We start from the raw sequence: 71,067 nt of genomic DNA, 5'->3' as shown, positions 1-71,067 counted from the left end.
GACGGGAAGAGGAACACACATCCCTGGGGGTGGCTTACACATCACTATCTAGACCAAGACATTGCTAAGACAGAATGCTTGGATGTCTTACATATTTCTGTTCTGAAAACTACACAGGTCATGATGCTGTTAATTCAAATAAACAGCAAGAACTGGCTTAGAGAAAGAAAATGTGAGTCTTTCCAGAACTTATTATGATGAAATATTATACAAAAGCAAAAAGAGCTAGATGATAAATAACAAACCTATTTTTGGATTTTTATTTGCTGTGTGTGTGTTCATGTGTGTGCATCACAGTGAACACATGGAGGCCAGAGAACAGCACCTGGGAATTGATTTTCCCTTTCTGTCATGTGACTTCTGGTTACTAGACTCAGATAGTCAGGCTTGGCAGCAAGTGCCTTTGCTTGCTGAGCCCTCTTCCTGCTTAATGACTTTGAGTTGCTTGTGGGGTGTAACCGGAAATTCTGATCTGGAATTTAGGAAAGATCTAAGATTTGCATTTACTAGCACTTACTGGCCTAAACTCAGAGCAAAAGGTGCTGTTGGTTAGAGAGGTGGGCCAGTGCTTAAGAGCACTAGCAGTTCTTGCAGAAGAGCCATTTTGGTTCCCTGTATGCACATAGTGGACCACAACCACCTACCTATATCTCCTCTTCCAGAGGATCCAGCGTCTCCTTTTGACCTTTACAGACACCAGGCATGCACTTGGTACACATACACAGGCCAAACACTCACAGCATAAAATAAAATAAATCTAAAAAAAAATTAATACAGAGCACATACCTATAATCCTAGCACTTGAAAGTTGGAAGCAGGAGGATCAAGACTTCAAGACCTGATTTAATAGGTACTTTGAGACTAGCCTGGGCTGTATTAGTGCATGTGACCACACACACACACACACACACATGCACACAGATACCAAGGGTTGTACAGGAGGACCAACAAATGGCTTTAGAACTCATGGAACGCAGCCCACTGGTTAGCACAGCCACATGGAAGAGCCTCAGTGTGGCATGGCCCCAGGACTATGTGTCCTGAGAACTTTATGCTCTTATTGAGTTCTGTCTGCTCTGCTTGCTGCTCTCACTTCCCTCCTAATCTAAGAATTATATGAAGGTTCCAAGAGGGCTTCCCTTCCCTCACCGGGCAGTAGCTCTGGCACTCACAGCACTAATGCTTGGTCTCTTCCAGACACTGCTGCTGGAGCAGATGAATGACTCAGTCACCACCCTAGAGAGGAACTTAAAGACGTAGACTGTCAGCATTGACAACCACCCTTAGAAAACATTTGGAAAAACAAAATCATTAGTGAAGCTAGGCTGGGGTGTTTTTACTACTGACTGTGATGTAGAAAATCTTAGGGACCAATCTGAAGGTCAGAAAGACACACTCTTAATAGTTACACTAGGACCCTTTGTGGTCAGGGAACAAGAACAGTGGCAGCGCTGGCTGGCGTGACTCTCACTGAGGCTGGACTGGTGAGGACTGGTTTCTTACACCCATTTTTGCCCTCATCTACCTGATATGATTTAATAAGAACTGCTGATGAGTAGATATGCATTCTGAGGATTTAAAGATGTGACTGGTTTTTATATAACAGTGTAGATTTGCATGCTTTTAAGATCCATGTAATGTTATTTCTTGTATTGGGGAACACACTTTTTCACAATCACTCACTAGAAGAAAACTAAAATGTAATCACACTATAATTTTGTACTGCTTGGAAGATCTTGCTGGAATATATACACTGTGGAAGAAAGAATAAAGTGGGGGCTTGGAATCAACTATGCCTCTCTCTCTCTCTCTCTCTCTCTCTCTCTCTCTTTCTCTCTCTCTCTCTCTGTGTGTGTGTGTGTGTGTGTGTGTGTACATGTAAAGTTTGTGTGAGAGTGTGTTTGAACTTTGTTTCATGCATCAAATCTGTATGCATGTATACGTGTAATGCTTATCTGAGTGTGTGCTGGAACTTGTTCCATCTACCAATTGTGTGCATTTATATGTATATGTGCGTGTGTGAAATGCTTGGAGCCTACTTGCGAAGCTTTGCCCTAACCATTCAAGGGCAAATGTGTGAATGTGTATATGTCTGTCTGTAGGTCTGTATGCATGTATATATGATTATTTGTATATATGTATGCATGTATGTAAATATTTGTATGCATGAAGTTATTGGAATCTGCTTTTGTTTCATTCATTCAGTGTGTGTGTGTATGTGTGTGTATATGTGTGTGTGTGTGTTTATGTGTGTATATGTGTGTGTATGTGTGTTTGTGTGTATTTTCTCTTTCCTTTTCTTTCTTGCTGGCCCTAAGGAGTTAAAAGAGTTTAGAGTGCCAGCCCCAGTACATCAAGCTTTGTTCCTGCAGAGAAAAGTCTGCTGAGTAATTTTTCTAATGGCCGGCTGCCATTGGCAGTAGCCCTTGTCAGTATCTATACTGACCCCATGAGCCACTCTCAACACCAATCCCCCCAACCCCCAGTCTACCCTCTGGTGTCAAAGGTGCTCGTGCCTGCGAGTACACACACACACACACACACACACACACACACACACACACACACACACATACACACACCACCTCAAAATCAAATTAATGAAAACCTCAGAAACCCAATTCAAACTACTTGGCACAAAGAGAAATGTGTTACTAGACACAAGAACTCAAAGACAGGATTCTATCAGGAGGACAGGAAGCACCTGGAACTCGTGTTCAGCCTCATGAACACCCTCAGAATTCTCCTCTGAACCCCATTGCTTTCTTCCTTCTCTGCCCACAAATGCAAGAGAGGGTTGCCCACAGTGGCCAGTTTTTATATTAACACATTCGGTCCCTCAGAGAGATATTTGGTCTCAGTTCTCAATCCCGTGGGAGGTCTGAGATGTAGCTCGGTGGTGGAGTGCTGGCCTAGTGTGTGCAAGGGCTCGGGTTGTGCCTCTAAGGTTAGAAGGGGAAAGCGTTGGATAAAACAGCATGGTAGCACCGAGCTGGATCCTAGTTCTCCAAAGGGAAATGCAGTAACAGCACGTCTGAAGCCAGCTGTGCTTCCTAGAGAGACAGTGATTCAAAACAAAACAAATATAAAAAAAAAAAAAAAAATGGAGAGGTGTTATCGGTCAATCAACAGTGAATTGTTCAACCAGGAGAAAAGGAACTGGAAACGGGGTGTCATGCAGTGGAATCTCACCCATTCAGGAAGATGTCTCCTCAAAAGACATGGGTCAGTCCAGTAGGGTAGACGCTGCAGTGGTGCTTCGCCTTGGCTCTACGTCAGAATCGAAAACTTACAGTGTTGTGTGGTACCCACCAGAGAAGACGTCTTGGAAACCGGGCTTAAGCCAATAGAAAGTCTTTATTGGATGACCAGTGACTACACTGGGCATCTGGGATCCCAGTGCTGTCCCAAGCCTGTCTTTTCTTTTTTTATTATTTATTTTATTTATGTGGGTACACTGTAGCTGTCTTCAGACACACCAGAAGAGGGCATCAGATCCCATTACAGATGGTTGTGAGCCACCATGTGGTTGCTGGGATTTGAACTCAGGACCTCTGGAAGAGCAGACAGTGCTCTTAACCTCTGAGCCATCTCTCCAGCCCGTTCCAAGGCTTTCTTAGGGTGAGCTTTTAAGCACAAAAACCATGTCCTAGGTTGACATAGTTCACTTAATAAGAATGTTTAGCCAGAAGCAGAGCTACAGAAGCCAAAAGGCAAGGTTAGTACATATAAAGACTTTCCCAGAACTATGGGTTTTGATGGGTTGGGCCTTTGTTTTAGCTTTGGCAGGTGGTGCTGTCTGTGTGCTGAGTTTTACAGCCTGAATGGTACGAGTCAGTTATGCTAAGGTCTGCAGCCTGTTACAGTAGCATTCTGACCTCTGAACCTCATCAAGAGTTTCTGACTGTCTTGTCTGAGATGTAACCTAAACAGTCATCTTTCACTGTGACTTTTAAGATAGGGTGTTAGGGCTGGTGACACAGCTCAGTGGGTAGGAGCTTGTTTTAGTTAGGATTTCCTTCGTTGTGATAAAACACCATGACCAAAAAGAAATCAAGGAGAAACGATTGTTTAGTTTACAACTTGTAGTCTATCATCTAGGGAAGTCAGGGAAGGAGTTCAAGGTAGGAACCTGGAGGCGGGAACTGAGGCAAAGGCCATAGACAGACTGGGTTCTTCTCATGGGTTGCTCACCCTACCTTCCTATAGCACCCATCACTACCGGCCCAGAGTGGCACTCTTACAGTAAGCTGGGTCCTCCCACTTCAAACACCAATGAGGAAAATGCACCACTGACTTCCCCACAGGCCAGTGTAGTGGTCGAACTGTCACAACTGAGGTCCTCTTTCAAATGTCTCTAGTTTGTATCAAGTTGACATAAAACCAACCAGCACAGAGTGCTTGCCTCTAAGTCTTACCAACTGAGGACCTACAGTGTAGAAGGAAACAACCAACTCCTGCAAACTATCCTCTTCTGTACACACACATACACAAATAAGAAAAAAAAAAAGAAAAGAAAAGAAAGAAAAAAAGAAAGACACAGGGTCTAGCTGTATAGCCCAGTCAGGCCTGAAGCTTATGATCCTTCTGCCTCAGCCTCCCAAGTGCTGGGACTACAGGTATTTGTCACCATATCCAGCTCTGAACTACATTTTAAAAAACAATTGTCTTCTTTATTTTTATTTTATGTATATGAGTATTTTGCCAGAATCTATATCAGTAGACTGTGTGTGTGTGTGTGTGTGTGTGTGTACATGGAATCCGTGGTTCATATGATAATGCTTCTTTCTTTTTCTTTTTAAAAAAGAATCAGTAAAAACTGCTAAACTTTTTTTTTTTTTACTTTTTAACTTAAGCAATAAAAATAAGAATCAAAATAAGCAGCTTGAGTCAACAGGAAAACCACATCTGATCTTCCTCTTCCAGAAGTGTGTCTTTATCTTATGATAAAATAATAATTAAAAGACAGGGTGGGGACTGGAGAGATGGTTCAGTGGTTAGAGCACTGGCTGCTCTTCCAGAGGTCCTGAGTTCAATTCCCAGCAACCACATGGGGGCTCACAACCATCTGTAACGAGATCCAATGCCCTCTTCTGGTGTGTCTGAAGACAGCTACAGTACCGTTATATATAATAAACAAGAAAATCTCTTAAAAAAACCAAAAAACAAAAAACAAAAATCTTCAGGTTTTATTTTTGTATTGATTTAGATTTTTGTCTGTTCATTTTTGGATCATGGTCTTGCTCTATAGCCCTGGCTGCCAACCCTTTCTCTTGTCTCCTGAGGACTGGGGTCATAGCTGTGGGTCACTCCACTTTGTTCTCTTTTGTTTGAATTTTTTTTATTAAAAAACATCCTTTTTCTCATATTAACATATGAAGCTTACCATCTTGACCTTTTTATTTCCTATTCATTTTCTGACAGACTCTTGCTATGTAACTTTAGCGGCCCTGAAACTTGCTAGATAGACTTAGTTGGTCATAAACACTAGGTGATTTTGCCTATTTCCCAAATGTCAGAATAACTGAGGTGTGCTGCCACAAAAGCATCTTGACCAACTTCTTCTTCTTCTTCTTCTTCTTCTTCTTCTTCTTCTTCTTCTTCTTCTTCTTCTTCTTCCTCCTCCTCCTCCTCCTCCTCTTCCCCCTCCTCTCCCTCCTCCCCCTCCTCCTCTTCCTTCTCCTCTTTCTCCTTCTTTTCCTCCTTTTGTTTATTTTGTTTGAGAAAGGGTCTCTGATTATCTGTGGATGTCCTAGAACTCACTCTGTAGACCAAGCTGCCCTCACAATCAGAGGCCCCCTGCCCCTGCCTCCCAATTGCTGGGATTAAAAGCATTTTCCACTGCCATCTGGATTAATAAATAACTTTTTAATGTCAATAAAAATAGAAAAAGTTGAGTATGTCAGAGAAAAAAAAAAAACCCAAAAGATGACTAGTTGTACTGAGCAGGTGTATTGAGTAAGTATACCAAGCAGGGGTACTGAGAGGTGTACTGAGCAGGTGTACTAAGAGGCATACTGAGCAGGTGTACTGAGAGGTGTACTGAGAAGTGTACTAAGCAGGTGTACTGAGAGGTGTACTGACTGGGTGTACTGAGAGGTGTACTGAGCAGGTGTACTGAGAGGTGTACTGAGCAGGTGTACTGAGTAGGTGTACTGAGCAGGTGTACTGAGCAGGTGTACTGAGCAGATAACTTGGCAGGTGTGCTGAGCAGAAGTACTGAGCAGGTATACTGAGCAGGTGTACTGAGCAGATAACTTGGCAGGTGTGCTGAGCAGAAGTACTGAGCAGGTATACTGAGCAGGTGTACTGAGCAGATAACTTGGCAGGTGTGCTGAGCAGAAGTACTGAGCAGGTATACTGAGCAGGTGTACTGAGCAGATAACTTGGCAGGTGTGCTGAGCAGAAGTACTGAGCAGGTATACTGAGCAGGTGTACTGAGCAGATAACTTGGCAGGTGTGCTGAGCAGAAGTACTGAGCAGGTATACTGAGCAGGTGTACTGAGCAGATAACTTGGCAGGTGTGCTGAGCAGAAGTACTGAGCAGGTATACTGAGCAGGTGTACTGACACAGCTCTGTAACCCCAGCACTAGGGAGGTAGCTGGAAGACTGCCACAATTTGGAGGCCAATGTAGTCTACATAGAACATTTCAAGCTAGAAGTGATTCATAGTGAAACCCTGTCTCAAAACAGATGAAAAAGATGTATGTTGAAATGCTGGTGGTAAAGAATTGTGCTTCCCTAGCATGAGGATGACCCATTAGCAAACAAACACTCCCTCCTCCCAAAACAAGAAAGAGAAGAAAAAGGAGGGAACAAAGGCTGGGAGAAGGCTCAGAACAAAAGAGCTGTTTGACAAGCATTAGGACCTGAGTTCAGACCTTGGTGCCCACTGCAAAACCATGGGCACAGCAGCATGCTCCTGTAATCTCAGCACTGGGGAAGCAGAGAGGACTTTTGAGGATCACTAGACAACCAGTGTTGAAGAATCGGTGAGCTGCATGTTGAGATAGAGAGGGGCGGGGAGAGAGCTGTCTTTAAAAAATTAGGCGCGACTCAAGAGCTGGCACCCAGGGAAACATGGCCAAGCCTTGTGGGATTCGCTTGAGTAATGAAGACATAAACATGTGCATATCTTCAGACAAAATCTTTCCCAGGAGGCTGATGACTTCCTCTGTACTTTCTTGCCATAAAAAATCATGTCCCTGAGTCAGCTCTTGCAAGAGAATTCCCTCAATGTTGCTGACTTCTCCTCCCTCCGGGCTGCTCTGGACATCTGTATCCCAGATCCCCCACCCGAGGACGATAAAATGGAAACAGACAAGCAGGAGAGGGAAGAGGGCCCCAAGAGCAGCTTCCTCCCTGGGAACGAGAAGCTCCTGGCCCTGCTTGCTTTGGTTAAGCCAAAAGTCTGGACCCTCAAAGTGAAGTGCATTCTGGTAATCACAAGGATCCAACACCTGGTCCCCAAGATTGAGGATGGAAATGACTTTGGGGTGGCGATTCAGGAGAAGGTGTTGGAGAGAGTGAATGCTGTCAAGACCAAAGTAGGAGCTTTCCAGATGACCATTTCCAGCACGTGGGGTGCTGTAGCCAAGGCCTCCAAGGACACCCATGGGACAGGTTACCGGGACTTGGTGCATGAGCGAGATTAAGCAGCCTATGGGACACTTAGGGCAATGGTGCTGGACCTGGGGGCCTTCTATGCTGAGCTTTATCATATCTGCAGCAACCTAGAGAAAATCCTCAACCCAAAGGGTGAAGAAAAGCCATCTATGAACTGAGCTAGGGATTAGAAAGAAAATAAATTATTTATACTTAAAATAAAAATTAGATGGGAACTGAAAAGAACATCTGATGCTCTTACAGAGCACCTGGGTTCAAGTCCCAGCACTTACAAAGTGGCTCACATCTGTCTGTCAATCAACTTCCAAGAGATCTGACATCCTCTTCTGGCCTCCTTGAACACCAGGCATGAGCCAGACACCCAAACACATAAAATAAAACAATAGGGTGGAAATCAATTAAGTAGACATGACTCAGACTCACACACATGTAGACACTACATATAGAACATGTAAAGGTGGTCTAAACAATGCCGAATAACAATTATTTTCATGGTATTTACACTATGCTAAGAATCAGAAGTAATGGAGAGATGAGCCTAGGCATGGTGCCCTAGGACTGAAACCCCAGCACTCAGAAAGCTAGCGTGGGAGGATTTGGGGCTAACCTGGGCTACATCTTAAGTCCCTGCCTCAAACCAAAAAAGAAAACAATACAAAAAGCTCCTGTGCCAGTCTTTGTAATCTTCCTCTTCCCTGGGTAAGCGAACTGGAGTCTGGGCCTTGCCCGTGGGGTGAGAAGGTTAACATGCCGGGGTCTGGGCCTTGCCCGTGGGGTGAGAAGGTTAACATGCTGGGGTCTGGGCCTTGCCCGTGGGGTGAGAAGGTTAACATGCTGGAGTCTGGGCCTTGCCCGTGGGGTGAGAAGGTTGACATGCTGGGGTCTGGGCCTTGCCCGTGGGGTGAGACAGACAAGCAGAGCAGCTGCTCTTTCTGGCTCCACCTTACTCAGGAAGTGGTTCTTCACCACACTGACCACATCCCAGGTTGCCTTGGAAACACTCTATGGGGGCAGGAAAAGTTGGGGCACCGTCGCCCAGCAACAGGTGGTAGCCTCCCTTCCGCCTTCTTCTGAGGCCAGCCCTCAAGGGCCTTTCAGATAGCTGCGCGCACACACACCCTCCCGGCATGCACCGGGAAGAAGGGCTCTGAAGACGGCGAAATTAAAGATTGACCCAAGGTGACAGGTGAGGCGAGGGGTGCAGAAGCAACTGCAAATGGGGGACTGGTGGCAGAGATGTGGGCAAATACCAACGAGAGAGGCAGACAGGCCAGTGATTGGGCAGAGCTGGTTGGTGATTAGGCCACAGACCTGGCACGGCGAAAAGGGCACATCGGGGTCAATAGCTGAGCCACCTCCAAGAAGAACGGTAAGGTGGCTGGAAGAGTGGGTACATACGGAACAGAGGGGCCAGCCATGGGGTTCTCGCCCATTCCAAGTCTCCTCACTTAGGGCTGAGGCAAGACTTGAGAGCTCCAGGCCTTGATCTATCACCGGCGGTAGGGGGTGGAGGGTGAAGGGGGGCTGGGAGGGGAAGTGAGGCCTCTGAATGTGCAGGGGAGCCTCAGCCAGCTCTGGCTCGTCCTCTAGTCTCCCCTGGTTTGCTCTTGTCCTCTCTATGTCCCCTTTGCTCCTCTCTAAGTTTTGCCATTCACGCTCAATAAGCCAATGAGAAGAGCCGAATTGACAGTGGGAAGCAGGGACAGAAGATGGCCACACTCTCGAGAGAGGGGCAAAGAGATCCAGCTCCCCCTACTCCCACTCTGTCTCTGAGGTTCTGACTGAAACTACAGTTTAAATAGAAGGCCAAGGATTTGCGGTCCTAGTGATGTGCAGTCTAACCACTGTCTCTTCCTGTGAGCTAGTCGGGTTATTAAACCGTGTTGCATCTCCAGAAAACGGGATATCCTCTGAGCGGTGCCCTTTCCTTCCCCCAGTGGAGACATCCCCTGACTCGCCTATTCTGAGTATACCACTGTGTCTCCCAGATGCCTGTGACTCCCCAGCAGCCCTCGGGGCACACGGAGGGGCTCCCGGAGCCTACAGCGGAGGCGGAGATGTGGGCAGTCATCCCCTGCGGCCCTTGCATTCCCATCATGCTGGGCCTGGCCTCTCTCACTGCCTTCTTCATCATAACCACCGCTGTACTGGCCGAACGCCTGTTCCGCCGCCCGCAACTAGACCCCAGCCAGCGTGCGCCCACCCTAGTCTGGCGCCCTGGAGGAGAATTGTGGATTGAACCCACAAGCAGTGCCCGGGAGCGCTCTGAGGACTGGTATGGCTCCTCCATGCCTCTGCTGATGGACAGGGCTCCAGATCCCCCAACCCCTGGGGACACCTTGGAAGGCAGAGCAACTGCTCCACCAGCCGCTTCACCCCCATACTCTTTACCCAGCTCGCCAGTTCCCCAGACCCCACCAGAAGTCCCAGCCCAGAGCACCTTCTGGAGGCCTCAGACCCAAGAGGAGAGGCCCCATGCCACAAGCCTGGTGAGCTGGGTTGGGCCTGAGCCAATGCCAGAGGCTGGCTTGCAGGTTGGGAGCCCCAAGGCTTGGAGGCTGAGGCAAGGGAGCCTGGAGCCTGACTGGGGTCTCCAGCCTCGGGTCACCTTGGAGCAGATCTCAGCGTTCTGGAAGAGAGAAGGCCGGACCAGTGTGGGCTTTTGAGTCTTCAGAACCTGTAAGACTAATTCTCACCTGAGAGGGGCTACGGCTGTCAGCTCCAGCCTCAGGCTTGGATCGCGTCTTTTGTGTGGAAATTTCTGTCTTCTGCACCTGGCTGGTGGGCAGGTTAAGAGTGTGGACAGTCTTACTCCCAGACTTGCACTGAAGTCCGGCTTTGGTTAAAATGCCTAGGTTGTGATTCTGAGACTTGAAGACAAGGCTAGTTAGTTGGCTGTAGGCCAGAAGGCTTCAAGATGGTATGTCGGGGTACAGACTTACCTAAGACAGCCTATCAGAATGAAGAGGTCCTGTATGGGATGCCGGAGCTGGTGATTATGAGTGTCTGTCATGTGGGCAGGAGATGGCAGGAATCTTGCTCTCCGGAGACACAAACCCTATCTGTACCCAGCTACTCTCTCCCACTACTGTGAGGCCCTCCAGCAAAACACAGAAGACACATCTAGGAGGAGTCTTCGATTCCCTACAAATCATGACTTTGGCTGCTAAGTGCCTCGTGGAATCTGCTGAGCCAAGCTGGAGAGGCTGTTGCTTGCCTGGAACTGGGGACATAGGATCAGCAGGCTTACGGCTGCACACACCCTACAGTGTAGTTTTATTATCCCGTGTAAAGAAAAGCATGGCCTAAAGAGAACTGAGTTCATTTCAATATGAGGATGAAGATTGTTCCAGGGAAGGGATGCTCCCCAAACAGCCTTTGCTGTCTTTTCCTCCAGCCTGCTGGAGGGGTTTAGAGTCATGTTTACTGTGAAGGAGACCTATAGTGATCCATGCCATAGAAACGTTGTCCCAAATGTCTGTGTGCCCGCCAGCTGACTTCTGCCTTAGAAGAGGGGTTCGAAGTGGGAAAAGCGCTGGAGCTTCCAGCCCCCCGAAGTTTGAGTTCCCAAACTTCGGTCAAGAATATGAAGATTTTGCTGTATCTGTTTCCCTTTTGTTGTATTATTTACTTTAATTTTTACTTAAATTGGTTCACTGTTTGGTTAATAAATTTGTGTTAAAGTGAATCTTTTTTTTTTTTTTTTGTATGACCTCTGTAAATGGAAAGTCAGTATTACCAGAATTTCTTGCCACAAGTAAAACCAAAAACCCAACAAGCATGCACTCAGGAAGCTAAGGTAGGTGGATCTCTGATTTCCAGGCTAACCAACACCACACTGAGAACTGACTCAAGAGAAAAACAGAAACATGGAAATAAATACAATGTAGATAATGGAGTCCTAAGGAGACAGTGTTGCCTACTGGAGACTTTAACCTCAAATTCTGCTCCTTGTTAAAAGAAAAGAGGATAGGCAAGAGCTGGTGGAACAAGCCTGAAATCTTAGCACTCTGGAGGCTAAGTAGGGCAGATCCCAAGTTTAAGGCCAGCCTGGACTACTTAGTAAGACCCTGTCAAGGGACAGAAAGAGAGAAAAAGTGTGAGGGACAGAGGACAGAAGGGAGAGGTTTTTGCTCTGTCTGTGACTCATGCATGAACTGGAGAACGGGCATTCTCCCCGTCAGTGTGTTTGTCTGCCTGTGTGTTGGTTTGTGCATCCGTGTAAAAAAGACAGAAGAACTTAACCTGACCCACAGCCCAATAGATGGTTGAGGGCTGTGCCGACGACTGGATAAATACAAGGAGTAATGTATATGATCTTCCTGATGACTTCTACTCTCCTGAGAGCCATCTTTCTGTTCTAAAACTGAGAACATGGGTTACAGCGTACAGAGGGGTCAGTAAGGGGGGATGAAGAAGCATGAACAGTAGACACACTCGCGGGGGAGAAGGCACACCGGTGATGGGCATGCTCTAGCAGATGCTGGGGCTTCACAACTGCCTGTAGGTCCAGTTCCAGGGGATCTGATGCCCTCTTCTGTCTCCAGGAGCATCTGCACACATGTAGGGCATACACACATGCACATGCAAATGCACACACAGAGTTAATAATGAAACAGAACCCCAGCTCAGGAGAGAAAATCTGCTCTAGATCAGTTACTGTGCCGCTCCTCACCTTCAGGACTCACATTCATATTCATTGTCACATTCATCTTGCCATTAGAGTTCTGGGACAGCAGAGTCTCTTGGCACGGCACCTAGTGGGACCACCAAGATCTCCTTCTACCACAGAGTGGCCTTGTTCAGCCTCAGCTCAGGTTAAGTTTTTCTTCCTTTTTCACATGTACAAACCAACACACAGACACACAGACATATAAGTAACTAAAATAAAACAAGTCTTTCTAAATAATGGATGCAAATCTGGGGGGGAGGGGGGAGGGGGAGGGTTGCATGTCTTTAATCTCAACAGGGGCAGGCAGAGCTCTGTAGCAGGCTTGGTGTGTAGAATGAATTCCAGAACAACCAGGTCTACACAGAGAAAATCTGTCTTTTAAAAAAAAGTGCATTTTACTCTTTTTTCAATTATTTCAAAGTTTTTATTTTTATTTAAAGAGATTTGTTTATTTTTATTTTCTGTGTGTGAATCTCTTGCATGAATGCATGTACACCATGTGCCTGGTGCCCACAGAGACCAGAAGGTCACTAGATTTCCTAGAACAGGAGTTACTGATGACTGTGAGCTGCCATTTAGGTGCTAGGAATTGAACCCAGGTTCTCTGAAGGAGCAGGCAGTACTCTTAACCCTTAAGCCATCTCTCCACCCCACCTTTGCCCGTGTACCCCCATTTGAGGTAGCCTAGAACTCACAACTCTCCTGTGTGCTGGATTGTTAATTTTGATGGTTTTCTCTTGATGAGTCCCTCTTTAATGTCTTTAGGGATTGAAAACACCATAAACAGATACAGCAATACCGTGTCCATACTGTGCCCTTATCTGGCATCTTTGCCCCCTAGAATTCTAGGTCAAAGCTAAGCTTGTAAGTTCACTCTTCTCTGTGAGACCCGCATTTCTTAAGCTTTGTAATTAGGGGCTGTGGGCGGAGCTTCATCAGGACTGGTTCAGAGGGAGGCTACCTCGACCCAGCTTGCAGGCACTCTAATTTGGATCTTAAATATCTGGAAAAGATCAACTCTTACAGGCTTGGTCCTCAGGGTTTCTCTGTTGAGAGGTGAGGAAATCTTTCAAGGCAGGGCCTAGTGGAAGTTCGCTGGGGTTGTCCCTCAATAACCCGGCCCATTCGGTCTCTCTCTACTGTATGGCCCCACCCCTGAGTGATTTTGCTTTGTGTGATTCCTAGCAGGATGTATGGCTGCCTAAACGCAGGCAAAAGTGACTACTATTGTCTCTCAGTGGAAACATTCACGCTGGAAAATCAAGTTTCCCATCTGGAACAGCCCCATTCCCCTATCCCCCCCACCCCCTACTCCCTGTCTCTCCATCCCCCGACTCCCTACCTCCCACCCCTGCCAGGATGTATAAATGAATAAATGAGAAATGTCAGGAAGAGAAGACTTCCTTGGAGCCAGCTGATGGTGCAGTCTCCTGAGTTACCCCCAAGCTGAGGTGGGTCTTTCATTGACTGCAGCTGATTGTGATTCACCTGTGAGTATAAACTCGTTGGTTCACCATGATGGATTTGGGTGGGTAAGTTGTTTATTTGGTCTGTATTCTGTACACTGTCTGGAGTGAATAGGCATTTGTTCACATGTCTTCGGGAAAAGCACATGATTCGAACCAACTGATGAATGGATTGAAACCAGCAGACCCGACGCCAGGTATGCGTCTGTGTCTGCAGGTCCAGCTAGTGAGGCTGGTCATCAGGCTGGGCTGAGGGGATAACATGGGCCTTTGGGTTGAAGTCTGGTTTGAGCAGCATAATGAATTTTTTTTTTTTTTCAAAAGAGGAAAAAAACTGAACTGAAAGAATTTTTGTTTGGGGAGGACAAAGGAGTTCTGTTGGAGATTTCTCTGTTCCCACCACAGTGAATACAGACTTACTAAGTAAAAACCAGAGACAAGTCTCAAGAGTGGGAGAGGCTCCAAGGGGAGGAATACCAGTTTGGTAGGGGTTTTGTTTTGCTTTGTTTTGTTTAATTTCTTTTTTAGATTTCTCTATTTTATTTTGTGTATGGGAATTTTGCCTGTATTAATGTATTTGTACCACTCGTATGTCTACAGATGGTTGTACTGGGAACTAAACCTGGTTTCTCTGCAAGAACGGAAAGCACTCTTACCTTCTGAGGTACCTCTCTAGCCCTTGTTTGTTTTTTAAGACAAAGTCATGTTATGTAGCCCAGGCTGGTCTTTATAACGACCAATCCTCCTGCCTTCTGTTCCCAAATGTTGGAATGACAGGCACACATAACATGTGGAGGTCAGGTCAGAAGTCACTGTCAACTATTTTACTCGAATATGCGACATCTTATTCAATGCTCACACACACACACACACACACACACACACACACACACACACACACACACACACACACTTGCAGGCGGTGGTTATCTCTTTCTACTGTGTAAGTCCTTGGAATTGGACTCAGATTATCAGGGCTGGCTACAGATGCCTTCATCCACTGATCCATCTCATTGGCCCTCTCCACATACTTAGTTTTTATTTGTTTGTTTGTTTTATTTTCTGGATACTCATGTTCTACCGGCAAGCTCTACATGTCTGTACCCCCTGTGTGCAGTGCCCAAGGAGGCCAGAAGAGGGCGTCAGATTCTCCTAGTGCTCGAGTTAGGGATGCAGTGATCCACTGTGTGGGTGCTAGAAATAGAACGTGGGTCCTCTGGAAGGGCACACTGTGCTCTCAATCACTGGGCCACCATCATGCTAGTCTAACCTTTGGTATTTGAGCATGTTAAGCTCAGTCTTCCTGCCATCTTACCCACAGAGCCATCGCTCCAGCCTGGCATTTGATGTATTGACTGCCCACTTGAAACCTCCTCCCTCAGCTTCTGTAACCCTTTAATGCCTGCCTCCCCGCCTGGCTTTTTCTTAGGGATCAGTTCTGAATAGCCCTTCTCCGTTTCCACACACTCTTTCCGGACAACTTGACCTATAGCTTCAACTTCAACTGCCTTTTACCTGAAAGATCCCAGAGTTTCTACCTCCAGCTGCAGCAGATGTGGTCCCCATAAATCCATTCTCTTATTATTCTGCAGGAATAACAGTATGGTTTGTGACGGGTTTTATGGCCACCCAAAAGAAGGTCCCACCCCCAGAATCCCTTGCAGCTAAAAATGGCTATGTAGCAGTGCTAGAATCCAGACATGGTGTGAAACATCTTAGGGACAGCTGATCAGTTAGAGAGAAGGAGCTGGAGGGTCTATTATACACCATAACAACCCTGAATTACTTTCCTTATGCCTCACCCCCAACCACCCCAAACAACCCATATTCTGCCCACTTCTGTCCCTACCTGCCTGAGGTCATTTGTAATTCACTGGACAGTACCTAAATTACCTTTCTGTCTCCGTTTTTCACATTGTATCTTTTGTTAGTCTGGTTGCTGTGTCAAAATACCAGACAAAAACTACAAAAAGCTCCCATTTTGAGGGTGTGGTCCCTTGTGGAAGGGATAGTGTGGCCACAGGAATGTGAAACAGCTGCTCATGTTCCACCCACAACCAGTGTGGCTTTTGAATGAGAGCTCCCATAGGCTCATATATCTGAATCTTCAGTTCTCAGTAGGTGGACTGTTTAGGAAGGATTAGGAGGTGTGGCCTATTTGGAGGAGGTATATCACTGAGGCTGAGTGATAAGATTTCAAAAGCCCAGGCCATTCCCAGTGAGCTCTCTCTGCTTTGTGCCTGTGGATTGGATAAAAGCTCTCAGCCTCTGATCCAGCACCATGCCTCCCTGTCTACCTCAATGTCCCCTGCCACAATGGTCATGGACTTATCCTCTGAAACTATAAGCAAGCCCCCAACTAAATGCTTTCTTTTCTGAGTTGCTTTGGTCATGGTGTCTCTCCCTACAGCAATAAAACAGTGACTGAGACAACCAGGGAGCAGAGATAAATGGAAGCTGCTTCTCAGTTCACTTGTTCCTTTTTGTTTAGCCCCGGTACTATCCACAGCTAAGGTGAGTCTTCCTACCTCACTTAACCCAATTAGAAACTCCATTATAGAGCTTCCCAGATGGTTCTAGATCCTGTCAAGTGATTAGTGTTAGCCACAATGTATCTAAACTGAGCCTGCTGAAAACGTTCACCCTCCATAACCTGAACAAACACTCCTCTCTCTGTGTTTAACTATGTCCCTGTTTGTGTGAATCTGTGCATATATGTGTGTGTATGCAAATGCTTGTGTGTAGATATGTATAGACCGGAGGTGGCTGCCGTGTCTTTTTTAACCACCTTCCACCATATTTTTTGCGGCAGTGTCTCTCTCTGATTCTGGAGCTCTCTGATTGACTGGTTGGCTGGCCAGTGAGCTCCTGGGACCCACCTGTCTCTACCTCCCCAGTGCTAGGGTTAGAAGATGCATACCTTCATACCAGCTTTTAGGTGAATGTTAGGGATCTGAACTCGGCTCCCCATGTGTGTGGGAGAAGTATTTTAATGAGCATCTCCCAGCCTTCCTCCTGCTTCTCACAGTGTGTCCAGCTAGCCTCTAACTCTTGACCCTCCCACCTCCATCTCCCGAGTGCTGGAATAACACATGCACCAGATCATCTTTCTGATTTTTCTAGAAGACAAAAAAAGATGGATTTTTAGATAAAACAATAATTTCTTAAATGTATATAACTCTTTACCTCTAAGATCCAAATGGAATAAACCTTGACCATATGGAACATGTCAATCACCAATCAAAGGTCTGTTCCACACAAAACTGAACAATTTGTCTGGAAAGGCTTCACGAGTGGATGTGCAGAGCCCCTTGTCTTGGCCTTTGGTGGTCAGAGTTGGGGCAGCTGCTCTCAGATCACTGTCCCCCATGTTAGCACTATACACATGCTGAAACAGATCATTGTTCTTGTAACAAGCTTTCTTAGTATTTCAAAGCATCTCTACCAGCTAGGATCCAATAGCATTCTCTTAGCTGTGACAATGTGACACTGCCAAATGTCCTGACAGAGGAGGGATCAGGAGCCACTGACCTAAACGGTACATCTTAACCAGTTCACACAGCTTCCTTAATGGCATGCAACCTACCCATATGCCAAGATAAGGAAGGTTTTAGAATTTATAATGACTGCAAAAAATTCAATAGTAAAATTGATACTGAGGAGTGCATTCAAGAAGAAATATTTTTCAACTAGTTTTATGATATAAAACAAAATGGTTTTAAATAATAGGAAATAGCTGGACATGGTAACACACACCTTTAATCCATCCCAGCAGCAGAGGCGGAGAGATTTCTGTGTGTTCAAGGCCAGCCTGGTCTGTATATTTGCATAGTGAGCTCCAGGCCAGCCAGAGTTACAGAGTGAGATCCTGTCTCAAGAAAAATAAACGGATAAAAGAAGGAAAGAAAAGAGAAGAGCTGATAAGTATCATTTGACAGAATTTTCAAAATGTAAGATCAGAGGAAATGGAAATGAAACAAAACCAAACAGGAGTCTACTGAATGTAGAAAAGGTTTGGTTTCTCTGTTCTTCCTGCCAGACAAGGTGTCTCTGTGTAGTTCTGTCTGTCCTGAAACTAACTCTGTAGACCAGGCTGGCCTCAAACTCAGAGACTCATCTGCCTCTGCTGGGCCACCACTGTCAATTTGGAGAAAAGCTTTTGAGGCAGGAAAGACAGTGTGTTGTCTGGGACATTCTAAAGCACACTGGAATCATCTGCAATTTCACTCCTGGACACTGGGACCCCAGCTTTGGGGCAGAACGGAGCTCCAGTAGCTGGTAGCTGGGTTTCTGCAGCCACTACAGTGAAACCACAAAAATTCAGGAAGCAGCAGACCACTGGCAACGAGGAGAGCAACAAGATTCCAGAAAGCAAGTGAACAGGTTTGTGAGGAGCTACCTAGAGGGCTTTCTGAACTGGGGAGATAGAGCTGAGAGAGGACAGTGGCAGAGGCTTCGAGATGGTGACTCAGAGGAGAGAGCTGAGCAGCCTGGAGCCCTAGTCTTTATAGGATTTCTCTCAACTGCTCTGCAAGGAATCAACAATTCTCTGAGTTTGGAGCCTCCTACTCCAAGGCCAGGAGTAAGCTACTCAAGGCCAGGGAAAGAGCCACCTGCAGGATTAGCCAAACCAGTGCCAGGACTGACATAAAGGTTAGACACACTCAGAATTCATGAGCCTAGGCAAACCATTCAGAAAGGTCGTGCCTCAATGGCAGGCATGACTAACCTGAGACCAAACATTCCTTATCATAAAAATGTTCATAATCATAAGGATTATGTGTAGATCTGGTGTTTATCTGACAAGCAATTTAAGATTAACAGGCATACGAAGGCACTATGAAGAGACAATATAGAGCTGGGAGAAAATATTTGCAAGCAATATTTGATAAGGGGTCAATATTTACAAAGCAGAAGGCACGAGGCAGAGGAATGAAGTCACACCCTCACTTACGTTGAGTCCCACCCTGACACAGCCTGACTCATAGAGGCAGAAGGGAGAAAGAAGGACTCCTGGGCTGGGGGCTAGGGAGAGATGGCAGCTGCGGCTAAAGGGTAGAAAATTGGAGTCAGACGGAAGAAATCAGTTACAATTTAAAGCGATGTGTACATAGCTTAATTCCGTCATCGGCATTGTGTACAAGGAAGCAAAGCAGAAAGATGAAAATTACAGGGACATGGGAGGAGATAGAGGCCCTGAGTCTGGGATAAAATTAGCCACAGATATGAAGTTTGTCTTCCTCCAGAGGTCTCCAGTGAGGTTGTTAAAAGCAACAAGCTAGCCGGGCAGCACGGTGGTGGTGGAGCACGCCTTTAGTCCCTGCATTCCAGAGGCAGAACCAGGCAAACCACTGTGAGTTTGAGGCAAGCTTACTCTACAAAGTAGGTTATACAATGAGACTTTGTCTCAAAACAAAACAGGACAAACAAACAAGCAAACAAGCTAGAGACCAGAAAAAACAGTCAGCTGCTAAGGGCACTTGCCACCAAGCCTGATAATCTGAGTTTCACTCTTGGAATCCATATGGTGGGAAGTTGTAATTCTTTTTTGAAATGACAACCTTTGGCTAATTATAACTTGGAAAATCACAAAACCCTATCTAGTCACTGTAAAGACATCAAAGTGAACCTCTCTCAGGGGTCTCAAGACTGAAGTGTGTAGTGTCCTTTCTTAAACCTCTCAGTCTTGTTGCCTCTAAGTCGCTGTCTCTCTGTTCTCTCCTTCCTCTCAAAGCTCATGTCTACACACAAAAGGCATAATAGTCCTTACCTTTTTTTATTTTTTATTTTTTTTTTTGAGACAGGGTCTTACTGTGTAGCCCTGGCTAACCTCTCACAGAGATCCCCCTGCCTCTGCCTCTTGAGTGCTGGGACTAAGCTAAGGCTATGTACCATCACACCCTTATCCCTTATCTTTATAAATTTGATAACACAACTTTATTCTGACTTTTCATGAAATCCCCTTCTGTGTTATTTCTAGAATCCAGCTGGAAGGACTGGTGTAATATCTCTGAAGTTAGAGCAATGGCTGCTCTTCCAGAGAACCTGGGTTCAGTTTTCAGCACCCACATGGTTCCTCAGTACTGTCTGTAATTCCGGATCCAGGGGACCTGACACCTTCTGGCCTTCACAGGCATGCATGCGGCTTATAAACATACCCACAAGCATGACACTAGCTTTGTTTTGAATTATTTTATGTTTATGGATATTTTATCTGCAGGTCTGTTTGAGCACCTTGTGTGTGCATGTCCCTCGGGATGTATTCTGTCACTGAGCTCCATCCACAGCCCTTGTTTTCTTGGGACTGGCTCTCTCTCTCTACTCCAGCCCAGCCTTGATCCTTTGGCCTCAGTCTCTTAATGCTATACCATGCTGGGCCTGGGGCCATTCTGTAAAACTCCTGAATCTTTCAGCTGAATCACCGGAGGAGGTTGCATTATAGTTTCTTCACTGACTGGTTCCTGCAAGGGCTCTGCTAGTTTCCACTGACTGGAACATGTTAAAGACAGCCCTCTCACCATCAGAAGAAACCTGGTGTGCACAGAGGTAGGTGCAAATTTGCCAATGGTCCAGCGATCAGATTTTCTATAGTTCAGAATTTGACTTCACAAAGCTGAGCTACTCAAGGCCTCTGAGAGCAGAGCTGAAATATTAGGAACTGTCAAAATGACCGACCACTCAGGACACCACAGGAACAAAGCCGGGGACGCTGAAACATTTGGAGAGTTTTGCCTCCTTCCAGACCTGGTGATAAATAATGTGTGTCCGCGTCATCAATGCGACAGTGAGATCTTTTTTTAAATGCAAGATTGTTTTTAGAAACATTTTGGCTTGCTAAGAGGTCTTGATGGTTTTAAATGCCTCCACCCTTCCTTGGCCTTGGCACATGAATCATGCATAGAAGCAATCTCTCTCTCAACTTAAGTTTGAGCTCTTGCTGTCCTTGAAGGAAGACCTCCTGGCTCTGCCCTAATGTAGCTTCAGATGGTGACTGGGTTGAACGGTGGGACCAAAGTTGAATAGATGGCAGTGTAGGTGGGTGAGGAGGTGGGCAAACGTGTGATGTATAGATGGGTGTGTTGATGGGCCTGTGTGTGAGTGAGTGTGTGCAGATGTATAGATGGGTGTGTTGATGGGCCTGTGTGTGTGAGTGTGTGCAGATGTATAGATGGGTGTGTTGATGGGCCTGTGTGTGAGTGAGTGTGTGCAGATGTATAGATGGGTGTGTTGATGGGCCTGTGTGTGAGTGAGTGTGTGAAGATGTATAGATGGGTGTGTTGATGGGCCTGTGTGTGAGTGTGTACAGATGTATAGATGGGTGTGTTGATGGGCCTGTGTGTGAGTGAGTGTGTACAGATGTATAGATAGGTGTGTTGATGGGCCTGTGTGTGAGTGAGTGTGTGCAGATGTATAGATGGGTGTGTTGATGGGCCTGTGTGTGAGTGAGTGTGTGCAGATGTATAGATGGGTGTGTTGATGGGCCTGTGTGTGAGTGAGTGTGTGCAGATGTATAGATGGGTGTGTTGATGGGCCTGTGTGTGAGTGTGTGCAGATGTATAGATGGGTGTGTTGATGGGCCTGTGTGTGAGTGAGTTGCCGCTGCACTGGGGTTTTGCACATTACTAGGCTACCTTTGGCAATGGAGGAAGACTGGGCTGGCAGGAGACTGGGAGAATTCCCCGAGCTTTTTACCCCCTCCTGACCAAAATCTTTTTGTTTTGTTCTCAATTTTTTGGGACAAGGTCTATGCAGCCCATTTTGGCCTCAAAAAAATGTGATTTTACTGCCTCGGTTTCTCAGGTGCTGGGATTGTAGGCTTGAGATACTAGGCCTAGCCCTGGCTTTCTTTGAAAGAGAGTTTCAGTCTGCAGTCCAGGTTAAACTAGAACTGACTATGTAGACCTGACTGGCTTTGAACTGGCAATCCTCTGGCTCTGTCTGGTGAATGCTGGGAACAGAAGCCAGCTCCACCACCTCAGCCCTGTCTTCTGGAACAGAGGCTGTATTGTATTTTCCTGGCCAATTGGCCTTTTGTCTTCTTGAATCCCCAAGAGGGCAGAAATCAAGCCATGTGGTTGCACTGCCCTCTGGTGGTCATAAGGCCATTTCTATGAATTTTCCTGAACTGCTTTTCCATTGTCTTCCTGACTCCACCCCAACCCCAGGCTCAGACACAACCTCCAGGAGGACAAATCTCTCAGTCTGTCTGCTCATTGCTCTATATGCAGCACCTAGAACAGTCATCCACGGAAGGAGAGAAGAACGCTTCGGAATGTCGCCCCTCCACTGTGTTGATATGTAACCTCCAGAGATGCTCTTCCTAAGCCAGTTTCATTGTGGGTAACTCGGAGATGCTGACATCAGACCCTTTTCCCATCATTAACTGAGGGATGGAACCTACATGTTTGGGGCCAGAGAACTCGGTCCCTGCTTCTTCCCTTCTCATCCTCTGTGTGCACCTTCACTCAGCAAGTCAATTCATTCATTTGTCACACTGGGCATGGGGCCTTGAGAAATGCTTTATTCCTAGACACAGGCTGAACAGGAAACCAACCACCCAGTGGAAGGGGAGACCCCTCGTCTGCCATCTCTTCCCTCCATCCCCCTGAGTCACACCTAGACTTCCTCTACCCATGAACCCTCCAAAAGATTCTACCCCAGCAGTTCTCAACCTGTGGGTAATGACCCCTTTGGGGTTTGAATGATGTACAAGGACCCCTTTCACAGGGGTCTCATCAGATATCCTGCATAGATTCATAACCGTAGTAAAATTACAGTTAGGAAGTAGCAATGAAAATAGTTTTATGGTTGGGGGGTCACCACAGCATGGGGAACCGCATTAAAGAGTCGCAGCAATTGGAAGGCCGAGGAGCACTGTTCTAGCCACTGGTGCCTGCTTCACTGGCGAGACCCACCTCCGAGCCTTCCCGGGCAGCTTCCTTCCAACTCCCTGCTCCTCTCCAAACGCATCCTTCTTCGGGGGACTGGATCCGCATTGAAAACAGGCTTAGCTTGTTTCCTAGCTGAATCTGATTGTTCCTGGGACAGAGTCCAAATCCGCTGACCTACCATTTTGTGGTCTGGAGCCAACCCATTCTCATAGTCATCTTGTTTTCTAGGGCCCAACTTCAACCATTTCAGCACACAATGCAAGCCATTACCTTCCTCTGGGCCTCTGCCTGGAAACCGGCACCACCTTCTCTGCCGCAAGGAGGGAGTGTGCTGCTTTGGCCTGCCTGGAATCTATTCGCTTTCCCTTCCCAGCTCACAGATTTCAGAGGATCCTGGAAGGGCCTATCCATTTCTGAGTTCAAAACTGAGCTTAAAATTCGGCCAGACAGAGCTCCTTAAAAAAATAATTGCAGCACTACCCATGCGCGGTGGCTGTGCTTGTATCCCAACACTTGGGAGGTGAAGGTTTAGAGCTCTAGCTCAAGGACAGCCTTGGCTACACAGTGAGTTCTAGGCCATCCTGGACCACATGAGCTACTGCATCTAAAAACAATGACAAAACAGCCGTTCTGCAGGAGAGACATGCGCGGGATGAAGCGTGGCGCTGCTGGGTCCATCCACTCCCTCTGCCTGCTCCAGTCTCCCTCAGTAATCTTAGATTCCAGAGCAAGAGTTTGTGTCTCCTGAAGCTCGTTCCTCACTGCTACCCCTCTCAGGCTCTGATACTACCCACACTTCCAGATTTAGGACTTTCTGGTTACCAGAGCGCTCCTGCCTCTCCCTCACCCCTACTCGGGGCTCACATTTCCTGCACTGGTACCCAGCAGTGACCAGTTTTTCAGGGACTCGGTTCTCCCTCTTTAGAAATGAGGACTCAGAGCTTATAAAGACCAAAGGTCTCTGGAATCGGGCCAGTTTGCTAAGAGCATTCATACTGCCCTGGAGGACAGGACCAGGAGGGGGTGAGAGACAATGTTACCCCATGAGGTACATCCAGGCTGTGTCCATGAGAACGGCCCCCCTTGGTCCAGAGCATTGGCCACCTCTGTCCAGCATCTCTGCCAAGTAAATCTCAGCCTCCTGATGTACAACTGCCAAGGACAGAGCCATGAATGATACATCCTTGGTCTGCTGGGCTCCAGACTATGAAATGTGCTTGGCGCTGCCTTCCCACCTCTCCCCTAAGTGACACCAAGTAGGAAACAGGGTGTTTGTGGCCAAGAGCTGAACATGGGCTCTGAGAGGTAGAGGAAGCCCTTGAGGGAGCTCCTGGGAGGAGACGCCTTATAAACTACCAGCACCTAGGACCACTCATGGACATGTTCCTCCTGGGTCTGCCTTAGGATCTAGGCTTAGGTGAGGTCAGGCTGCTCCTCAGACATCAGTCAGGGGGAATATCCCCACTGGATGGCAAACCTGATGCCACATTTTCAAATATAAGAGCCCTCCCGGTATGAAGAAGTACCATGCCCTTCTAAGTAAGTAAGTGTCTTACTGGTGCTCACGGTTTCTAATTTACGTGTGCAGAAAGAGTTGTTTTAAGCCAGATGCAGAGAGCATTGTGCGAGCAACTGAGTCAGGAGCACATCTAAGGCCGGAAGTTCGCAGCCAGCCTAGGCTACATGGTGAGGTAGAGTGGGCATGGGGGGGGCGGGAAGAAGGGAGGGAGGAGAGAGGGCTGAGGACATTTGTGCTAGAGCACTTGCCCATGGCCCCGGCTCCATCCTCAACACCACAGAAACAGAACAGAGCACTTCGGGCTGGGCTAGCAGCTTGTTTCTTGCCCTGTGTCCCTAGCTGCACAAACAGACCATGTGATGTCAGCTGCTGGCTGCCAGGGTCTTGCTATGGAACATCTGCTAAAGGAGCAATCTTTCTAGAAGGTAGTGTTCGGAAACAAGTGTGTGTTTTAGGGTAGATGAGTTGTGCTAATTTCTAGCATTTACCAACCATTCACTGTGTGGTAGTTGTCGGCTGAACATTTATTAGACCTATTTCACAGATGAGAAAACTGAGGCAAGCAAAATCAAAGTCAGCCCTGGTGAGTCACATGAGCCAGAGATGGCAGAGCTAGTGGGAAGCCTAGGTAAATGCTAGGTATGTCCTGTTGGCCTCTGGACCTAAAGATGTGCCACCCAAGGGGCCCAACAAGCTGCAGTAATCCATTCTGGTGGCATCTTCTTTGGCTTTAGAGACGGCGAGCATGAGGCACTGGAGTATCTCCTTCAGCAAACAGTTTGAGGGAAAAGTCCAGGGCTGGAGCAGCCTGGGTCAGCATCCCCAATGAGATGACATCAATGTGCGACCCACAGAACTGGGGAAGGTTGTCTAGTGTGACGCCCCCACTGGCTTCCACAGACACTCGAGGGAATTTGGCTTTAAGTGCAGCGGCTGTGGGGTGCAGCTCCTGTAAGATAGAAGCCAAGGGGAGGTGAGAGTCCCCCAACCCCCACCTCAGCATTTGCACAGGCCCTGCCCAGGAGTCGGGCCCCATCTCACCTCCGGCTTGAAGTTGTCCAGCATTACCAGGTCAGCCCCAGCCTCTGCTGCCTGCAAGGCCTCCTTCAGGCTGCTACATTCCACCTCTACCTTCAGGGGAAAACCTGCTGCCTGCCGCGCCTTCAGCACTGCCTGCCAATAGAGAGAGGATGAGGTTGGGTAGTCCGGCCCTGAACCCTGGGGGGCCCAGAGAGCAGTGCTTTGAGTCACATAGAAAAAGCAAGACAGCCTCCTCCATCTATAGACGGAAAGACCTGGAGGCATCCCTGACGCCGGGATCACTTGTCACCAGGCAGTGGCTGGTCTCTGGTAGAGGGACTGAAATGCCAGAGTGAAAACAGAGGCTCCTGGGACACTCACCTTTCCCATGCTGCCGGCTGCTACCACGTGATTGTCTTTCACCATCACCAGCCCTCCCAGGTCATAGCGGTGGCATGCGGCCCCGCCGACTAGGAGCCCATACTTCTCCACCAGTCGGAACCCTGGCGTGGTCTTCCTCGTGCCCGCCACGTGCCCCGCCCAGCCGGTGCTCCTGGCCACCTCCACAGCTGTCGCTGCTGCGCTGGCAATCCCACTGCAGCGGGCCAGGGTGTTAAGAGCCACCCTTTCACCCAGCAGCAGGTGGTGGGCAGGCCCCCGGACCTCTGCCACCTTGACCACAGGTACCAGCTTCGATCCCTCCGGGAGGAACCAAGACACTTGGCAGTTAAGTTGAGAGAAGATGGCATCAAAGAAAGGTCGCCCTGCCAGAACCCCAGGGGATTTGGCCCACAGCGCAGCCTGCGAGGGAGCCGACCCGGTAACCAGGGATGCAAAATTGAGGCCTGGACAGTCCTCTTGCAACCAGCCGTTGACCAGGGCTGCCAGACTTGTAGGGGGCAACAGGAGCTGCAGACCTAGGGAGGAAGCAGAGAGACCTCTGTTGGGTTTACACTTCCTCCCTTGTAACCAGAAGCTGCCCCCAAAACATTTAACATGGTCAACAGGACACTAGCCAATCAGGAGCCAGGCCGGGGCAGAGCCTGGGGACTCCAAGCTGACCAGGTTGTCAGAGAAAATAAAAAATACACTGTAACTAGTTAAAGTTAAGCTTTGAGGAATTATCAAAGAGTTTTTATAAAGAAGCTGAATTTGGTGCTGCTTCTTCACACTTTTATGCCAATAGTCTTCACACTCTGGGAGGCTGAGGAGCCCATCAGACCTGGTCAGCATCACAATAATGATTATAACAATAACAACAACAATAATAATAATAAAGTAGAAGCAGGTGTTTGCTCCTTTGTATCATCACTATGCCTGCCTCCCTTTTGTAATTTTTTTTACATTTGTGTGTGTGTGTGTGTGTGTGTGTGTGTGTGTGTGTGTGTATAGTGTGTACATGCAGATACTGCTCTTGAGTGGAAGTCAAAAGACAATTTGCAAGAGTTGGTTTTCTAGAGCGTGTAGGACCTGGGACTCTATGCTTGCCAAGTTTGGCAGTGGGCTTCTCTACCCGCTGAGCATATCCCATCATTCACCTGGTTTTAGCTTTAATTGACTTATAGTTACAGAACTAAAGAGGGGTGAGCCCTCTTAACACATGTGAGTTCAGCTGTATCAACACTCCCACAAAGCTCTGTACCCTGGACAACAGCAGCCTCCTCCTCTCCCTCCCCCTCCTCCTCTCCCTCCTCCTCCCCCTCCTCCTCTCCCCCCTCCTCCTCTTCTTGCCAACCTCCTTTCTGCTTTGTTATGGAATCTGGTCACACAGGCCCTCGGATCACGTTTCTGTATAGTACGTCCCATTTAACAACTTGTATGCAAACGTGCCTGTTATCTGATTTGAGTGAAACTTGGCATCTTGTATTTTATGCATCCAACCTACTGTTATCCTGTTGTTCTTTGGAGACATGGCTTGCTTATGTGGTCCAGGATAGCCTAGAAGCCCAGCTATCCCACTTCCTGAGTGCTGGGGTGTGGTGCACATGCGCCACCAAGGCCCTCGATATTTAACAGCCTGGGTAGCCATCTTGTGCACACCTGCAGGGTGCCCTGCCTCCTTTCCATCCGTGTTGCCCAGAAGGCTTAGCTAGTTTTACCCTGAAGCCCTTCAGCAGACCAAGAGCCATCTCCAGAACCCCGAGTACTTTATTTATGGTGAGGATCTAAACCAGGTCCTCGAGCTTCGAGAAAGCGCTCTAACACCGAGCCTCACTCAAAGCCAAACACAGAGAGCCACAGAGGAAAGACAAATCGGCTGAGGGTGCTGGCGGCAGGGTGGCCACAGGTTCAGAGCAAGAAACCTTGGTGCGGCTGCAAACTAGGCTCGGGGATGTTCTTTTCCAGAGAGGATAGCAAGGGAGTGAAGGATAGAGCCCTGGTTTCTCTTAAGACCTTCACCTTAAAGTGTGTCATCAACTGAAGGGCCTTTAGCCTCCGGGGCTGCAGAACCTGGCTGCAGCAGCAGAGACAGAACCCAGACACGGTGCAACACTGCCATCTGTGGGTCTGTACAAGAGCTGCAGCCTTCGCGCAAATTGGTTCCCTCTCTCCCCACCCCCTTTCGTCCAAGCTGCCCTGGGATTTACAATGAAACCCAAGCTGGCGTGAATTCCAGGCCTCTGCCTCAGTTTCACAAACACTTTTGGATTTCCATGTTGCTCTCTGAATTGCAGTTTTAATGAGAGTCCTGTTGGGTTGGTTTAGCCAGAAAGCTTCTTTATCCCCAGGACTTCCTGTTAGTAATTCTGCACCATTGGCCCCTTCTGTGCTCTTGGGCTGTAATTCCCACTAGCCCACACTATATTTAGAGTTTAGTTTCGAGTTCTTGTCTTACAGTGAGAGTTCTGTTTTATTACCTGTCTCCTGTTTACTTCTGCTTTGTTTGTTTTCCCAAGACTGGGTTTCTGTGTGTAGCCCAGGCTGTCCTATAACTCCCTCTGTAGATCAGGCTGGCCTAGACCCACCTGCCTCTGCTGGGATTAAAGGCGTGCGCCACGGCCTCCCTGTCACCTGAGCTGTGCTTGACGGCTCTGCCACGGTGAAAACTGCATTGCACCTGCCGCGTTCTCCACTTCACCCCTCTTCCCACTCAACTCCTGCTGTGGAGATGGGTGGTGGTCTCCTTGTCACTCTCAAGCCTCAGCCTGAGCGGGTTCACTTTGTACCTGGCCCTCACAATCCCTCCCCCTCGCTCCTGTCAGCCCTGTTCTCTCTGATCTTTCTATAAACTCCTGCCAGGTTAGAAGTCCCAGTGATGTGCACCGCGCTGTCCATTCTTTGGCTGTAGTTCAGGTTATATCCCAGCAGGGGGCGCAAACCCGTAATCCCAGCACATGGGAGGGTGAGGTAAATTTGACAACCTGGGCTACATATACAGGGAGCTCCAGAACATCGTGGGTGACTGTAAAATTCTGTCTCAAAGCCAAACAAATATAAAATAAAGCAACCAAATTCCCATCGTGGTGGCACACACCTTTGATCCCAGCACTAGGGGTGGGGGTGGGGTTAGGGGGTAGGCAGAGCAGGTAGATCTGTGAGTTGGAGGTCGGCCTGGTATAGAGTCAGGACCACCAGAGATAAACAAAATTCTGTCCTTAAAACAAAAATAAAAAATTAAATTTAAGGCCAAATATTGCAATAGCATGTAGGATTCATGCCTTCAGAGAGCCCACTTGGTGGAGTGACTCAGCGCGCAACTCCAGGGCATGACCGAGTTTCAGTCTCAGCCCCTTACTGTCTGTAAAGGGACAGTGACAGAGAGCCTGGGTCCCTAAGCTCTGAGGGACGAAACAGTAGGCGTGTTGGTTAAAGAAATGACTGAAGCCTTCCCCAAGTGTGGTGGGTGCTGGAGGAGATGCCTGTGTGTCCCCGAGAAGGACAAGTCAGGTTCGCCAGGCAGGGGTGGCTGGTTTGGGGGGATTTAGAGCTGAAAAGCAGGAAGAGGGGGATGAGGCTGGCGAAATGGGACGTTTGCCGCAGTCTAAGAGGATTGGGTGAGTTAGCATGGGAATCTCGCGGACCCCAGGACCCATCACAGGGCTGGGAGTGAAATGGCGAGGTTATGTGTTTTCTAGAAGGATCTCCTTACCCACCAACTGAAGGTGGAGTGGGAGACAAAGGGAAGTTGAGGCAAGCAACGAAGAGCTGTAAGGCTCCAAACCTAGGCGGCAGTGTAGGAAGGAAGGGAAGGAGAAGTGAGAGCTGCTTTTGAGGTGGGGGTCTGCCCGGAGTGGCAGCTGCTGGGTGTCAAAACTTGGGTTTCCTGTTCCAAGCAGTTGAACACAGACCTCAGGCGTCACCTCAGGAGAGAAGTTCCGGCAAGGGGAACATAAGGGGAAGGTGGAAACCGTACCACAGCTCCTAAGTGCAGCCTCATCTGAGCCTCCCCACAGGGCTCCTTCCCGTTTCAAAAACATAGAAACCAAATCTCAGTTTCCTATGGTGCTGGGTGGGGAGGCTTCTTGCAGCTGGGGAGGGAACTAGGCGGTTCTTTGAGGTGTTGGTGTAGATGCCCTGGGAAACATGGTGCACAGACAGAGTAGGAAGATGGTCTGTTCCCAAGTGACACTGGGGTGAGGAAGAGCCAGACTGTGGGCAGCTTGGTAGGAGGTGCAGGCAGAGGTGTGGCTGACGCATAGGGAAGAGTCAAGAGCGGATGTTTGGGGGTTGTGGGGAGAAGATTCAATAAATAGTGCAAATGGAAGGCAGAAAGTGGGTCACCAGACTTAGCAATTTAGCAACTGAGAGGCCTTGGCTGAAGCAGCCCTGGTGATGTGTGATAGAAACAGAGTTACAAGGTCACAGTAAAAAATTACTCAGAGGTGAGGAAGTGGAGGCGGTGGGTGGGGGAGCCGCTGGCTTCAAGTGCAGAACAGGGGCCCTCACCCAGAGCAGCATGGCTGGAGTCATCTGGAAAGGTTGTCTTAACTCTCAGCTGCCCGGGCTCATTGTAGATCAAATGCACCAGAATCTGGGGCAGGGGTGTGGGAAGGGGAGATCCCGGGTATGTAAGTTTGCCAAGTCCAACTCACATCCTGACAAAGACTGATACATATCTTCATATGTTAAGAATAATGCTCTGCTCTTCCAGAAGTCCTGAGTTCAATTCCCAGCAACCACATGGCTCACAACCATCTGTAATGGGATCTGATGCCCTCTTCTGGTGGGTCTGAAGACATCTACAGTGTGCTCACATACATAAAATAAATAAATAAATCAAAAAAAAAAAAAAAAAAGAAAGAAAAAGAATGGTGTTAGGGGGCTGGAGAGATGGCTCAGTGGTTAAGAGCACTGACTGCTCTTCCAGAGGCCCTGAGTTCAGTTCCCAGCAACCACATGGCTCACAACCATCTGTAATGGGATCTGATGCCCTCTTCTGGTGTGTCTGAAGACATCTACAGTGTGCTCACATACATAAAATAAATAAATAAATCTAAAAAGAAAAAAGAAAAAAAAAAAAAGAATAGTGCTTAGGGGGCTGGAGAGATGGCTCAGTGGTTAAGTACACTGACTGCTCTTCCAGAGGTCCTGAGTTCAGTTCCCAGCAACCACATGGTGGCTCACAACCATCTGTAATGACATCTGATGCCTTCTTCTGGTGTATCAGAAGACAGCTACAGTGTATATAATAAATAAATCTTAATAATAAATAAATAAATCTTTTAAAAAAAAAAAAGAATAGTGCTCAGAAGCAGAGAAGGTGCCTGCTTCCTAGCCTGATAATCTCAGTCTGATCCCCGGAAGCACATGGAAAAAGGAAAGAACTCTCACATGTTGTTCTCTTGACTCCATGTGTGTGTGATAAACACACACACACACAAGAGAGAAAGACACACAAAGAGAGAGAGACAGAGATACGCAGAGAGAGAGGTACACACAGAGAGAGACAGAGGTGCACAGTAATTTCCAGCACAGTCAGGGCTATCTACATATAAAGACATTTATCTCACAGCAACATAGAGACACATTTGTCTCAAAAAGTAAAAACTAAAACAGATTTTAAAAAAATTAAAATGCCAGTTTGTGTGATATGACGTCATCTGGCTCCACTGATGTCAGGAATTGTGAAGGTCAAAGTCATGGTGGCTGAGCCTGAGCAGAACACACCTGGGACCTTATTAGGCTGAAGATGTTCAAAGAGTAAAAAGTAGGATAAATATGGTCAACCCAGGGAAGTCACTACAGCTCACGGACTCAAGTTCAAAAGTAAACAGGAAGCAGTGCTCTGACCAGCGTCACAGCCTTTCTCCAGTCTCCTGAAACCCCAACCGTGCCCCTAACTGAGCCTCAAGATGACAGCAGCAGAAGTTGAAACCCCAGGAGAGGTGGCACTTCTCAGTAACCCCAGGACAACGGAGGCTGAGGCATAAAGGGAGTTTGAGGCCAGTACCTGTGTATGTGGGGGGGAGGTAGAAAGAACTGAGATTGAGTCTAGACCAATCGCCTCCCTTGGCCTTTCACCACCAAGGTGAGCACCTCACCAAGAAGCTGCACCCCCAGTACTTACTTAAGGAATTTGAGGAGAGAGGACAAGACAGGGTCTATCTGTGTAGCCCTGGCTGTCCTGAAACTTGCTCCATAGACTAGGCTAGCCTTGAACTCATAGATCCGTCTGCCTCTGCCTTTGGGGGTGTACTTCTGTCTGGCAGCCTCAGGGATTTTTGAAAGTGGCTTCATCACACATACACACATGCACACACGCACACATGCCTAATGTGTTATTAACTCATTCTTCAGGATCTGAGAACAATGAAGTTCTCAGCTTCTTTCTGCCAACCCCTCCCAAAAGACTAAAGCCAGGAAATTCAGATGCTTAAGGAACTGTGTTGAGAAACAGAATATTAGAACAAAAGATTTTTCTAGTCCTCCTATTGCTTGGGGTTCCAAGAATACAATGGCAGGGAACCAAAACATGACTTTCTTATTTATTTTTCTTAGATTTATGTATTTTGTGTGTATGAGCGTTTTGCTTCCATATGTGTGTATTCACTACATCCATACCGTTGAAGACCAGAAGTTGTTGGAGCCCTGGAACTCCAGATAGCTGTGAGCTGCCGTGCGGGTGCTTGAGACCAAACCCCAATCCTTGCAAGAGCATCAGGAGCTCTAACTCCTGAGCTGTCTCTCCAGTCTCTGCTTTTCTTGAACAGCAGAAGTAGTGGAGATCTGCAAATGTTGGTCCCTGGGCCCCATCGGGGGATTGGGGTACCATGTGGAAGGAGGAGCTTGAATCTAATTGCTAGCAGATCTTCTGTCTGGGAAGATCCATGGCCACCACTCACGTGTGTCCGCCATCACAGAGCACTGGTTGTGTGTTGTCACCTATCCTACCCACAGTCCCTCATGGCACCGAGCAGTCATATTTAAAGATGGAAAACAGACTGGAAACAGAAAGAGAAACCTCCCCAAGAGCAGAGCTACGGAATGATGAGGCTTGAGACTTGACAGGCAGCAAGCGACTGCCTTTCCTCTCCACAGTGAGCACTTTCAGGACAACCCAGCTGCTTCAGCCCCCAGACTTCCCCCACATAGAAGCCTTCGAGACGAACTGCCCTGGTTGCCTGGTGTGGGGCACACTGGTCACACTATTTCCACTCGAGGGAATAGGATAGTTCTGAATACCCAGGCTCTCCTAATTAGCAGCTGTCCCTGGAGGGCACTAACTTCAGAGGGAAGCTTCACTGAACTTCAGGGGTAGGAGGAGCAGGGCTAGCTGGGACATCTGGCAGCTGCCACTGACTATAGTCCTTGCCACGCTTTCTGTGGAGAAGTTTCTCTTAGGCACCTGAACTGTGGAGAAGGTAACCTCACCCAACTGTAACCTGATCTTCACGGGATACCTTAAAAAAAAAAAAAAAAGATTTATTTACTTATTTTATGTATGTGAGTACACTGTTGCTGTCTTCAGACACCACAGAGGGCATTGGATACCATTACAGATTGTTTTGAGCCAACATTTGATTGCAGGGAATTGAACTCAGGTCCTCTGGAAGAGCAGCCACTGAGCCCTCATTCCAGCCTCAAGGGATGCCATTTTAATCAGTTATCTGGGGTGAATAAAACTGATAAAATCGACATGGCACTGGAGTGCTTACCAGGCATGCAGGAAGCCGGGGTCCCATCCCCAGCATACCTACAATTCCAGCATTTGCAGATGGAATCAGAAGGATCCGAAGTTCAAGGTTACCCTTAGCAAAATAGAGGGTTTGAAGACAGCCTTGGCCAAACGAGAGCTTTTCTTTAAAAAAAAAAAATCTTTAAATGAGCAAAAAATTTTAAAGAAGTTATTTCAAGGATGGTGGCATGAGCCTGTAGCTCTGGCTATTAAAGATACTGAGACAGGAGAATTCCAAGTGCAAGGCCAGCCTGAGCCATCTCTGGGATCTTCACCTGGGGTTTAGATTAAATACAGGGTAGGAGGCATGGATGAATGGAGAGGTCCTGATCAGGGGTGGCTCTGCCCATCACTGCTGCTCCTCCGGCAAGTTGGTATGACCAGTAACCTGGGGTAGCCTCCTTCCTGGACCCAGGCTCACGTCTGCTGTTCCTGAGCTTCATCACGAGGTTTCCAGGAAATATTAATGTTTTTGAGATTATTATTTGAGTAATCTCACAGCCAAAGAGAAGGCACAAGTGTCTCCTGAGGGTGACTTCAGTCTGACACTGGGTGATGCCCAGTGGTAAAGTACTTATTGTGAAAGTACAGAGATCTCCAGAACCCACAAATAACACACACAGAAGCCAAAGTAAGGTGATATCTCCCAAGGAAACACCTCCGAGTTCCACATACACCCACATCCCACCACCCTACCACACACACACACACACACACTCCACACAGACATACACACACACACACACACACACACACACACACACACACACACACACACTAAGCATTCACATGCAAAAGGATTCTCATCAGAATATTTACAATTTAGTCTTCCCAATCACAATTATACCCATTTCCCAGGTAAGGAAATGAAGGTACAAAATAGGGTAAGTTCACACAATTGCTAAGTATGGGCTTGGTCATAAAGCCGGGCCGGCTACTAAGGGACACAGCCCGCCACCAAGAAGGGGTAGTCACTGATCTAGCTCCACTTTGTCCCCTTTTCCTGAGCCATGCCTGCAGTCACCTAAGATCCCAGGAAGAACAGCAATGAAAACAGACATCTGGAGACAAAGGCTCTGAGCTGCCTCAAGCAATGGGTCCTCCAGGTCTACCACCCTCCCATGAACCCACTGCCTGTGGTGGTGAGGCTACACCAGAACTGGAACAGCTTTCTTAGGGAACCAGAGTGCTCTGGCAAAACTTCTTCCAGGTCAGAAAAGAGAAAATGGTGGGCCAGGCCACATGCTGTATTAACTCAGGGTTCTTCAGGATTCCAGGGCCTGGCTCTGGCCTAATGAGAATGGTCTGAGGTATGAGTCAGAAACGTCTGGACTGCAGCCCTGACTTTGCCCATGTTCCCTTGGGCTCTCTGAAAGTGAGTGTCACAGAGGTCACAGGACAATTCAGATCTATGTCTGAGACCAGGCCTAGCCACCAGCGTCAGGGCTCAGTCTCCCAGCTCCGTTCTTCCCTCTGCTTGTTAATTCACTGGACAAACAGCAGGTGGAGACAGAGGCTAGTCACCTGATAAGTTCTTTCCAAAAACCCTCACTTCCTACAGAACAGAAATGATTTCCAAATGGGACTCAGCAAAGACCCCCCTATCACCCAGGGCCGGAGCGGCACACACACTTGGAGGGTAGAAAGGATGATTTGATAATAGAGTGAGGGGAGGCTGCAAAGGGCTGGCTCTGCACAGGCTAGACTTCATCCAGAGAGAGGCCACAGGCACCCTGCAGAGGTGGTGGGTGCTGGCAGATGTGGTTCAGATACTGAGAAGGAACAAGGGAAAAGGAGGAGTAGAGGAAAAAGCCAGGCAGAGCCGGGCTTGGCTCTTGGCCTAATGAGAACGTCTGAGTTCAGAGTTGGGTTTTGCTCACTGCACAAAAAGTCACTATAGAATGTGGATTGGAAGTCAGAGGGAAAAAAGTGAAGATTGAAGTTTTAATACTTAAGGGCCAGTGAGACGACTCTGGGCAAAGGCACTTGCCTTCAAGTCTGATGACTTAGTTTAATCCCAGAGCCCACGTGGTGGAAGGAGAGAACTGAGTCCAGCAAGTTGCCCTCTGACCTCTACTCCGTGCACATGCTTGCCTGCACATATTATACATTTAAACCGTCTAAGGTTCTTGCTTAGGAAGCGATTGAAAGGGCTTTGGCAAGAGGCTTTGAACCAGAGTGAACTGTGACAACAGGGCATGCTTCTAAAGGTCACATCAAGGACACAGGGACAGGCCTCAGCAGTGCTCACAAACTGGTTGAAGTGGCTGGCTGCTGAGCTCAACTCAGGATCTGTCTACAACTCTCCCCCCTTCTCCCTCCCCAACTCACTCAGTGTGAGGATTGCAGACTAGCTCTTGGTGGGGGGGGGGTCCTAGGGAATCTGAACTCAGTTCTTCCTGTGGTAAGGCCGGCACCTTACCCACTGAGCCATCTCTCTAGACCCCATCCTTGAACGTGTGAGGTTTTAATTTGCTCTTATTTAGAATGTGGGTCTGAAACCTGTTGTGGATCACACATCAGTAATGTCAGCTCCTGGAAGGCTGAGGTCCATACGTTCAAGCTCATTCAGAGCTACGCAATGAGTTTCAAGCCATTTTGGACTGTGAATCAAGAGCCCTGCCTGTTGGTGAGGCTCAGAGGTTAAGTCCACACTGTTCTTACAGAGGATAAGAGCTCTGTTCCTAGCACACACATCAGATGGCTCACAGCTACCTAGAACTGTAGGGAGATCCAGTGCCTACGGCATCTGGCAACCCCACACCCGTGAACATACCTCCTGCCATGCACACACATAAGTTAAAATCTTTAAAAGTTACTCTGTCTTAACAATAAACGAAACCAGGTACACACCTTTAACCTCAGCACTTGGGCATAGACAGGACTGTGGAATGTTCCAGCTGAGGCAGGGCTCCATTGTGAGGCCCTGACTCAAAAGTGAATGAATAATAAAAGTGGAAAGACAGTTCAGGAGGCACCTGAGCTCCATCCTCAGAGACGTACAAAGGGGAAGGAGAAAGAGAACAGCCTCCAAAAGATGTCCTCTGACCTCCACACTGTGATGTGTGACACCCCCGCCATGCACTCACACACAATGACATGATGAGTTAAAAATTTTAGAAACCTGGGCAGGACAAAAATTATTATTATTATTATTGAACCCCCTTTCTCGAAAAAGAAGTAATACATGGCTATTTTCTCAGAATTTCATATTCATATGCCCTCCCTGGAAACCCCTCCACAGTTTCCCAATAAAGAACTCAACCCTACAGGGGCCACTCTGGACACATGCAAAGGGGATTGAATTTCCCTGCCACCCTGAAGTGTCTTCCAGATGCGGACACTTAGAATTCTATAGGTGAATAATTTCCAAGAGTTCCCACAGCTGTGAATACCCATGGCCTCAAACCCAGGTCACCTTAGGAGAAAAAGGTAGACCAGGCATAATGCACGTTCGATTCCAGCACTTGGCAGGCAGAGGTAGGCAAAGGTCTGTGAGTTTGAGACAAGCCTGATCAGCACAGCCAGACTTACAAATCCAGAGCAGGCTGCACAGGCAAGCCAGAGGCATTGCATGCAAACCAGCAGAAAAGACTGGAAGATGGGGGAGGAGGCCTCAGGGAGGAAAAGGAAACACAAAAGATTCAAATAAGAGTGGCATACCTTCCAGGGTAGAAGGTCTTGAGCATGCTCAGCAAGAGTTGGACCACTGAGCTGCACCCCATCCCCAATGCTACTGCGAGGAAAAGAGGCTGTGAGGATGTAGAAGTCTGCCCGTTGTCCTGCAGCCTGCCCTGCTGCACTCTAGACTCAAGCGTGTTCTGTGACCCCAAGTCAGACTCGTGTCCTGAGCACAGGCTCGGACTCATTCCCTCCCCCTCTCTACAGGGGTGAGACCGAACTTTGCCTCTGCTTCTCTTGGCTGCTAAAAAGGGGCAGAGTCCAGGTCTCCCTCTCCTCTTCCCAGGACCAGTCCATCTGACCCCAGCGCAGCAACCCCATCCATTCTGTTCCCGAGCTTCTGCCCCTTCGTGGGGCTCAACACAGAAGGAGCGATGAAGCAAGAGGAGAGGAGAACTTTGGGGGTTCAACCAAGTCAGAGAGAAGCCGTCTTGGGAAAAAGGTCCAAGGAGAGGCCAGCGGGGGTGGGGTGGGGGATGGGGTCTTTAGAGAAGAGAGAGGGAGGCAGATGGCTGGAATAAGAAGAAGGAGGGGCAGTAGGGGACAGGGAAAACAGGAACACAGAGACTTAGGTCACCTTCAGGGTCCATAGTGACTTGGAGCAGCCAGCGGGTCAGTGTGTCCACCACTGTTCAGATGGAAAGCTCCCAGAAGCTGAGGCTGGGGGTGGGACTGTCAGAGAGAGGGGAGGGAGGGGCCGAGCTGGGTTAGTCCTTCCTGAGAGCCCTCCTGGTTCTCCTGCTGGACCCGTTAAGCCAGTCCCATTGTAAGCCAGAATCAGTGGGACGTACTCAGCTGTGAGAGTTAGAAATTCTGAATCCTCTGGCACCAACGAGGCCCTGTTTTCTCCCACTTCCAGTGGAGCTCCATCAGAGTGCAGGGCTATGAATGCGGGACCTCACTCTCCTATGAGGGCCGGAACAATTTCATTCTCCCCACCCCCACCAGAGAGAGACCCGCTGTATGAATCCACCTGCCTGTGCCCTCAACCCCGTGCTAGAATTAAAGCGCACACAACCACGTGTGGCCCATTCTCTTTTTGTCTCAAATACCTTTTCTGGGGAACAGAGTAGGAACCTCACAGTTGTCCCCTGATTCCCCCACTCTTCCTGAGAGCGACAGTTTGAAAGTGCTTCTCCAAAGTCAGTGTGTTGTAAACTTAACCACCGAATTTATAGATATTTTGAGGAGGGGTTTGGGATGAGGTCATAAGGGTGACAGTAGAGACTGTGACCTCAGTGGCTTTATAAGACCCAGCAATGTTGCATGTTTGGATCATATGTGGCTCCGTGCTCTAAGTCTTTGATCGTGTATGTTTAACCTGGAGTACTTGTGGGAACCAGAAAACTACCTAAGGGTGGGTCAATAAAATAAAGTAGAGAAGCGGGGGAGGGGGAGGTTAACCAAAATAAAAGCTATATGCAAAAGCTATAGGGAAATCATCTTCCAACCCAAGAAAACCTATTAGTGAAGAGAATAGAACACTGAGAGATTCAGGGTTAAAGTGGAGAAAAAGAGATTCGGGAAAGGAGGGGGTGGGGGCAACCCAGACTAAGTATATATGAAGAAGCGTTGCAGAAATCCACTGGTCTAAAAGCTATTTTTAGATGAACAGTGTTTCTTAAATGGGGAGTTGAGCAGAAGTACCCCGCATGGGTGGACAGAGCTTCCCAGAAGGACATGAATTATTAAATGAAAACCTCAGTGCCAGGGGTGGGCCACTTCCCTATTAGTTAGTCAGGGAGGCTCCAGACGCTCCCAAAATAGCACACTATTGCCATTGCTCTTGGTTGTACACCATAACCACAGGGTAAAAGTCTATTGCTGAATGCGGAACATAACCAAATTAACCTGGAAGCAGTCAGGAGACTTTCTCCCTGTTGGCTAGCCTAATGTGTGATGGTGCGATGCAGGCTTCTGGGAGAGAAAAGACATGTCTTCTCCAGTGCTGGATCCTTCCTGCTGAAACTGACAGGGTAAGATGCCAGCAAAGGTTGTGGGGTACCATGCCAAGGTCTCCCTGAGAAATTACTCCGTGACACAGATCTAGTATGAGAGGTTTACTGGGGAGGAAAGAAAAGGAAGGACAGAGAAGCAGACAGACTGACAGGCAGACTGACAAAGAGAGGGAACAGGAGAAATAAACATGGGACAAGATGAAGAAAGCAGAGAGAGAGCCACAGAAGACATAGAGAAAGACCTGGGGTGTCTGGGAGTGCTTTTATGTTTTATGCACAGCACACACCTGGCACACCGGGTGGGGGTGATGTAAGCAGCTCTAGGTCCCTGGGAGCAGGCCAGTGGGACCAGCTGTTTGCTAGCAATAACACTGCCCTATGGATAAGATGTATCCTCTAATGCTATAGTGTGTCTTAGGGTTTCCTTTGCTGTGGAGAGACACCATGGCTGAGACAACTCTTATAAGAGCAGCATTTAATTGGGGCTGGCTCGCAGTTTCAGAGCTCCAGTCCTTATCACCATAGCAGGAAGCATGGCAGTGTCTCGGCAGACACTGTGCTGGAGAAGGAATACAAGCTTCTACATCTTGATCCCAGGGCAAGCAGAAGGAGTTTCTCAAAGCCCACCCCCCACAGTGACACACTTCCCCCAACAAGGCCACACCTCCTAATAGTGCCACTCCCTGGGCCAAGCATATTCAAACCACCACAGAGTGGCAAGGCAGTATGGGGGTAACCAGCCACCTTTTGGGTTGTTTGTGTTTTTAGATGAAGCTTGCTCCACAGGGAGGGTTCCTTGCCTGGAACTATAAACCTGTTCCAAGATTCATGACTAGAGATGGTTGTAGGGCCTATGGGAGAATCTACTGTTGTTACTTCATTAAATGGTCATGCAGTCAAACTGCATTTTAGTATTTATGGTTATACCCTTAGATTTGTACTATTCTCAACTTGTGCTGGCTGTAAAGAACTCCCAGTGCTTAGCTGGGGATGGTCATCTATACCAACCCCCACCACCTGAGGCTCGGGACATATCATGGAATAGAGGGTAAAAGACTTTAAAAGCCAGAGAGGGGAAGAGAGTCACAAAATGCCAACTTTTGATCATCTCACAAAAGCTGTGGATGTCTGCACAAAAGCAAGCCAGTCAAAATGTCCTCACTAAAGGGTCTGACCCCTATCAGAGGAGCTATTGGCAGCTGACAGATACTGAGAGACAGGGAGAAAGCCACTCTTGTCTGGGGACATAGCTGTTAGTAACTTTAGTTTTTTTCAAAACCTACTTTTTTAATGATGGCTCTTAAATGATTTAACCTACCTTTTAGCCCACCACCCACCAGAGGTAGTGGAGAAGAAATGATACAGAGGGACTGGAGAGATGGCTCAGCTGTGAAGAGCACTGACTGCTCTTCCAGAGGTCCTGAGTTCAAATCCCAGTAAGCACATGGTGGTTCACAACCATCTATAATGGGATCCAATGCCCTCTTCTGGTATGTCTGAAGACAGCTACAGTGTACTCAGGTAAATAAATAAAATAAATAAATCTGTTAAAAAAAAAAAAAAGGAAGGAAGGAAGGAAAGAAGGAAGAAAAAATAAAGATAAAAATACAGAGGAAGTGGACCTGTTTAGAAATGGTTCTTTGGAGCAACTCCCATCTATGTTGTCTAGAAATCGACAGTTCAGTTCATAGGTTAGCAGCTGCAGCTCCATCCATTCGCAAACATTTCAGATACACCAACAGTCCAGTTCAGTAGAGTCAGGACAGCAAACACAGATCAGCAGCAGAGACAGCCAGGCCTCAGCAGGCGTCAACAGGAGAGACCAGCAGGAGAGACGGAGACCAGGAGGAATGCCAGAAGAAGTTTCCTGCTGTGCCTTTCTCAGCAAAGCAAAGATCAGAAGATCAGGGAAGTCACAAGTCCAACAAGAGTTGCACAGCTAGTTCTATAAGCAAGCCAAGGTCAGCCTCCATCGCTGTCCTTGGAGTCCTATTCATATCTCCAGATACCATGTGCATCTGGCTCAGCTGACATCATCTGACAACCAGCCTGAGAGTCTGAGGATGCCTTAAGAAACTGCAGAACACCACTAGAAGTTGTTTTGGTACATTTTTCTCTGTGGAGTCCCAACATATGCAGCTCAGCTACACAATGCAAGGCAGGCTAATACATGCAAAGGATCCTTCATCACGTGTCCTTTAACGTGTTTTAGCAAACCACCCTTTCACGTGTGTCCACTGCAGGAAAACACTCCTACATGTGTTTGCCCCGGTAAAACTCCATTCGGCACAACTGACTTGTCAAAGAACCCTTACATTTCCACTTCAGCTGCTGGTAGCTTGCTCATGCGTCAGTGGACACCACATACCTAGGTGAATGTGGGCAGCAGAAACTGAACTCAGAGTTATTGATAACAAAAACTGAATAAAGGGCTAGAGAGATGGCTCAGTGGCTCCCAACCATCTGTAATGGAATCTGATGCCCTCTTCTGGTGTGTCTGAAGACAGCTACAGTGTGTTCATGTAAATAAAATAAGTGGATCTTTATTAGTGGAAAGAAAGTAACCAAAAGTGTACTCACATACATAAATAAATTTAAAAACAAAACAAAACAAAAAAATCACCTTAAAAAGAACTGAATAAAAAGAAGGCAGTAAGCTGGGAGGGATGTGCGGTGAGGGCAGTATGAAGGGTTGGAAGCAGTGGTGGGTAGAAATGATTAATATGTTCTGAATAAATGTGTTCCTTCCCCCCAAGACAGGATCTTACTGGGTAGCCCTGGCTGCCCTGGAATTCACTATGTAGACCAGGCTAGCCTCAAGCTTGATCCACCTGCCTTTGTCTGTCAAGTGCTGGGGTTGAAGATCATGCCACCACAATGAGTTAGTGTGTGATCTTTCTAATAATAACAAAGTATTCATTAAAATATAATCTAGGGGGCAAGAGAGATGGCCCAATGGTTAGGAGTCCTTGCCGCTCTTGCAGAGGACCTGGATTCAGTCCCCAGAATGCACACGACAGCTCACAATCATCTATAACTCCAGTTCTGGAGGATCTGACAACATCTTCCGGCCTCTGAGAGCACCAGACATCCACATGCTTCACTTACATAAACTCGAACACTCATACACTACCTCCAATTGTGTGGTTGAACCTTTATTAAAAGTAGGTTGCAAAAAATTTATGCCTTCAGAGAGAACTCTGTGCTTTTTCCTTGTTAATGGATTATCAGCTAAAATATGTAGGTTTTTTTTTTTAAGATTTTTATTTTATCTAGATGAGTATACTGTAACTGTCTTCAGACACACCCGAAGAACACATCTGATCCCAGTACAGATGGTTGTGAGCCACCATGTGGTTGCTAGAATTTGAACTCAGGACCTCTGGAAGAGGAGTCAGTGCTCTTAACCGCTGAGCCATTTCTCCAGCCTGTTGTAGTTGTTTAATGAAACACAGATATGTTATGGGTGGAAGAGATAGTTCAGCCATTAAGAGCACTTGTTGCTTTTGCAATGACTGGCTTTCTATTCTCAGCTCCACATGGTGGCTCACAAACATCAGTTCCAGGAGATCTAACAGCCTTTTCTAATCTCTAAACAAGGTAGGCATCTGGCATACATGTAACATACATACATACATACACTCACACAAGCAAAACACTTACATGCATAAAAAATCTAAAAAATTATTGATGATTAAATATGTATACAATAGTAAATTTTAACATTATGTTTATGTTTAAAATTTGATTTAATTGACCAAGTCAACAGTCAACAGGTTCTCCAGGGCAAGAGAGAGGATAAAAAGAAAAAAGATAATTAGACGACATTGTAGCATGACCCCAGCCGGTTCTGAGACTGAGGTGGGTTTATTATTTTCCAGTCTGCTTTTTATACCATTTTAATTACATGCAGAATAATAAGATCAGTTCTGAGTCACGAACAAGCAAGTCAATTAACAAAATCCTGTAAACACCTTTCCAGGGGTTAATCAAAATGACCAAGACAAAAGGACTGCCACACACGCCTCAGCCGAGCCTGCGCTGAGCTTTGCATTAACTCAAACATAAATGCTCTTAATCCAGACCTGTTTCCTGAGTCCAGGCCCAAAGTCAGACTCCTGCCTTGAGTTTATTTCTTTTGTCCTTGTAATGTCAAATTCCCACCAAGTATCTAGAAGCAAGTGGCCCCAAAAGACTCTCCACATTTAATCATGTCTTTAAATTTTTAAGAAGAAAGAGGAGGGGGGTTGGAGAGATGGCTCAGTGGTTAAGACTGCTCTTCCAAAGGTCCTGAGTTTAAATCTCGGTAACCACATGGTGGCTCACAACCATCTGTAATGGGATCTGACGCCCTCTTCTGGTGTGTCAACATTGAATAAATAAATATTTTAAGAAGAAGAAGAAGGAGAGGAGCAGAGCTTGCATGCTCTGTGTTCTTGCAATGTGACACCCTCCCCTGACCTCCTCTGAACTCCTCTCGCACCAGGCACACACGTGATGCACACACAGACATGCAGTCAAAGATCTCATACACGTCAAACATTAAAGATTTGTGTATTTGTTATGAATGTAGAGTGCTTTATCTGCCAAAAGAGATTCTCAGATCCTATTGTAGATGGCTGTGAGCCATGTAGGTGCTTGGGAATTGAACTCAGGACCTCTGAAAGAGCATCAAACATTAAATAAATAGTTTTAAAGAAAATGAAGGAAGGGAGATAGGGGAGAAAGGTGGACCAGGGAAGCTTTCACCATCCCGAGACGTAAACTCCTGCTAGGGGCCAGCAGGGTCTTCATTTCTTCACTGGAAACCATTCTTGCTACAGTCTTCTGGGGAATGATTACCAAAGCCTCTCACATCTTCCAGCACACCCCCTCCCCCACTTCCTGTGCCCCTTGACTGGGGAGTAAGGTGAGGCAAACCAGGCCCGGAGGGTGCAGAAGTTAAGGTTCCTCACTGCAGGCCCTTTCACTCCTGCCCCTTGTTAGCCTTGATTTGGATCTGGGAAGTGCGTTCCACCACCATCCACACTACTGTTTCCTGTCCTCCCAGCCACTATTATTCTTTCCTGGCTGACCTTCTGTTGTTATGTTCTGGTTTGGTTTTTTTGAGACAGGATCTTGCTGTGTAGATCAGGCTAGCCTGGAACTTACTATGTAGCCCAGGCTACCCTCAATCTTCTTACCTCAGCTTCCCAAGTACTGGGATCTGTGACGTGTGCTACTATACTAGGCTCTGGGTCAGTTTTGAAGTTTTTCTTCCTTGTGTATTGCAGTCCCTTTCTATAGCAAGTCTTTCATTTTGGTATTCCCTCCCTGTGGTAGCTGTTTTTTTTTTTTTTTTTTTCCTGGACATCCAACTAAACTACATTTCCCAGCATTCTTAGTGCTGAGGCCAACCTAGGACCTGATTCTGGTTAATTGGAGTGTGTGTGCAAGTGCTACCGCTTCTTCCAGACTCTTATATAAGCCATCAGGCAGCCTTCCCTTCTCTCCTACAAGCTGGTAGAAAGCAGAACATTTCCTGACCCTAGCAGAATAACAAGAGTACAAAAGGAAAGAAGCTTAAGTCCCCAGATGCTTCAAATGTCGACAGTAAATTGTTACATAAACAGAAATCCCTTTTTGCCCTTCCTTCCCTTTGTCTCCTTCTCATTAAAAAACGGTAAACATTATTTTTAAAATAAAAAAAAATGTTTATGTGTATTTTGCCTGAATTCACATCTATGTACCACCTGCATGCATGGTGCCCAAGGAGGCTAGAAGGGGGTGTCAGATCTCCTGGGACAGTTGTGAACTGTCATGTGGATGCTGGGAACTGAACTACTGGGTCCTCTGGAATTATAGCCACTGCTGTTAATCACGGAGCCATCTCTCCAGCCTTGGTTCTTTCAGAATTTTTTTAAAATTTATTTATTTATTCTATATGAGCACACTGTAGCTGTCTCCAGACAGAAGAGGGCATCAGATCTCATTACAGATGGTTGTGAGCCACCATGTGGTTGCTGGGATTTGAACTCAGGACCTCTGGAAGTGTAGTCAGTGCTCTTAACCATTGAGCCAGCTCTCCAGCCCTCAAATTTTGAATTAATTAAATAGTTTATTTATTTTGAGGCAGGGTCTCTCTCTACATAGCCCTAGCTATTCTTGAATTCAATATGTAGACCCAACTGGCCTCAAACTCACAGAAACCTACCTGCCTCTGCCTCCAAAGTATTAGAATTAAAGCATGCACACGACAGGTCCCAGCCTCCAGACATTACAAAAAAATTAGAGTCTTGATATGTATGTAGCTCAAACTGGGTTCATGCGTCAGCCTCCTGATTGCTGGGATTATGGGGCAGGTTAACCATTATAACATGCAGACCCCAAATGTCAGCATTCTAACTCAAGGGTTTGCTTCTGCTGGCACAGTGCATAGCCTATTCAGTAATGATATAACTTCTCTATGCACCACCCCATTATTACAGCTGCTTATAAATGGGTCGCCATAGTTCATGCCTGTAATTGAAGCTACTCCAGAGGGGCACTTGAGCCCAGCCCGGGCCATATCGTAAGACTACCCAGAACAAAGCAACAAACAACTAGAAACCTCTTACAACCCTGAAGCCCTTGTGGCTAGGCCTCGAATCATCTCCAAAGAGAATTTCAGATCCATTCCTGTGCCTACATCTCTGTGCAGTAACTGTGCATTTGGCGGCCTGGGCGTTGGGCTCTCGAGCTGCAAAGATGCTGCAGCACTGGGAAGCTCCCTGCTCTGACATTCCCACAGCCACACAGCCTGGTCTTGGAACTCAGGTGGTGGCTTGCTCGCTCAATGCCCTGAGTGGGATCCCCAACACTGCACATGTCATGTCTGGTGGCATTCACCTCTGACATCAGCACTCAGGAGGTGGGGCAGGGGGACCAGCAGGTCAAGGTCAGGAACTAGGGAGACCTGCAAACTTGAGGACCTGAGTTTGGACTCCCAGCACCTATGTGAAAAAGCTGGGTATGGTCATGCTGTCCTGTGACCCCAGTGCCTTGGGCAAGGGGAGGTGGTGGAGATACAGGCACTGCCGCTTTTTGGCCATCAGTCAAGCCTCCCCCAGCCCCCAAATGTCTGACAGCTCCAGGTTCAGTAAGAAACCAATCTCAAGGAAATATTGTAGAGATTGTCTATACAGCATATATGAACAAAGCACTGTCTATAGTCCACAGGAACACACACACACACACACACCAGTCATCCCCTGCTCTATAGTGAGTTTAAAGCCATTTCATATTAGACTGTCCCCAAAAACAAACCAACAAATCAAAAACCAAAACACCATACTGCCTAGTCATTTTTGTCATCACAGGAGCGAAGACAGTAGGAGTGTCGACAGTCTGTCTACAGAGGGGGCAGGGCAAGGGGACAACTTCACTAAGGATTGACATTTGAGTCAGAGCTTCATGGCTGAGGAGGAGTGTGGTGAGAAGTCACATGGGTGTACTGTGGGGACAACTGGCAGTGGGCTGGCTTTGGGCAGAGCCTGTACAAACGCAAAGGCAAGCAGGTGGCTCCCTTGGCTAACGATGATTGGTTCTGTTTTCACTGGATTCTTGGCCAAGGTGCACCCAGCCTGTTTTGATGTCACAAACCATAGGAAGAGAGCTGGGCAAGTGAGGCCTACTTGTAACTCTCTGTTCAGAACACTAGATGGCTCTTTGCAAGCTGTATAGCCCTAAAGAACCATTTCCTTTCCATCTAGTTTCTACTTTGTTATTTTAGAACCATGTGATCATATTCTTTTCTTGCTTGTTAATAGTGGGAGATCTGTCCCCTGGCACACAATCTGAACATGGTGGGTCAGTGCTGACAGAGCCCCTCCATTCCTGCCCCAGGGAATTCTGTCTTTCCACCCCAGGCTTTGTCTACCTCCACTAGAAAAACTGTCAGGGTCAGCAATGGGAACAAAAAAAGAGAAGCAGCGGGCTGGAGTGATGGCTCAATGGTTAGAGCACTGACTGCTCTTCCAGAGGTCCTGGGTTCAAATCCCATCAACCACATGGTGGCTCACAACCATCTGTAATGGGATTTGATGCCCTCTGAAGACAACTACAGTGTACTTATAACAAATAAATAAATCTGAGAGAAAGAGAGAGAGAGAGAGAGAGAGAGAGAGAGAGAGAGAGAGAAGCAGCTATGAATACCCATCATTAGGAGAACAGATTTCTCATAGGTACACATAGGCCCCTTCTCACGTGAGATATTGTAAATCCTCTCCTAGCCTCTCTGAAAATTTCACACAGGAGAACAAAACTTATTTGAAGCTGTGATTTCCTCCCTCTCCCTCCTTCTCTTCCCTCATCCTCAGAGCTGAAAACAGAATCCAGAACACAGACACTGGACACGGGTCCCCAAGTCCCACAACCATGATCTTTTTGTCTGGTTGGTTGAGTTTGGGTTTTTGCATCTCAAAAAGATGAGTTTCTTTGTGTAACAGCCATGAATGTCCTGGACCTCACTCTGTCCTCCAGACTCAAACTCACAGAGATCCACCTGCCTCTGCCTCCCGAGTGCTGGGATTAAGGGTGTGCACCACCATGCCTGGCAAGATTTACTTTTATTATTTAAAATGCAATGTATGTGTGTTAGGAAGTGTACACATGAGCGCTATGTTCTTAAGAGGCTAGAGGCATTGACTCCCCTAGGGTTAGAGTCACAGGGGGTTGTAGTCACCTGACATGGGTGTAGGAACTGAACTTGGGTCCACTGCAGAGCAGAACATGTTCTTAATGCCTGAACCATCTCTCTACCTCACAGTATGAGTTTTGACGCGTGTAAGAAAGAATGTGATACTCAAGACAGGACAGCTCAAAGTGATGATGATATTAAGAATGTGGTTGGACTGGAGCGATGGCTCAGCGGTTAAGAGCACCGACTGTTCTTCCAGAGGTCCTGAGTTCAATTCCCAGCGACTACATGGTAGCTCACAACCATCTGTAATGGGATCTGATGCCCTCTTCTGGTGTGTCTGAAGACAGCTACAGTGTATTCATATAAATAAATAAATCTTTTTTTAAAAATGTGGTTAGTTCTGTTGATAAAGCTTATAGTTTAAAAGAAATTTAAAAGTGTGAGGATATGGCTTGGTTGCTAAGTTGCTAGATGCACAGGCATGAGAGGCCCTGAGTTCCATCCCCAGCCTCACAACTTCCTCTCACTCGAGCGCTGACACACACACACACACACACACACACACACGCACACGCACACGCACACTTAAAGCAACCAGAAACTTTAAAAGATTTATTTATTTATTTCATGTATGTGAATACACTCTTGCTGTCTTCAGACGCCTGCGAAGAAGGCATCAGATCCACCATGTGTTTGCTGGAAATTGAACTCAGGACCGCTGGAAGAGCAATCAATGCTCTTAACTGCTGAGCCATCTCTCCAGCCCAAAGCAACCAGAAACTTAAGAAGAAATGATGAAATCCAGAGCCTATGGATTTTTTGACCCTGATAGGCCAGGAGAGGCCCCTTCCTCTTCCCTTCCCTGAGAAAGAGATTCCACCAGGAAAAGAAAGATACCTAAAGGATGCTGCCTGTCCTCAAGGCGTGTGCTCCCCTTGCCTCATTCCCCAAGCATTACACAAATCCCAAGGTAAAGAAGAGCCCCTGGGCTGTGACCTGGAGCACTGGGCCCTGAGTCATGATGTCATATCCTTAGTGAAGACCCTTACTGCCAGCTCAGGGATTACTCATGCTGGCTGGCTTCAGGGACCCTGGATGCCACACTCAACCAGAAAAAATGATTTGTGAGTTTGTTTTTGGTTTGAAAGAACCAAAACTTACTATCCCTTCCCAACCTGGAACTTGCTATGTAGACCAGGATGGCTTTAATATATTAATTTTTATTTTATGTGCGATGGTGTTTTATCTGCAGGCATGTGTGAGGTTGTCAGATCCCCTGGAACTGGAGTTGCAGACAATTGTTGAGCTTTTGGAAATTGAACCTCTGGAGGAGCAGCTACGGCTTTTAACCACAGAGCCATCTTCCCTGACCCCCATGCTTTTCAGTTTTTTATTGTTGCTGTTTTGTACTTTATTTTACATATGTGAGCACACTGTCGATGTCTTCAGACACACCAGAAGAGGGCAACATATCTCATTACAGATGGTTGTGGGCCACATGTCGTTGCTGGGAATTGAACTCGGGACCTCTGGAAGAGTAATCAGTGTTCTTAACCACTAAACCATCTCCCCCACTCCCTTTTTTTGTTTTTGTTTTTTTGAGATAGGTTTTCTCTGTGTAACAACCCTGGCTGTCCTGAAACTCATTCTGTAGACCAGGTTGGCCTTGAACTCAGAGATTTGCCTGCCTCTGCCTCCTGAGTGCTGGGAATAAAGGCAAGTGCCCCACCACCAGGTTGTAGACAGTGCTCTTAATGGTGGAGCCTTGTATCCCGCCCTCTGATTATTTAGCTGTTGAACTATTTGAGTTTCAGATACTGAATCTGAGACAGGCTCTCGTGTAGTTTAGGATGGCTTCAGACTTGCTATGTAGCCCAGGATGACCTCAAGCTCCTAATCCTTCTGTAACACTTTTTAAGTTCTAGGAGTGACAGGCTTGTGCTACCAGGGCTAGCTCGTGGTTTATGTTTTAAAATGACTAAAAGAAAGGATTTTGAACATTTTGCCACAAACAAACATCTGAGTGGACAGGCATGTTAATCACCCTGATTTGATCACTCAACTTTGTGCATCTATTGATATAGATGTACCTCATAAAACTGAATAATTATTGCATATCAATCCAAAATAAAATAAAAATTTGGCTGGGCATGGCTGAATACTCCTGTGCTCCTAACACTTGGAAGGCTGATGTAGGAGGAGGGTGAGTCCCAAGACATCTGGGCTAAAGGTCACATCCTGCCTATCTCAAAACAAAGCAAAACCAGTAATTCAAAATTAACCTTTCCTTCTTAAACCAGAGGAAAGGATAGCTGGTAGGATAGCGCACACCTGTAATCCCAGCACTTGGGAGGTAGAAGGAGAGAGGTCAGGTGTTCCATCCAGGCCAGTCGGACATCCCAGGCTACGTCTTAATATACAAAACAAAAACAAAAACTGCACAAAACAAAAAACTAATACTAGAAGAGGAGGAAGAGGAGAAAGGGAAAGGAAGAGAACAAAAATAAAATAGAACGTGGGGGTGGGGCTGTACAAGGATCTCAGAAGAGTACAGGCAAAATGAGACCTGAAGAAAGGACCAGGGGGAGAAGGGACCCACTAGTCATGGGCTTAGGACCAAGGAACCAAGCACAGGGAAGTTTGAGGACGTCTCTAGACACATTGCTTGACAACAGGAAGAATGGCTCTGACTGTCCTGAGGCTCCATGGGACAGATGGGATGCCCTGCCCCTTCCATCCCAACTCTTCCAGAAGCCACCTCAAGCCTTTTAAGACTGTCTCCACAGCTCTCTTCTAACCACACCCTCCATGCCTCTCTAAGAAACTTCTGCTTCGGGCTGGAGAGGTGGGTAAGAGCACTGACAGCTCTTCCAGAGGTCCTGAGTTCAATTCTCAACAATAATGAGATCTGGTGCCCTCTTCTGGTGTGTCTGAAGACAGCTACAGTGTACTCAAAAAAAAAAAAAAAAAAAAAAAAAAAAAAAAAAAGTCTGCCTCACCAATTTTTTAAAGATTTATTTATTTTTGTGTGTATGGGTATTTTGCCTGCATATATGCATGTGCACCACATGTGTACCTGGTGCCCTTGAAGGTCAGAAGAGGGCGTTAGGTTTCCTGGAACTGGAGTTGCAGACAGTTGAGAGCTGCCATCGTAGGTGCTGGGAACAGAACCTTAGTCCCCCAGAAGAGCAGCCAGTGCTCTTAACCAATGAGCCACTTCCCAGCCCCCACACCAATATTTTTCATAACTGTAAAAGTAAAGACATTTATTTTGTAAAACACAGAAAGTAAGGTGAAAAAAACACACGTAAGTTCCCCACCTTTAGGAGGACCACACTAAACATTCAGGATGTAGCCTCTACCACAAATGAGGGAATACATACATATCTACAGGCCATTTGCTTCTCCCTACCCCATGTCAGCCGCAGGCATTTCTGAAGACATTACACATTTCTGAAGACAAGGCCAGGATGTCGCAAACACAAGCCACTTGCTATAGTTTCATAACTGATGGAGTTGAAACGGTCTCTGTGTTTTACATTTCCCTGTTTCTGTTTGCCTGCTTTTTTTCCTTCTTCTATTTTTGCTTTTCCTGTGTCTGTTGCTTACTGGGCTTTCTTTCTCCTGAGCTGAAGGACACCTGTCTGTGTCCACTATGATCCCTGTCCCACTTACTTAGATATTTTTGCGTTACTAGTCTTTGTGTTAAATGCTTTCCCCCTTGCTAGCTGCCAGCGCCTCATCAATCTGATCTATCGATCCATTCATTCATTCATGGGAGCCCGCACTGGGTACCTGCTGCCTGCCAGGCACTGGAGCCACTAAGAAGAGAGATGTGGCCAAGACCCTGGGACAAACATGAAGCTTCCTTTTCTTCCTTCAGAGGCAGAATATCAACCACTTCCTAGTTTTGTTCCTCTTGTGACCATTTTGTCTGTCATTCCACTGAGCACCTTGAACATTTAACCCTGTCTGGACTGAAGTCCTGTTGGGTGCCACCCACCATCTCTACCCCATTTCCTTGTCTTCCTCCCATCACCTGAAACCGTGAAACACAGAAGTGACAGTGGAACTGGAGAGGCAGAGCCATCGGCCTTTCAGCTTGGTGACATTCTTTTCTAAGCCTGAAATTGGGACACTCAGTTTGGCAAAACAAACAAACAAACAAAAAAACCCACCACAACAGTTGCTGTGTTCCTTAAGGGACATTTGCACCTCACTTTATCCATCTCTGTTAGAGCTGGTCCACACAGCCCCCAGAGAGCAGTAGAAATGTGTTCAATGTGGCCCAGGCATGCCCATCTCCCCCCTTCCTCCTCCCCACAGACTTGGGGAGGGAACAATGACAGCTTGAGGTGGTGGCAGCTGATCCATGTCCCTTTCCATTCTTTGTCCCCTCCCTCCCACCTTCCCCTTTCCTGTCCAGGTCACACACCAGCACACGCACACACATCTCTTTTTGTAGGTCAGTCTGTTCTCAAGGACAGCACCCTCTGACTCAACAACTTCCTCTTGCACATCACCACCTTTGGACCACGTGCCTGGGCTGGTATCAGAGGCTGGCAATTCAGAAACAGCACAACTGTGGCCTGTCCCCTCTCTCTACCTCAGACCCTTAGGGAGTCTCTGGCACCCATGTCCACCCCCGGGCCTGTCATTGATTTAACTCTCTCTTATTCCCCTGAGACAAGGGAAGGACTTAAACCTTGGAGTGGAAGAAGAAACAGACAAACGGGATCTGTGGGGAAGAGCATCAATGCATCACCCAGTCCCTGCACTGGGCTGACTCTTCTCCCCTTCCTGCATGTGTGTCTGCTGGTCTGTGCAAGCTGTGGGTGTGGTGTGTGCTGGTGTGAGGCAGCCTTTGAGGAAAGGATATGGCAGCTTCGCTGAAGAACTCATACTTGATGGCACATTTAGTCCCCGTCCCGTTTGCATTCTTTTGGGGGCTATAGACAGCCATACCCTATCTGAGTTCTCAGCAGCTACTGTGCCCCTCCCTTTGAATTCACCAGCACCGGCCTTGCTCTCTCCTTTGGTCACCAGTACTGTTGGCAGCCATCACCTAAACTGTCCTATCCTGCACATAAACCATACTTCCGAGTGAGAGTGGACACAGCAGGTGCGGGGACTACGTGGAGCCAGAAACTCTCCTCATCCCCACCTCAAGAAGTGACTGATCTCTGGCAGCAGCTACCAGCCAGCCCAAAAAGTCACAGGTCACAGTTCACCCAAGAGAAGCTGGATGGCCCATCCAGGCTCTAAGCTGGCCCCAAAGCAAATAGTTGAGAGGCAGTCCTGAAGGGCCCCCCTTCCGGGAGGGTTTGTGTGTGCATGTACTTCCTAGGTTCATCCTAGGGAGTTTTCCGGCGGCTCATTTCATTCTTCCAGGGGGCAGTCCTTGGAAAAAATTCAGGTCAACTAAGATTATTCTCCTGGAGATTCAGCAACTGGCTCCAAAGGGAGCCCAGAGGAAGGAGAGGTGGGAAACAGAGGTGGGGGGAGGAGGGAGAGGAAATGAAAGGATGAATAATGAATGGATGGATGGGTTTGGTCCACAAGTATTCACAGATGCAGTGTATGAGGCAGCAGGACCTAGGGTCAAGGAGCAGGTTGGATGGATACCTGTTGCTCATAGGGATTCAGGGGCAGCCCCATCTTTGGCTTGTAGCCCGTCAGAAGTTGGGGTTTCCACAGCTTCATCCTCACTGCCCACTAGTGGCTCTTCCTCCCCCTTCGGGTTGGGACCCAACCCAGGCTTCAGCTCTTCTAGTACTAAAGAGCTCTGGCGAGACTTCCTTCGGCCGAAGAAAGTGGTGAGCATGGGCCACTGCCCAGAGCCCTCCGTCCCCTGCACCCCAGAGTCCTTGTTGCCTCCTGACCCTGATGTGGTTGTGGCTTCTTCATCAGGAACCCGGGCTGGTCCAGCCCAGGCATCCACCACCCCATTTCGTTTTCCACCTCCGCTCAGGGTCAGAGCCCCAGTCCTCCGCTTCTGCCTGTGGCGCCACAACAGCAGAAGCGCCACGAGGGCCAAAACCACCACCAAGGTAATAAGCATGGGCACTAGCAACATGCCACTTGACCCTTTGCTTGGTGACCTGGCAGTTATGGGATCTGGGGTAGACATCGTGAATATTTTTATGCTGGAGACTGGGGTGCTATTGGCCACACTGGAACTCTCCACAGAACTGGTTGTTATGGTGGCAGAGACTCCATGTGTCTCAGTGGAGGGCCCCGGAGCCTCAGTAGCCATGGTGATAGGGGGAACACTGGTCTTAGAGCTTACTGTTCCAGCCGCAGATGGTCCACTGGTCTCGGCATAACTTGTTGTCACAGCGACGGGAGTTGCACTGGCTCCTTTAAAGGTTTCTAGAGAGGTAGATGCCACAGTTCTGTCTGTCACAGGATTGGTTATGGTAACTGGAGGGTCACTGGATACATCTGATGATTCTGGGAGCCGTACTGATGATGTCTTGCTGGAAACATCCTGAGAAGTTGTAGGCTCCGGTAGAAGGGTGCTCACACTGGTAACAGCAGGTGTCCCAACAGAAGACAATTCAGTAGTTCCCAATGGGGTCAAGGAAGCTGGGGCTGGAGTCTCCCTCCAGGGGCTGATGGTCTCCTTACGGTCCACTGACCCAATAGAAACTGATGAGTCGGTACTCAAAGCTTCAGGGGTACTTGGGGCCTTGATATGTGGGGTAGATATCACCATCGTTGTACTCTGCAGATTTTCTAGGCTCATCACCTGGGCCCAGAAGACCCCACAGAGGAGGAGAAGCAAGGCCATCTCCAGAGCGACGGGCGGGAGCAGGAGTTGGGACCTGAAAGTAGGGAAGTTACAGAAGAACACACAGAGGTTGGGGAGGGAAACCTGGCCAGCCCCCTCCTCCTGCCCACTTCCCTGCCAACTGCCAAGCCCAACTTGTGGTTTAACGTTTTTTTTTTTTTTTTTCCATTCTTGCTTTCACTATTATCAGAGACATCAGCTCAGACTCCAGAACAGCCATGTCCTCCTGGCCTTCACTCACTGTTCCAGCCAGTGGCTCTTGACCCCTTTTCCCTATCACTGCAGGCACATTCCTCACCCTCTAAGCAACCCCCCCCCCCCCCCCCCGATCATATCGTCTTACCAGCTTAATGGTTAAGGCACAGGGAGGGCCAGGGCGAGTACCTCCAGTCCTTCTTGAGGCTTGGTTAGGACTGACTGGGGCCACCCCAACTGAGCCCCAGGGGGAAAGGAAGTGGGTCTTGGCTCCACCCACTCCACCCCAGCATCCTGCCCCACCCATTCCTACTCCCACAGTTGACTGGGGAGACCCAAGGATTCAGTGGCAGCATGAAGGGATGCTTGTGGTCCAGAATGGGAATTCTTAAGTTTTCACTGGAGTACGAATGTCAAAGGGTCAGAGATGGGCGCTGAGGACTAGGAGATGAAGTGGAAGAATGGAGCGGAGAACAGGTTCCTTTCCATCTGTTGTCCCTCAAGCTGTTTGGCCAGAACCTGAGATGGTGGGTGCACTTCCTGCCGAAGAGCTCCTAAGAAGTAGCATGGCCAGGGGAGCCTCCCGACTCTGCTCATGGTCCTGAAGGGCTTTCCAGGCTGCTGAACCCTGCCCGAGCCACAAGGAATTGAGGTCACTCCTGTGGTCCCCCCAGTTTAAGCTAGCACTAACACTGCATATGCTAGGGTCTCAGAACGAGAAGAGCTGGAAAGATGGCTGAGAGGTTTGGAGCCCTTGACGGAGACCCGTTCAGTTTCCGCTCGGTGGCTCACAACCACCCGTAATCCAGAGGATCCGACGCCCTCTCCTGGCCTCCAAGGGTACCAGCCCACATAGGTACAGACAGGCACTCATTCAAATTTGAAGATAAATTATGATTTACTTAACAGCCAGGCGTGGTGGAGGACACCTTTAATTCTAGGACTCAGGAGGCAAGAGACACTCAGATCTCTGTCAGTTCAAACCCAGCCTGGTCTACAGAGTAAATTCTAGAATAGCCATGACTATAGAAAAACCCTGTTCCAAAAGAAAAAATTAATTAATTAATTAATTAACCATAGAGCTGGAGAGATGGCTCAGTGGTTAAGAGCTCTGGCTGCTCTTCCAGAGGTCCTGAATTCAATTCCCAGCAACCATATCATAGCTCACAACCATCTGTAATGGGATCTGGTACCCTCTTCTGGTATGTCTGAAGACAGCTACAGTGTACTCACATAAATAAAATAAAAGATCTTGAAGAAATAAAGAAACCAAAAGTCTTCAACTGAGTGATAACTAGAGTCTGGGATCATGTTTGCAGATGGGTCCCTGGGCCTTGGTACTACATTAACTCCTACACTACCCAGCCTTGAATAAGGAGATCTTTAAACTCTTAATTTGAATGATTTCTGTCACCTGACTTGAGTTAGAAAACGGATTCTTATGAGATGTGTCTGTTTCAGAGTTTTTCCGTTTAAAAATTCATAACTGATTTTTATTTGTAAAAATGGTTCTATGAATAATTAAAAAAAAAGGGTGATTTTCCGTTGAGAGGCCCACACCCACACTCTCAGCTGAGTCTTTATTTCTGAACACCTTTCTTTCTCTGAACCCTAGATCTTACAGATCTGTATTTTTAAATCTCCAAAACAGGAAAGAATTTTAAAATCTGTCAGTAAACCCAAATTCTATAACAACAACACAAGGACTAGAATAGGTTGCTGGCAGAGGCTGGAATGGTACTGCAGCCATTCACTAGTGAGTTGTTCCGGCAGGAGACTCCAGGTCAGAAGCAGGGATTGCTCACAGGACAGCAGGCAGCACTTCATTTGCATGGACATTCTTTACTTAAGAGTCCTGGGAGACATGAAATGGCCCAGATTTCCATCCTGCACACTGTAGGTCCACCCAGGAATACCAGGCTTTTGGTAAGGTGCTTCATTTATAGCACAAGTAGGCAAGCCACTGTGTCCCTTTAGGAAAGTACACCTTGTTCACTGTGACCCATGCTAGAAATGGCTTGGGGGACAGAGATTGGGGCTTTGCATCCTAGACACACCCAGCAAGCATGCTCAGGGCTGCTTGGACCCCCTGGGTTGCTTCTCCCAACAGTCAACAGAGAGGCTCACATACAAAGAAAGGTTATAGGGCTGGAAAGATGGCTCAGTGGTTAAGAGCACTGACTGTTCTTTCATAGGTCCTGAGTTCAATGCCCGCCCGGTAACCACATGGTGTCTTACTGTAATGGGATCTGATGCCCTCTTCTGGTGTGTCTGAAGACAGCTACAGTGTACTCATAAGCATAAAATAAAGAAATAATTCTAAATTAAAAAAGAAAAGGTTACCTATAGCAATCAGGCAGAGTGGTGCACGTTGTGATCTTAGCCCTATGAAGGCTGACATTTTAAAAATAAAAATAAAACAATTCAAGCCTACCAGCACACACTTTTAATCCCAGCACTTAGGAGTTGCGAGTGCTAAGCCAGCCTGGTCTACAGAGTGATACCCAGAACATCCTGGGCTACACAGAGAAACCCTATCTCAATAAAACAAAGACCTCACCAGTGTCATACTGACCAGCAGATGGAACCCCTGTCATCATGGCTGTGTGTGCAGATTCTGCATCCCACTGAGCACTTTTCTTACCATATGTTAGTATACGTACTGGGGACACACTTCATGTTTATCTGCATAACTGCCTGACAAATTCATGCCATGCATCACAGCAGAAGTCATTTCTCTTAAGGAACATTGTTTACATCTTTTCCAAACTTTTCCGATTGAACCAAAGCTTAGAAAATGGTCTTGGTTTTCCCTTTTTTCGTATTTTTGTGTTTTGTATTTGGGAGTTTTTGTTTTTCTCATACAAGGTTTGTGTCTTCCAGGCCCAATCAGTATCTGAGGATGACCTGATTCTCCTGACTTTGCCTCTGGCATTGTGGGGGAGGGGGTGTTTATGTGGTACTGGGGACCAAACCCAGGGTTTTTCATCTAGCTCAGCTATATCCCCAGCCCAGCACTGATTATTTTTCTGTGATTATTTTGTTTCTTTTTTAAAAATATGTCTGGGCGTCCTGCTGGCTCGAATGTCTGTGTGCTGGGTGCACATGGTGCTGAAGGAGGCCAGAGAGGGCATCAGATGCCCCTGGAACTATGGGTGTTTGTGGCGGGATTAAACCTGGGTCCTCCAGAAGAACAACGTGTGCTCCTGACCATAGGGACCTCTCTCCAGCTGTGTATTGTTTTAACAAGACCGACCAGGGATGATGGAGGACAATTATAATCCTCCCATGGAGGGTTTTGGAGAGAGGCTGGAGAATCAAGAGTTGAAGTCACTCTAGACAACATAGTAGCTCCAAGGCTACCGAGTGATACAGGAGACCCAGTTTCAAAAGGAAGAGAGAATGGCCAGTAAGGGGTGGGAATAGGGCAAGGGGGGAGCAAGGGTGCAATGGGGGGTAAGGGTGGGAGGAAGTGGGTGGGGTAGTGTGTAGGAGAGCATGGTGGGGCAGTCAGGGGTGGAGGTGGGGGGTGGGGGAGGTCAGAGAGAGCAAACAAAGAGATGGAAGGAGGAAAGGAGGTAAGGGGAGATGGGGGGAATACTGGGCTTGAGCTGGCTCGGGGTAAGAGCATTCGCTGCTCTTGGATGGACCGTGCTTCAGTTGCTTGAGCTTGCATGGTGGCTCGCCGGCCCCTTTGTAACATGCGTACACCAGCAACACAAAACAGATCTTTTACCGCTTTTTTGGTCTATGTTATTAAATAAAGGGATAACATACAGGGCTGGAGAGATGGCTCTGAGACTTCGAGCACTGACTGCTCTTGCAGAAGGCTCACGTTCCATTCCCAGCATCCACGTGGTAGCCCATGACCATCTATAACTCCAATTCTATGAGGTGTGACCCTCTTCTGACCTCTGATAGCACGCATGCACAGGGTACATATATATACGGGCAAAATACTCAGGCAATTAAAAAATATTTTTACATGAAGTGTAGAATATAGGGGAAAAAATGTTCAAAGATAACAAAAGGTACCCAACTTTATAAAGTACTGAGGCAAAAAATAATATTTGGCAAAATGGTCATTTCAAACAAACTGCTGATGATAATGCTGAACGAAGACTGAACATTATCACTGTGCACTGAGTATCAATCACCCTTGACTTGGAAAACAGCAGAGAGGCAAAGAGTGACTCCAGGCTCTGGCATTCAACAGACATGGCCTGCCTGAGAAAGCTGTTATCAGGAGACTCACAGGAGGGAGACCAAGAGGAGGGATGAGGATGTGGAGCCACACCCACCATCAGCCGCCCCAGGCAGACACTTCTCCGCCTCCTTCACGGGTTCCCTGCAGCAAGCCTCGGCTACACTAAGTCAGGCACAGTAAGAAGTTAGCAGCTACCACTGCATTTGGGGCAGGTCAGGCTCCGCGGCACACACTCCATTCACACAGCATTACTACGACCTAACTTTAAGGTGAAGAAGACAGGAAACAAATCCGAGAAACAGAACAGGGAGAGAGACTTGCTCAGGCCGTAGATCCTAGGAGATTTAAAGCTGGGTTTACTTAAGGCCGGAGACCAAAGGCAAGGCTGGCTAAACTGTGCTGGTTAAAGACCCAAGACAAGGGCCTGAACTAAGCGGGTGAGGGATTGCTGGGATTTGAATAAATTGTATAATATTTATTAAAATTGGGGCTAACGTCAGCTTTAGAGAGTATCGAGAAAGACTTAATAAGCAGACATGGTTTTGAGATGGGTCCTACTGAGTAGCCAAGAGTAGCCTCAAACTTGAACTCACCCTGCTCCAGTCTCCAAGTTTTGGGGTCACAGGTATGTGCTGCCATTCCTAACCTCAGAAAAACAAGATGTCTTAGACTGACATTTAGGAAGCTAGAGAAGATAGGGATTCCTCTCCTCTGATACCCATATCCAAACTGTCTATGAATTCTGCCATTTCTTCAAAATGGGTGTGGCACTTGCCCCTTAGAAAGAGCTGAGGTCTGAACTGCCTAAGCTAAGGCTGGAAAATACTTTTAACTCCCTTTATTTCATGTATATGTGGCAGACGTTAGGGAGCAGAGCATGATGTATGGGGGTCAAGAGGACAATCTGCAGGAACTGACTCTCCTTCCGACTTATGGGTGGGACTCAGATGGTGAGACTTGGCACTGAGACATTTCACAGACCCTGGAAAAGTCTTTCTGCACCAGTCAAGTTCTCGAAGAATAATTAGGATTCATCAAAAGGCCAATGACAGTTTGAAGGAGTGAACAAAGGTCAAAGCAGGGTGGGGGTTGTCTCTGTCACAGTGAGCAATGTTAGGTTTGGGGTGTGGCTCAGTGAAAGAACGCTTCTCTAGCAGGCCTGGAACCCTGAGTTCCATCCTGGTATCAAGAGGAAGAGCAGGAAGAGGAAGGGGATGAATAACCAATAAATACAGGGATAGAGAAGGAAAACTGAAATTCATGCTGATTCTGAAAAGGGTTGAGAGACAAAAAGAAGGCAGGGGAGGTGTGAGCGAGGCAGGAAGGAGGGGAGAGGGAGGCAGAGGGCAGCAGGTTAAGCTCTTTCACACCATAAAGTCCCTACCTCCCGTCCTAAATGAACTGCTTTTCAAAAGGGAAGCTAGGAACTTTATGGTGGAAAAATCTAGCAGATACCATCTTAACCAAATAGCCAAATTTAACAATTATTTAATTAAGACAAACCTTATCAATGGCCTCTGGTAAAAATGCCATAAGGATTCAAAGATGTGTATTAGCTCAACCATTAAGACATAGGAAATGGGATTGGAAAGATGCCTCAGCAGTTAAGATTTTGTGCTGGAGTTTGGTCCCAGGATTCCTGTTACGGGAGGTCTGTAACACCAGCTCCAGGAGATCTGATGCCTTTGGCCCCTGTGGGCACCTCTGCTCACATGCACACATATTTTAAAATAAAGTGAGATCAGGCATGGTGACACACGCCTTTAATCCCAGCGCTTGGGAGGCTGGGGCGGTCAGATCTCTATGAGTTTAAGGCCAGCTTGGTCTATACAGTGAACTCGATCCAAGCCAGCCAAAGTTACATAGTGAGAACCTGTCTCAAAAAAAGACAAATAAAAAAGTGAATCTAAAAGGGAAGAAATAATAGAAAGAAAGAAAAGGGGAGAAGAGGAAAAGAGAGGAGAGGAGAAAAGAGAAATGAATGTCAGGTATGGGTTCAGAGGACAGCTTGGTTGTAAAGTGCTTAGAAACATCAGGCCCTGAGTTCATCCTCAGAATCAATGCATAAAAACAAAACACAACCAAAACCAAGCAAGGAATGAGAGGGTATGCCTACAAGCCCAACACTGGGACATCAGGACATTCAGATACCGACAGCCTTGCCTACTCCAGCAAACTCCATGCCAGTGAGAGACCCTGCGTCAAACAAAAGGTACCTGGTGAATGCCACCTGAGGTTGTCCTCTGACCTCCACATACATGTGTGCCAGGTACAGTGGCTCAGGCCTATGGTCCCAGCCACATGGGAGGCAGGAACAGCACGGTCACTTGTGCCCAACCTGGACAACACATTAAGCACATCTCTTAAAGTGAGAGAGACAGGAATGGAGGGGACAGAGTGGGGTTAGTGGATGAATGAGCATCAGTTTCTTTTCTTGTTGTGACGCCCAACACAAGCACTGCCCTAAGGAAGCAAAGCTGTTCCCTACTTACAGCTGGGTCCACTGTGGTGGAGGTCTTGATGGCTGGATCTCGAGCCCACTGCTCACCTTGAATGCATGGCCAGGAAGCAGAGGTCCGAGCGTTCCTGCTCAGTCACCTTCCTCCCCCGCCTTTTGTACAGCTCAGAACCCGAGGCCACGGAACTGTAGAAGCCGGTTTCCAGGGCTGGTCTTCTCACCTCACCTTAATCAAGATGTGTGCCAGAGGTCATTTTCTACACTCTACACTCACCATTACAGTAAGAGACTTTCTCTCAGGGTATAGGGCGGAGGGTGACGGAGCAGGAAGTCTGGTGTCTTTCTAACTGTCTGCAAATGTGTGCGCATCCACCTACTCTACTGGTACCCACCACACCCACACACCAAGGAAAAGAAAAAAAAAATGACAGGGTACGTTATATGAAGGACATTTCACAAAACAGCCAGCTGGTACTCTTCAAGTGAGAGAGGAAAAGGGGGGACGAGGATAATCTTCCAGATCTTAGAGCAGGGACAGCTAACTGTCATATAGATCTTAGATGAGGTAAACATCAGGAGAGAGCCTACCCTCACAGGCAAGGCCATAGCTCAACTGAATCGGACGAGTGAGTCCTTGAGGACATCATCTGAATAATTAGCAAAAAACTAGCAAAATTTTTAATATAGATTATAAGGAAGAAATCAGTATTGACTTGGTATTAGCTTTCCTGAGTTTGATCAGTACGCTAGTGGGTTGTGAAAGGGAATGGCTTTGGCCTTAGGAAATATTTATTTGAGGTATAAAGCAGTGAATAATCTCAGTGTTGGCAAATTTCCTCTTAAGTTGTTCCTACAGAGAATTGATTAATACCGGCTGGAGAAGAAGGCACAGTGTGCCTTCTATGCAAGCATAAAAGCCTGAGCTCGGCTCCCCAGTACACACGGCAAAGGAAAGACATAGCTGCACATGGCCATCCTTCCAGAGTTAGGGCTGGGAGAGAAGGCAGGCGGGCTGAGGGGGTTTTCTGGCCGGTCAGCTGAGACAAACATAGCAAAATGTATAGGGAGAGAAATAAGGGGGAGAAAGAGACAGAAGACAATGCAACATGCTTCTCTGGCCTGTACACACACAGAGCAGACACATGCACACGGCTCACACAGAACAGGCACACACTGAAAGGGTTTAACTAAAATAATAATAATAGAAATACTAACATGAGAGCTAAAAGTAAGGTCAATGGGAGCATTTGCTCCAAAGAAACTAAGGAAGAAAGAAAAGCTGACATGCGTATTTACCTATTAAAAGCTAACTGCTTTTCTTGAATTTCCCTATTAGAGTCCTGATTCCAGCCCCTGAGCCTCACTTCCCTCCCTCCCCCCAGCCCCTGCTTCTTCCTATATAACCCAGACACTGTCACGAGCTCTCTCATGGTCCCACTGTCTCCTCTTCCCCCCACGCTATACCTACTTTCTCCTCTGATGGCCCACTCCAGTCTGGACCCTTCCAGTGGCCTCTAGCTGTTTTCAACCTCATATCCACAATGTCTTTGCTTTCATTCAGCAGGGAAACACATGAAGGGGCTCTGGGTATCTGCGGTATCATTCTTAAGACTTCTCATTAAGTCTGGGTGTTTAAAAATAAAATTCGATGGTTTTTAAAATGTAAAGATATCAATCTGACCACTTGGTCCCAGCTTCCATCTTCTGTCACATGGACCTAATCAGCCCTTATTCACTGCAGCCGGACACCTAACTTCATCTATTTTTTGTCTAAGACGCAGCACAACTTCAGTCTTTCATGCTGGGCTTAAAGGCATAAGAATACCCAGTTTTTTTGTTTTTTGTTTTTTTTGTTTTTTTTGGTTTTTGTTTGTTTGTTTGTTTAAAACTGGTTTGTTTTAATGGCCTAACAAAAGCAAGCTGAGGGATAAGGGGTTAATTTGGCTCACAGGTCATGACCCAACTGTAGCAGGGTATGGTGCACCCCCTCCCTCATGGTTCTGATCCACAAGCTCACTAACCCTACTTAGGATAACCCAACAGGCAAGGCCAGAAATTTGCCTAACCTGGATAACTCTCTTGTGTGCCTAGAGGGTTGTTTCCTAGGTGACTCCAGATGCCAGTGAGTTGACAGCAAACAGTAACCACCACAGACCTCCACTCTGTTCCTTGCTTGGCTTATCAAAAGGCCTTTCGCTGGGATGTCTAGACAGCCCCTTATCTCACAGGGTGATTCAGATGTCACCCTCTCCAAGATGACCTTGCCCATGTACCCCTTATACAGGGGAAAGGTGATTATTGAGAAAGACGTGGACCATCCACACCAGGTCTCCAGGTGAACGTGCACATGATGCAGGAGAAACTTGAAGTAATAAAACTGATGCTGTAGAGGACTCACTAATAAACTTGCTTAGGAAGTATGAAGATACACAAAGTAGAATTTAGCTGAAGGAGCGATGTCTCCAATACTGAGGGCTTTTTTGGTCTCATACCCTCCAGAAAGGAGTGTTTCAACTTTATCTGAGCAGCCCCTGGAATGTAGGGAAAAAACCTTAATATATGACCCAGGCAAGCACCAAATAGCACTTCCTAAGGTGAAGTGTCTTATCTGGGCAGCCCTGGGAATCTAGGGCACAGGTCTTTAGATACAACCCACTTTGGCAGCAGCCAATTGATTTAAAAGTCAACTAAACCCACCAATGCTTGCACGCCTAATCACCATCACGGTAGCCCATCTTTTACTAAGTGTATAAAAAAAACTGTACAAATAGATAGCAGGAGTTGCCTCTCCTTTGGATATAGGCCATCCTAGTGCACTGGACTAATAAACCTCTTGCTTTTGCATCGATCCCCGATCTCTCATCTCATTAATGGGAGCCTCAAATAGATAAGATTCAATTTGGGTCTTACAATACAATTGGTGAGAAACCATATACTGAGCAAGTGTCTTAGAAAACTGTAGGAATGAATGAACACTTTGTCCTATAGCTGAAGTTTAGGATTGCTAAGAAAATTTGAGCTAAAGTCTGCTCACAGAAGTTTATCTCCAGTTAGGTTCCATTCCCATAACACAAAACAACCCTGATTTAAACTGGCCATTGGGCTGAAGAGATGGCTCAGTGGTTAAGAGCACTGACTGCTCTTCCAGAGGTCCTGAGTTCAAATCCCAGCAACCACATGGTGGCTCACAACCATCTGTAATCTGATGCCCTCTTCTGACGTGTCTGAAGACACCTACAGTGTACTTACATATAGTAAATAAATAAATCTTTAAAACTGGGCATTAGGCCCATTCCAGTTTCAGAGAATACTCTTCTGGGGGGCAGCTCAAGGGGACAGAACAGGATCACAGTCACAATTAAGTCCTGGTCTATCTTTAAGACCCCTACCCTCTCTCCAGGAAGAGCATAATCCTGCCAGGTAGGCTGAATGGACCTGGGTAGCAACCACTCAAAAAGAACAGCACAGGCGTACCTGTAATCCTGGAGCCAGGCATGGTAGCACATGCCTTTAATCCAGCACGTAAAGGCAGAGGTGGGTGGATTCAAGGCCCACTCTGGTCTACAAATCTAGTTCCAGAACAGCCAAGGGAAAAAAATTATTCTGGCAATATTTTTGCTGTATAAGTCTTCCATCTGCCCAAGTGGTGAGAACTGTAGTCTCCTGTCTTTGTTTAAATTGTTTAAAGTCATAGGGCAGTGGTGGTACACACTTAATCCCAGCACTCAAGAAGCAGATGCAGGTAGATCTTTGGATTCTAGGCTGGCCCTGTCTACAGAGAGAGTGTCAGGAAAGCCAGGGCTACACAGAGAAACCTGTCTCAAAATAAATTAATAAATATATATAAATAAATAGTTCAGAGTACAACCTAGGGTTGAACTGAGAGAGATTTAAGGATGACTCTGTGTGTGTGTGTGTGTGTATGTGTGTGTGTGTGTGTGTGTGTCTGTGTGTGTGTGTTTGTGTGTACACATGTGTGTGTTCCTATGCCTAAGGTGGATATAAATTAGTGAAATGGGGCTGGAGAGATGGCTCAGTGGTTAAGATCACTCACTGTTCTTCTAGAGGTTCTGAGCTAAAATTCCAGCAACCATGTGGTGGCTCACAACCATCTATAATGAGATCTGATGCCCTCTTCTGGTGTGTCTGAAGACAGCTACAGTGTACTTATATATAATAAATTTTTTAAAAAGTTAGTAAAATCTTCTGTTAGTGGCTCCTCTTTGGGAGACAGCCAGAGATGGAATGCACTATAATTACAGAGGGGTTTTTATTTTTTTCCCCTGAGGGTATGGCATAGTTCTGTATCACACAAACATTTGAAAAATGCATATACACAAACACACACTGTTTTAGAATAACTATGACTTCCTAATGAGAAATCATAATCAAAAGAGAGGCCCTCAACAGCTCCCTGTAGTCTTTGAGCAGCTACTGAAATTGCAAGCTTGGCCAATCTCTGACAGGGCCTTTTCCTGTAACTTTAATTTTTTTTCAAGGTCTACTTTTAATGATGATGGTCCTTAAACGCTTTAACCTACCTTCTAGCCCACCACCCACCAGAAGTAATGGAAAAGAAAGAATATGAAGTGGACTTGTTTAGAAATGGTTCTTTGGAGCAACTCCCATCTGTGTTGTCAGGTACATTTGCAGTTCAGCTCACAGGTCGGCAATGACAGCTTAATCTACTCCACGGCAAACACTTCACAAACAAACCACCAGTCCAGGTCAGCAGATGGGTCAGCAACAGCAGTGACGCCACTTAGCAGAGACAGCCAGGTTTCAGCCTTGGCACAAGTCAGCAGGAGGGACCAGAAGAAATGCCAGGAGAAGTTCTCAGCTGAGCCTCTCTGAGGGAAGCGAAGATCCAGGAAGACCCACAGCCTTGAACAGCTAACTATAAGCAAGCCACGCTCAGCCTCCCTCCAAACAACACAAGTCTTCCATGGGCCTTGCCTCAGCCCGTTTGTACGCCTCAGCTGACATCACTCTGCCAATCAGCCCGGTCCTCAGAATGGGAAAGAAACTGCAGCACAGCACCATTAGTTTTTTTAGTGCATTTCTCTCTATGGAGTCCTGAAAAAAATGCAGCTCAACTATGCAATGTAAGGCAGACTAATACATGCCTGTTGTTAGGGAAGAATCCTTCATCGTGTGTTTTTTCACATACTTGCTTTAGCAGAACATCCTCTCCTATGTCTGCTTCAGTTAAACGTTGCTTCATGAGTCTGTCTTAGCCTTTCACCTGTGTCCACTCCAGCGAATTGTTCCTTCATGTATTTGCCCCAGCGAAACACAATCCCTCACAACTGACTTCCCAAAGAATCCTTAAGTTTCCACATCATTTTCCTCTGATCTCCCTAGGCCTATCACTCAAAATGCACATTCTGACTTGTTTTGACCCAGCTTATTAACACTCAGATAGAGGCCACTAAACTACAAATGATCTGACCCCAGAGGCAACTTATCAAATGGTAAATCAAGAGCATCCCGAGAGCTTGGTTCCCCATGATACAAAATGTTTGTTTGTTTGTTTCTTTCTTTCTTTCTTTTGAGATATGGCCTCCCTATGTAGCCCTGGCTGTCCTCAGAATCCTCCTGCTTCTATCTTTTGAGTGCTGGAATTAAAGTATGCACCATATACCATTACCTTTGATTTTTTTCCCCCAGTGATCTCACTGACCCTGAAAGAGTTTACTACTCACCAAGAACTTTAGAGAAAGTAATAACCGTAAGAGAGCATTTTTCCTCAATAAGAATGTTAGGACCTAGTTAAAATATTAAGGCCTAAATGGAATGATAAGGCCTAGGTAAAATGTTAAGGCCTAGGTAACAGTTACCTGGTTAATCTGCCATTATAAGGAAACTTTCTCATATGTTTCTAATGTTACTAGGAAACTTTCAAATGCCAAGATTGATTACATATTCTGTTATGTTCTGTGCCCTTGGAAACCAATCATGATAGAAGTCAGTAGAACTGTTTTGTCTAGTTACCCACAGTAAGCTCGGTCTAGGACCAACCACACCACAACTTCCTGTACCTACACATAAGCTTTTACAATATTTACTTGCTCTATAAGCTGCTCCTGGGATGGACCCCAACATAAGAGAGACACCTGCACCAATATAAAAAACTATTTGGAATAAGACTTCCATCTGAGTAGTGGTCTAGTAAAGTTTAAGTTCCCGAGACCTCCCAGGACACTGACATCCTACTTGACAGAGAAAGACATGTACGTGAGTAACTGACATCCTGGTTCACAAGATAAGACTTGAATGTTAGACAAGTCCCATCTTGGTAGACAAGTTAAAACATAAATGTTAGATAAGGCAAGTCCCCTGACACAGTTGAACACCCCAACCATTGGGAGCAAGGTAAGTGTACAACAAAGCCATGTTCCTAAGGAAATCCCCTGTCCCTAAATCCTGATTGGGGGAATAACTTGGCACAGATGTTTGTGGATTTGGGGCTTAAAAACACTTTAGGCTCTTAACTCAAGGTCAGGTTTAGTTCCTAAATCTGGACCATGGTCCTGGCCACCCAGTCTTGGGGTATATGCTCAATAAACTATCCCTGTCTGACCGAGATCAGTGTTCCTGTGGTTTATGAGGCTATTCTTAGAGCCCAATGAAGAACAGACAGGGTTAGGGAGTAATTGGTATATGAACTGATGAGATCACCAACCACTCCACAATATGGTTAAGGAGAAGCAGTTAGAAAACAGCCAGAGGCATCTGGAACAGTCCAGAGCAGAGACGGAAAGACAGATTGACCTGGCCAGGAGAGAAACAGAGAGAGAGAGAAACCTGGGATAGGGGTGGAAGAGAAGTAGGGGGGTAGCATAACAAAGCTAAAGTGGTAGGATTATAGGGCAAAAGGAAGCTGGGGGAATTCAGGGTAGGGGCCAGAGTGAGAAGAGCCAGGACCAGCTTGAACCTTGAAACGTTCAGCAGGTACTCGTGATACTGAGGGAACCTGGAGGCCAGCGTGGGCTTTAATATCCTCACAGGCAGCCATATGTCCCTGTACCGGTGACTCCTTTCAGTAGGGAACCTGCTTCACACATTTCTGAGGAATGCTGGCTCTTATCTAATTGCCAGAAATTCTCCTATAGCTCAGGCTGAGGTTATTTTTTTTGGATATTTGTACAAGCTTTTGGTGTTTGGAAAAATGAAGTTTCCTTTGGAACCGACACCAAGAGCTAAACTTGTAACTAGAGTTCTAGATAACAAAGTTTTTTTCGTCTTTTCTTTTTTTTCTTTTTTTTAGTTTTTTCGTTTTAGTCCAGGAAAAAAATACAGCTATCTTAAACTTTACATATAAAACCCTTTGATTGGACAATTTAAAAGAATTTTAAAACATAAGATACAACATTAACAAATAAATTTACCATTTATTGTAGGAAAATTTTCTCCCTTTTCTTCTTCCTCCTCAAGTCAGAGTGATTCTCCAAATAGCACTGGCTGTTTTGAAATCTGCTCTGTAGACCAAGCTGGTCTTGAACTCACAGATCCATCATCTCTGTCTCCTGAGTACTGGTATCAAAACATGTACCCAGTATATATAATAGCTTTCCAATCACTGCATAGGTGGACTCACTTCTTCAATTTTTTTTTTTCCAGCCTACATTCTATAGTTTCTCAAAAACAAAAACAAAACAAAACTTAAGGCCTCACTGCAATTAGGGCCTAACTGCAAACAACCGGCTTGGAGGTGGGTGGTGAGGGCTAATGGTCTTGCTATCTTCTTTTCTGGAAGGAAAGCTAGGATTTATCAAGTAGAACTGTGATGGCTTAAACGAGCACAGCTGGAGTTCTAGAGGCAGCAATTGTTCCACTTAGAAGATAATGTGCAACATCACCCTAACAAAGGAAGGCAGAATAGAAATTACTCACATAGGGTGGTCAGCAGAGAATGAAAATATCCTGTGTGCATACTTACTTGTAAAACACTACACCTTGTAAGTTTCCAGGTAAACCCTAAGAGAAAACACAAAGCAGCCTTTATGAATTACGCAGCATATAGAGTTATTTATTTATCATAATCATCATTTATGTTTATCGCATGGAAGGAGCTGAGGGAGCACTGTTAAGACATGATGAGGGAGAGCATTTGCAGCATTCAGTCCCAAATGATGTCTTCATCAAACCTCCTCCTCTCAGGGTTAAGGGGTCTAAGCTGATGCAGAAGAGAAGGTAGAAAGATTGTAAGAGCCAGGGGTGGTGGACAACACCAAGGTGCCTCCTAGATACAAGAGAAGGGATGCACACAGGAACTGTGTCAACACTCCAAAGGCCTGCACAGGGTCAGCTCAGAGGGGACCCAGCGATGAGTGGGGAAAGTGGATATGGGCTTCCAACCCAACCAATACACCACAGCTGATACCCAGTTTCCTTCAACAGAATCTCAGTGAGTCTAATAAACACAAGTCATGGCAGGCCCCATGGCCAGAAATAGTTGGCCAACACAAAAAAAAAAAAACCTCAATGTCATTTTTATAGACTTTTTGTTTCTTTTTTTAAAGATCTGTTTGTTTCATATATGTGAGTACACTGTAGGAAGCATCGGATCCCATCACAGATGGTGTTGAGCCACCATGTGGTTGCTGGGAATTGAACTCAGGACTTCTGGAAGAGAAGTCAGTGCCCTTAACTGCCGAGCCATCTCTCCAGCCCCAAATGTTTGTTTGTTTCTTTCACTTTAAAAAGAGCTTGTATAGTACCAGTGCAGTGATTATTTTTTGTTTCTTTATTTGGGAATTTTTGTCTGATTTATTGGTCTTTTGGTTATTTGGATTTTGCTTTTTGTGGTGTGTGTGTTGGTGTGTGTGTATGTTGGTGTGTGTGTGTGGTGTATGTGTTAGTGTGTGTTTCTTGGTTTTGTTTTTTTGTTTTAAATGGGAACAAAAAAGAACATAAGGCTGAGAGAGGAGCGGTGAGGGGAGCTGGGAAAAATCAGAGAAAACATCAACATATACTGTATAAAAAGCATTTTTGTTTGTTTGTTTGTCTTTTGAAGACCGAGTTTCTTTGTAGCTTTCGCTGTCCTGAACTAGCTCTGTAGACCAGGCTGGCCTCGAACTCAGAGATCTATGTGCCTCTGCCTCCTGAGTGCTGAGATTAAAGAGCTGTACCCCCACTCCCTGGTGAAATTTTTTTCAACTAAAAAAAAAAATTATCTTCTTATTGAGAAAATTTTAGGCACTTTGTCCCTTTATCTTTCCACGTATGAACATCCTATTAGCTAGATTTCTTACGGACATCTTTGTGCCGTGATAAGCAATAGGAGCTTCTACTGGAAACAGTTTACCACATGGCTGTTCTCAAGTGCTCAATGCCTTTTGCCTGACCTGTTCCTTCTCCTTGTCAGAGAATCTGGTGACCAGCCTGACTCAGGACAGGCTCTGTGAAGTTTGAGACAAACATGTTTGAGTCATAAGTGAGAAGGTCACATCCCAGGTCGAGAGCCAGTTTCTCATGACTAAAAATAGCTTGTAGCAATTTCCCAACATTACCCATATGCAAAGGGATATCTGTTTTTCTATAAGACTGAGCACAGTGACCAACATTCATAACCAGTTTGTGTGTGTCTGCAGAGGAGGGAAGACAACCTGAACAGCTTGGCAAGTATTCTCTGTAATGATATTTTTGAGAATTTTGGAGTTTTAGTTTCTTTAAAAAAACAGAGAAACATTACCAGAATGTGCTTTCATTTTAATTCCAGGTGTGGGGCTATGGAGCTGCTTGAGATTGTCCGCAGCAGCTGACGATGGTTTGCCTCGTGCTCTAGCAGAAGTGTGGTTTT

General features: G+C 46.8%; 3 protein-coding genes, 1 long non-coding RNA gene and 1 pseudogene across 5 annotated transcripts in view; 3 read left to right on the top strand and 2 right to left on the bottom strand.

Annotated features, from left to right (window-relative positions):
- Positions 1-7,081: 7,081 nt before the first annotated feature.
- On the top strand, positions 7,082-7,785 carry LOC308417661 (proteasome activator complex subunit 2-like; annotated as a pseudogene). The gene has a single exon. The product of its transcript is annotated as a proteasome activator complex subunit 2-like (transcript).
- Positions 7,786-8,773: 988 nt separating this feature from the next.
- LOC308417219 (transmembrane protein C16orf54 homolog) lies at positions 8,774-11,315 on the top strand. Its single transcript, XM_080912378.1, has 2 exons — positions 8,774-8,813; positions 9,616-11,315. Exon 2 carries the CDS (start codon positions 9,616-9,618, stop codon positions 10,291-10,293), a length of 678 nt encoding a protein of 225 aa, XP_080768504.1. The 5' UTR covers positions 8,774-8,813; the 3' UTR covers positions 10,294-11,315.
- Positions 11,316-24,905: 13,590 nt separating this feature from the next.
- QPRT (quinolinate phosphoribosyltransferase) lies at positions 24,906-45,711 on the bottom strand (the record flags this gene model as incomplete). The annotated part of the gene is made up of 4 exons (XM_080913000.1): positions 24,906-25,124; positions 25,217-25,348; positions 25,577-26,112; positions 45,618-45,711. The coding sequence occupies 4 exons, from the start codon at positions 45,709-45,711 to the stop codon at positions 24,906-24,908; spliced, it is 981 nt and encodes a 326-aa protein (XP_080769126.1).
- Positions 45,712-53,241: 7,530 nt separating this feature from the next.
- SPN (sialophorin) lies at positions 53,242-54,402 on the bottom strand (the record flags this gene model as incomplete). The annotated part of the gene is made up of 1 exon (XM_080911289.1): positions 53,242-54,402. The coding sequence occupies one exon, from the start codon at positions 54,400-54,402 to the stop codon at positions 53,242-53,244; it is 1,161 nt and encodes a 386-aa protein (XP_080767415.1).
- A 16,364-nt stretch (positions 54,403-70,766) lies between these two features.
- Positions 70,767-71,067, top strand: part of LOC308416333 — a 1,510-nt gene continuing 1,209 nt past the window's right edge. The window contains exons 1-2 of the long non-coding RNA XR_013974920.1: positions 70,767-70,885; positions 70,987-71,067. The exon at positions 70,987-71,067 is cut by the window's right edge and continues 11 nt beyond it. This is a non-coding gene — a long non-coding RNA (uncharacterized lncRNA). The remainder of the gene's footprint in view (positions 70,886-70,986) is intronic.

The sequence above is a fragment of the Micromys minutus genome, assembly GCF_963924665.1.
Source record: "Micromys minutus genome assembly, chromosome: 2".
In the NCBI taxonomy this organism is placed as follows: Eukaryota; Metazoa; Chordata; class Mammalia; order Rodentia; family Muridae; genus Micromys; species Micromys minutus.
The sequence above is the reverse complement of the archived record's forward strand: the minus strand, read 5'-3'. Positions and strand labels throughout refer to the sequence as shown.

Bases quoted from the DNA above. Each gene is read 5' to 3' on its own strand.
- LOC308417219 (XM_080912378.1), top strand. From the start codon at position 9,616: ATGCCTGTGACTCCCCAGCAGCCCTCGGGGCACACGGAGGGGCTCCCG.